This window comes from Centropristis striata, chromosome 14 (assembly GCF_030273125.1).
Source record: "Centropristis striata isolate RG_2023a ecotype Rhode Island chromosome 14, C.striata_1.0, whole genome shotgun sequence".
Taxonomy (NCBI): domain Eukaryota; kingdom Metazoa; phylum Chordata; class Actinopteri; order Perciformes; family Serranidae; genus Centropristis; species Centropristis striata.
This window is the reverse complement of record NC_081530.1, coordinates 14,666,950-14,739,038: the sequence shown is the minus strand read 5'-3', so window position 1 is coordinate 14,739,038 and position 72,089 is coordinate 14,666,950. Positions and strand designations below refer to the sequence as shown.

Genomic DNA, 72,089 nt, shown 5'->3' with positions numbered 1-72,089 from the left:
AATCAAAGCAGACTCGAGGCCTTATCCACCTTTCAATGCCTTTTACCCAACAAGTCCCTTCAGATTAAATGATAATATATTGCCCATACACTCTAGGAGGACACGTTACTTATCTCGCACCCTGATGACAGGATGACATCTTGCCTTCAAAACAGCTTCAAATCAGTGTTGGAAAAATAACAGCACTATGGTTAAAACAACAAAAAGCCAATATTAATACAAAAAGAAGATTCCTTGTAGTTATTTCAAAGTTTTGCTAGCAAAAGGCAACTTCAGTGGGGTTTAAATTACTACTTCCTTTAGGTAAGGGGACCTTTGTTATGATGGTGGCAAGAACAACCACACAGGTAAGAGAATGGCTGCAAGATGCGCATGAAAAAAAGCTTGACGGAAACACCAAAATTCAATAAAACTTTTGAAAATGCACATTTTTATACTCACTTGAGGTAGTTTTTGTCTTTTTAGAAAAATGGTAAATGCACTAAACGGGAGATGAAAACGATTTTTCCAAATAGGCTCTGACTAGCGAACATTTAACTCACATGACTGATCAGCTGCTTCCAACCTGACATGAAAGAACAATCATAAATTGCCCTATTTAATCTAATTCCTGAAGACTTCTCTCCATTTTCTCTCATGGGTGGCCAATTTTTTCCGATTATCCTTTTTTGTTGTTGTTGTTTTCTCTCTACTGCGTAATCTCTACTTCTTCACCTGTTTACTGACAAATTAGCCTACAGCAATACATTACACTGCCATCTTCAGTCGAAAGTACATTCATGCAGATTTGTTTATTCTTTCTGAACCAGTTGATGGAAAGTTGATGTTAATAGATTGTCCATTGATTAATTAATATTTTCTCCCTGGTTAGTGTCCTAAGTTAAAACACTTGGTAAATAATTTGATATGGTCAGTTTGTTTAGGTTTAGGTAACAGAACTACTTGATTGGGCTTAGCAAAAGATTATAGTATATAACATATGTGACATAAAGGAAGTACTAAAGTAAGTTGACCACCAATGTTGACTTTTATCATCTTTGATTAGAAACAAATTAGTTCTATGCAACATCCGTTGTATGGGAACATCATTTTTAGGAGACCTAGCTGTTTGTGGACACTGCTTCCTTCATTTCTCCCAATATAGAAGAGTCATTATTAGATCTGCTAGGGGGCATTGACACTTGAATGTAAACATATGTCATTTTTTCTTGGGAAGACTTTCTCCTTTTACCACACAAGAGCTCCGGAGGCACTTTCACCATTAACAACAGAGAAAAGTTATAATCTCAAACTTCCTTAAATAAATTTCCTTCTCTAACTTTGGCATGCTGGACAGCTTCTGGGAGTTTGATCTTTGTGTTGATCCATATTAACTGTGAATTTGTTTGTGCCCATGTGGCTGATTAGTGCGTGTTTGATGAAGTCTTAGGTTTCTAGTCTGACCCGTGCCCACCCAGCAGCCATCATGGGTAGCTGCTAACGGAAGAGAGGGATTGTGGGAAAACACAGAGGCCTGGGGTTGGCGTGTCACCATCGCTCAGCATCCTTTGGCCTCGTTGCCAGTCTGCACACACACACACACATATGAAAATGTCCCAGCCATCAGCTTGTATGTGACATCAGAGTTCTGACAAAGACAAGCTGGTCCAGCAGTCTCGATTTTAACAAGCTCCAGCTGAGGGTGGACATAGGCCACTGTGAGTGTGTGTGTGTGTGTGTGTGTGTGTGTGTGTCGGCTGGTACCCATGGTGACACAAGGCAGCCTGTGTATGTGTCTACTCCTTCATTTCCTGTTCCTGTGAGGCAGACTTTCCTCTCACAGAACATGGCAGCTCACCGTCGGGGGGCAAATGGGCCTGTTGTGAGTCTGTGTGTGTGTCAGTGTGTGTGTTCTCTTACCAACGGGAATGAAAAGTCATGCACTCAAAAAGGAATCGATCGCACTTGTTGCTGATTGAGCCACGACTCCACCCCTATACCTCTGCCTCTTCTCCCTCCTTCTCCTCCTCTAGCTCTCCTCAGCTGTGAGTGATTAAGTTGAGCCAGAGGGGCGGGTGGTGGGGGGGTAGAGGGAAGGTTGGAAGGGTGAGAGGAGGGGACAGGGTACTCACTCACTGGCTGAGTAATGGCTTCCAGAGACCCCGACTCCCTGGCTCTGTGCAGCACGAGGGCTAATCAGGAGTGACGGCTCGGCCCGTTTGGACAGTGTAAAGGCAGCCCCGCTCCTGTCAGGCACAGACATGGACAGCCAACCCCCCTTCCTCCCTCTTTCCCTTCACCGCAGGACCCCCACCGCTAGGCCGCTAGTCCCTGCCACAACCATCTGACAGGGAAATATTGGGTAAGAAGGAGGAGGGAAGGGACAGAGAGAAGAGGAAAGGCAAAAAATGGGAGAATAATTCAAGCAGATTTGAGGTTGAGAAAGAGAAAAGGCAGCCAAAGCGCAACAGCGCACAGGGAGATACATGGAAGGCCGATGTACAGTGGAGTGGTTGCTGCGGTGTGTTGGTGTCGTGTTTGCGCGTGCTTGTGTATCAGATTGACTGTGTGTGTTTAATGGAACCTCTGAGCAGCTGGGGAAACCCATCATGTTCATTTAACAGTACAGCTCTCAGGCAAAAGCAATACTGAGGTTACCATGCTTGTGTGTGCATCGAGGCATCTACTGTATGTGTGTTTTTTTTCGAGGGTTACGATGTGGTCTGCTGATTCGTGCTGTTTCCACGGTGATTGGTTTCCATCACGCGTCCGAGGGCTAAACCATCGACAGCGCTCCCTCCTTCCCAGCGACCTGACTTCTTTTCATTTTTCAATTTCACTTTCATCAACCGCTGCCGCCTGTTTTTTCATTTTTCTATTTCCAGCCGATGACAGAAAGCGTGTGAAGTGTGAAATTAGAAAGAGCGTGTGTAAATAATGGCGTGTAACACAGAGAACACACACGTGAACAAACGCGTATGAACACACACACACACACACACACACTATTACACTATTGCATAAGCCATGAGACAAAACTCATTACCTTTAAACTGAGTGATGGAAAAAAGTGAACAGAATGCATAGACTTGCCTCGAAATTACATAATTACATACAGAAAATGATAAAGGGAATTCTTCTTCTTTAAGTGGGAGTTGTGCAAAACATGCAGAAAAAGGCATGCGTTACTTTCTGGGGTCTCTCTGTGAAGAAGCCCCTGTTCTTTGTCACTCTTTGGCACATATACACACTCTCACACACATCTTGTCCCCCCATCTGGGTTTAACTGTCTGACAGAGTGAGATGTTGGCGCAGTGGAGGGCTGGAGAAGGAGGTCAGGGGCGCAAGGGCAGTCAGGTCCCTCAGACGTCCATCAAAATGACAGGTACCCCAGCCTTAAAACTCCCGACCCACCCCAAAACCTAGTTTCCCTCCTTTTTGCAAACACACACACATGTGCAAACACACACACACACACACACACATACTGAAATACCAGGCCTAAAAAGTAGCCCCGCAGCGAAGGAGACCAGCTCTCTGCAATTAGAACATTCTGCGGCCATGAAATCATTCTGAAAATTAGCTCCAGGAAGCGAGAGGAAGGAGACAGAGTCCTAAAGAGAGACAAAAAGAAAGGGAAAAAAATGAGAGTGAAAGAAAAAGGGTGAAGTTAGGGGAGAAATAAAGTGTTCTGGATCTCCTCAGCAGTCAAACGGACAGGCCACATGTGCTGGCAAGGCGAGAATGAAGGAATTCTGAATTATCCCAGATAATGACGGCTGTTAAGATTAACAATTAATCCTCTGGCCTCATGACATGTTACATTTGGATCTGGGGAAACGGCTCTAAGAGGTGCGAAAGGGCCCCGACAAGGACTCAGTCAGCTAAAATACACCCTGTGTGTATGTGGGTGCCTCCGGTGGCTGACAGTGTCCAGGCTCAAGGCCCTGACAGGAGAAGGAACCAGGGTTCGGATCTCAGCTCACGTCTGGAGAGACCTGCTCTATGTTCTCCTTTCGTCCTGGACATGGCTACAACAACGTCTGTTCTATTTTCTGCAGATCTGCAGCACTCCTGTCGCCCCTGGTTTACCCTGCTGTGACCTTCTGCCATTACACAAACAGCATCTGCCAGCGATCAGCCTCCGACAAGCCCTAAGTAACGCTGGGACAACATTACCCAGTGCCACCCCAGCCCTCAGGCCATGCTGTCTCTTAAGCTAACCATTTGAGAGATAGACTTAAAGATCACTTGCTGCTGGCCATTTCTACTAACTTTAGAATAAATGGATGTGTGTGTGAGCCCAGCTGTGGGTTGTTAGTAGCGAACTCGGCTCAGCGGGGAAGGGGCACCAGATGGTTGGATGAAGCGATTCAGGGTTGAAAGGAAGAGGTGTAAATCGCAATTAGAGACGACGAAGAAAAGCCCTCGGAATGGGGAAATGTGGAGAAATTGCAGAGCGCAGCACAGACATGATCCAAAGCTAAACTTTTCCATTGCCTTAATCCAGTAGTATCCCACAAATGGGCACATCAAAATAGACACGCAGTTGCTAGGAAATCAATAAACGGCAGCTTCATAAACTGACGTAGTGTCTATGCCCACATGTGGACATGAGTATGTGTGAGTGGTTCATGCATCGCTGTGATTGTGTAAATACAAACATCATTTCTACCTTGACACGTTCTTCAAACATCCATCCCCAAAAAACGACCCCATAGGTATTTTGAACAGCAGCTTAACAGAACCGATATTCACGTTTGTAGTTTGTGCCACCGTCTATGAAGGGCGCTAAGAGTGGAAGAGACATTACAGCATGGAAAAGCAAAGGCAGAAGGGAGAATCCTTGCTATAAAGAATGTCAAGGTCCACTTAGGGTGGGTGGGTCAAATAACCAAAGGACTGTGACTCATGAGATTAGTGTTCTTGTCCCATATTGAACCAAAAATCTCTGTCACGCTTTACATAATTTTTATGGTAGTGACGCCCATTTCTTTTACTATTCAACTATCTTTTGTTACACTTAACCATATACTTTTTTTCCCTGAAACCTAAACAAATTGCCTCCGTTTGATATGGCTACATGTTGATCTCCTGCAAGCTAATTTTGAAGACGCTCCTGTGGGTCATATCTGAGGATAGGAACCAACAACTATGTGGTTGTGTGGGCCTTAGGACATTTTTCCCATGTACCTCTGCTCTTCTTGGAGGGAAAATGGGTGGAAATGTGGGTTCCAAGGATCTGTAATTCAGATCTTGTATCGTTACAACAACATGTGTTATTCTCGACTTGTGGAGAGTCTGACAGTCAAGCGAGGATCACGCGATTGGGTAAGCTGCTAATCAAGCGATGGGAGAGGTTGGGAATTCCTTGGGAGGCAGACAATGGAGGCAGCGGGTGTTTTTGTGGTATCCGGAGCAGCAGGCATTGGGAAATCAAGTTCAGCTGAGCAGTCCCCCCCACACACCAGTATTTGACAAACATTTGGCAAGAGAAGTACCCATCTTGATTAAAGGCTGTATGCTTGTGTGATGTATGTTTCTGCTGATGACAAGTTTCTTTCCCAGTGCTGTCAGCGTGTGCGGACATGTTAACTTTTCCTCTGTGTGAACTCGCTTGCGTGTGTTGTGCCTGCATGTCTCCTGTCTGATTAGCTGCTGTTCCTTTCAGGTATCCCTTGTCCTCCTGTTCTTTAATCAGAGCTGAGGCCCTTGTCGTAGCCGGAAGGAAACCCTGTTCCAGGAAGTGGCTGGCTGATTCTGTGCAGCTGGCCTGGCTGTGCCCTCAGTGCCAATCAGCCATCTATTTATCTGAGGAAAAGGAAAACTGCCATTCCCATCCTAAGACATTCCCAACTCCAGTTACTATAGAATCCTGTCCTGAATAGGAGGTGTGGTCTTCTGTGTGTTTGTTTTGAGCTCAGTGATTGACATCTTGCTGATGGGTGCTACAGAAATACACACTAGTTACAGTCCATGACTCAACACCCCTGCATAATTTTTTTTTGGTCAGGAATGCTTTTTTTTTTTTTCAAACTCCAGTTGCATCTGAAGTGCACCATGGGTCATCGAGCCCTCAATCAGGCGCTGACTGATGATGTCATTCTTGGGAAACTACCATTGGGACAGAAGGAAGGAAAATAAGAGCTGTAGCATGAAAAGAGGGGAAAAGACAGAGATTGGAGGTGATGGTTGTGATGTGAAAGAGTGTTTCTGGGCGCCTTGGCTGAGAGTGTGCAGTGCGGTTGCTGGCAGGCTGAGGGATTTTAATAAACAGCCTGTTGAAACATGACAGGAATATTGGGTGAAATCATGGTTGTTTTACTCTGATGACTGCAGTGACTCCCTGGACCTGGGAGACAAAGCAGATGAGGACAAGGTAACAGCACAAATGTCGGTTTTTATGATTCTCATTGGTGACACATTTGGTTCCGCTACATTTCAACAAACTAGTTAGTTTAGTTTTGAGTAACAAAGACCTGATCAATTCTTGTACCACCAAATGTAACAAAGCATCTGCAGCCCTCTTCCCCCATACTTTTATGAAGTCGGAATTATGGAGTTTGCACACACCTTCCAAAACGGACAATCCGACTAATGCACCCACTTCACTCAACAATTGACTTATCGTAAGTCCTGCCACATTTAACTCCAATTACAGTTGAGCAAGCTTGATATCGGCAGAACCCTGGTCAACGTTCCCATTTCCTATTATACTTAGATATGCTTTGTGCAAGGCTCATGATGTTGAAAAGAAAACAACATTTTGAAGATGGTTAAAAGATGTGGCTGGGAGGACCTGATACTCGATACTGTCAACGGACACATTACATTGTATCTAGTCAGAACTTAACTTAAGGAATTAACCAGATGTCAGATCACAATATCAGCCAGGTTTGCTTCCTCCATATTTCTAGAGCTTTGGAAAAGGATAGATTGGAGGGATGGGTGATGACATGAAAAAGTTAAGGCGAGGTACTTTGTTTATATTGGCTATGTGCCACTCCAAAGCAACTTTTGGTGTTCTTTACTTGGATATGCACAGTGTCTATTAGCCCAATGGGAAAACTGTCCGTCAGCTTGTTGAAGCTGTATTGTCAGACGCCCAGAAACAAATACACACTGCCGCAACCGACTAATTGGAACCAGTGTTTCCATGTTTCTTTTTGTGAAGACATGATATTGTTTGCAATCACACCACCTCTAAAAGTGACTTTCTGACCACACCTTTAGGCTCCCAGTACAAAAACAGATTTGACAATTCTCTGCCATGTCTCTGCCATGCTGCAACCGTGGAAAACAGAACAAAACGTGGTATACCACCCACCCACCCCCATGGCACTAAGTGCCTTCAAAGGCAATTTGGAGGACAGAGAGGTTGCTGATGTGAGCAGAAAGCAACCTTGCCTACCCTGATCCTTCAACAGACGTATTATGCTGCTGTTAGGGTGAGGGGTGAGAGGTTAGAGGTGAGAGGCGAGGGGGAGTGTGCGGTGCTGCTCTGGATGATGGCTCTCTCCCTCATCCATAGACCAGCTGCCCCTGACACATGCACACACACACATATGCTGACATTCATGCGTAAGCACACTCTACACATTAACCCACTCAACCTCTTTTCCCCCAAGCTCCAATCACTTCTATTTTCACTTTTTTTTCACCGTTTCATGCCAGCATTATTCCCTTTTTTCATGCAGGTGCTTGATGTCTTTTCTCAGCCTGCCATCACAGTCTGACATTTACCCAATCTGCCGCTCTCTCTATGATGGCTGACAGGTTGTAGTATGCAGGCACTAGTCTCTGTTTGATGGTGATGCCATGCTGAACAACAACGGCACTTGAATTGCAGCTAATAAGGGCTGCTTTCAGTGTGACAACAGAGCACCATGGCGCTGCGACATCGAGCAAGCAGCAACTGGTGCTGAAAGGCTGTGAGAGGTACGGGCCTATGGGGCAGATGTTAAACACACTGTGACTGAGGGGAGACAGGGCGAGAGACAGGGCTACTGTCAGAGCCTGACCGCAGCACAAAACTGAAAAAAAAAACATACAGCACCTGCCATTGAGAATGAAAAGATGGTGGGAGACATGATTTTGTTGTTTTAAAGAAAATGAGTTCGTCTGTCAAGATCAGGCCTCAAAGTGTGAAACATCTGCATGCTGAATCAAGACTAATCAAGCTGTGATCAAAGATCTCACAGCTCTGGGAAAGGGATTGCATGTCTTTGGCGAAGAGGCCGCGTTCTCGATTTCTTTCCCGGCGGTGCGATGTAGGTCTGAGACGTCAAGGTGATGGAAATGAGCACAGGCGCTGATCCGTGGGCCCGATCGACACGTGTGCTGGCCCGTGAGCAATCCGAAGATCTCCCCTTCTTCTCCACCTCCTCCTTCTCTGTCATCTCTCCGTCTCTCCCATGGTTTCCTCCCATGGTTTATTATTACGGTATAATCGCTTCCATCTGCCTGTCAAGCCACCGGGTAGACTGAGATCAGGAACAAAAGACAGTGAGAGCGAGAAAGAAAAAGAAGGCAGGAGGGATTTTTCTCTCCAATACAAACACATCTCCTCCCTCCCTTCTCCTCCTCTCTAAGTCCCTCGTCAGACCAAATCAAAATGCTGCAGAGTCACTTTTCTCTTTCTGTCCGGGATATTATAATTCAGCATGACTTCTGGACAGCTTCATGCACAATTAGGAATTCAGCGGCTCTGGGCAAGAAAATGTGATTCAAATTAGTGCTGTATTACATTACTGTTTACTTATGATCTCTCCTGCCATCTCACACCCTCTCAGTTTCTCTTTGAGGCTGTTTCGCGTGTGTATGTGTGTGTGTGTGTTCGAACGCATGAATGCACTTACACGTATGATGCGTACACATACCCAGCAGGAATTTATTTATATAAGGAAGTAGTTTGCAATTTGAGTCCCTATAAACTCACAGCATTGTCAGGGAAGTTGTAGCGAGCAACATAAACACACTAGTTCTTCTCCCAAATCACACGGCAATGACCGGTAGCAATCAGCTGTGTTACAAACAAACGTTTGATGTGTACATCTCGGGTCAGCAGAGGGGCGAGGGAATACTCACTCTCAAACCACACAGGACCCCCAGTCCTCTGATCTTGAATCAGATTAGCCCATCGCTACAATTACAGCCAATCAAAGCCAATTAAATCCAATTATGACCAATTATGGATAATTAGAATGCCCCGGAGATTGATAGCTCAGAGAGATGGGGCAGCGGTCTGTCACTTTCAAGAAACCGTGACACTCATCGTTCTTCTTTTCCCCCCCTAACTTACTCCATCTCTGTCTGAGGCAAAGTGCTGGATCTTTTCAAAGGATGCCTGGCGTCTTCAAAAAGACTTCACGATAAGTCAAACTAAAAATATACATAACGCTGGACTTCATCTCCCCTTTGCTTGCTTGCCCATCGGCGTTCTCTCCTCCATTACTTTCAAATTATGGAGGTTCCCACTGAAAACTGGAACGCTAAAATGACTGACCACCAATCTGCAGTGTGTTGTTACCACTGCCAGTTCAAGTTGGTTTTCCTCGCTGCTTTTCTAAGATGTATGACCACTTTGATTGTCAGCCATTTACCACAAAATAATCTGCTCTTTCGACAGTTGGGTATTTTGGTAATGTGGTTTTCAAGCTTCGAGTAAAAGAAGGCAAAGACTTGCTTTCATTCCCACTTCCAGATCATTTCAAGAGTAACGTTCTTAAAAATATCAATCCATGTATTTTCTGGGGCTTCCCTATATGTTGAATGTTTTTGCAGTAGTTCAAGCCCTCTCACTGGGTGCTATGGAATGTCAATGGGTCGTGTTATTGTATGGCTTTGAGTTTCGGACTGCCAGGGTGTTGATGTTTGACTTGGACTGATGCGAGATATACTGATACAAATTTCCATCTTTCAGACATTGCACAGACATGGAGAAACGTGGAAAATGAAACAGGTCTTCAGTTTAAAGTCAAGCTGACATTCTTGAGCTCAACAGGTCCATTGCGCTTGTCCGTCAAACCGCTGGGTTGCTGTCAGTCAAAAGGTCAACCTCTGACCACGTCCTGTCCCGCCTCTTGTTATCATTCAGTCCACTTAAGGTAGTTACAGCATAGGCTTTCATTTCAACAATCCTGTTTTCCATTCCGCAGAGCAATTGATGTTATCATTTTGATTAAAATCACTCCTCAGATATTTGGCTCTAATGGCTGACAGAGAATAATGAGGCCTGTTCCAGAAAAAGTCCAGCCAAGATAAAGTGCACAAAGTGCGGAGCGCAGTCTTTTGCAGTTTTGAGCATTTTGAAGATTGAAATAATTACTACAAAATACTCACGTAAAAGCTTCCTTCTGTTTCACGTCGTCAGATTTCCCAGATAGTGCCTGCAGGGTTTTCTCTTTGTGTGGGACCTGAGCAGGACTGAAATAACCTCACAAAAGCTACATGGTGACCCAACTTTGAATGAACCCCATCTCTGGTCATCAGATGAAAGTGCTGGGGATCTGGCCGTCATTTTTTCCTCTACATTAATCAGTCTTTTTCCATGGTTCCCTTTCTCCGTCACACTTACACTAAAATGCACAATATGTTATTTTCTAAGGCACGGGGTCTCTCAAACAAAGCAACATCAAAGTATGTTTTTTTCCAATATGGTCCAGCTGCAGCCTGTAGCACCTGCAGTCAGCTTCTTGGTAAGGATTTCTTTAGTGTTCATCATTAAGGAGGTTTTTACCTGAAGCCGAATTACCCACAGATGTCTCACCTCTCCAAAACAAACAGTCCAGGAGATTAAAACTTGAAAAAACCCCTGAATTAAGCAGTTTCACAATAAAAATCAGTGTTTCTCTAAAGCTGTTTGGTGGACAGCTGCTGCTAACGTTTGCTTAGCTTGTTTCTTTGATGGCGTTTAGGAGGTTTTTATTGGGAGCTGAATTATCCACAGAAGTCTTCTCCTCTCCAAAACGAATAGACCTGGTGATTAAAACCACAAAAAAAGCAGTTTCAGCATAGACAGTGTTTCTCTGATGCTGTTTGTCAGCGGGCAGCTACTTAGCCTGTTTCTCTGATAAGATCAAGTGTCCGATGAATAAAATCCTTCATTCAGTCAAAATATAGAGTTAAAATCAAATATTAAAAAGTTACATGTTATATCTTAAACTCTCTTCTGCGTTTGCTTCTTTCTCTTGGGTTATATAAGTTCATTTATATCAGAGTGTGTTTGGGGTGGGGGGGGGGTTCAAAGGAAACATGGAGGATAAACAAACAGACATGCAGAACCGTAGAAGGCTCTGCACTGACTGCCCAGCTTAGATTGACTCTGCCCTGGTTTATTTGTCTATGTCAGTGAGATAAACATCGCAGTAACCCGTCGACAAGAAAAATGAACCCGCGAGAGGACGAACACTCACACTGGTGAGCAGAAAGCACTCACACATGTATTTGTGTACATGCTCAGATGTAAAAATGCACCCACAAACTCTCTTTCTCTCTCTCTCTCTCTTTCTCTCTCTCTCTCTCTCTCTCTCTCTCTCTCTCTCTCTCTCTCTCTCTCTCTCTCTCTCTTTCTATGTTACACACACACATTCCTTCATGCCTTCCCCGGCCCCTGCCATGAAGAGACCTCTGTAAGAGCTGTCAATCAATGCCCGTCACCATGGAAGTGACTCGAGCTCATAACAAAGACCCTTAAGAGTTTCTCACAAGGCAAAGGGAAGGCACACAGAGAAAAACAACAAAGAAGAAGACAGAAACAGACAGTGAGAGACTCACCGGGAGACACATAAATGTTCACGAGGCACAGGGATTGACTGACCGAGCGAGTTAGATGCCACGTAGATGAAGATGGATTGAAAGGACGTGATGGACAAATGAGACAGAAACATGTTGAGATAAAGAGGTTGGGAGGCAGAGTTGAAGAGGAGAGAGAAGCTGGAGGGAGAAACAGAGAGGGGAAGCAGATTCTCTTCCAGTGCTGGACATCCTACCAAGCCCCATTAAACACTGCTGGAAACCCCTTCTGTACTAACACACACACGCGCGCACACACACACACACACCAAAAACTACTAAATGCACACAGAAATATGGGCTACACATGTACAAAACTAACTTTTCCAAGATTTAAGGGGTTGAAGGCCAATGTGGGTGGTGTTTGGCTGAGGTGGCAAAAAAAGCCAAAGGGAGCGTGGGACAGTGGGTCAGGAGGTGAGGGGTCAACGGGTGCAAAGGGGGCCAGGGCAATGGGCCTGTGGCTATGGGGTCAGATGGGTGTGTGGGCCGCGGGCAGAATGCCAGGCTGAAAGGCACTTGGGTGGGCTTATTGTGGGTCCAATGGGTTAGAGGGGCATGGAGTGGAGGGCGGAGGCCCAGAGAGTAAGGGTGGAGACGCACACTGGAAGTGTTCCTAAAGCCAGCTGAGCATCAAAGTAACCCATCTGTGTAATGTTTCAAAATTATGATACTCAAATAACTTCTCGCCCAACAGCATTTGCCAAAACCCTCCAAATGTTGGGCGGGACTGCTTTATAGCAAGAGAAGTGTGTCAATGACAAAATGTCCAGTAGCATCCCACTGTGGAGCTCAAGACTCAGGCCCACCTTCAGAGCTGGGAACCATGATGAGAAATCTTGGTGTTATGGTGGAAAATCATGTTTTTGTTGCACTTCCTTTTAAGTATATAATGTTTACATGCACAGTGTATTGTTTTATTGAGCCTATCGTTGATAATTTAACAACTAGCCTTAACCTGATGAGCGTATGTTTATTGTTATTGTATCACTTCTATTGTATCATGTCTATGCTATTAGTCTATTAGTAGGTCTATTATAAGCTGACTGATTATACTTGGTTTTCCTTTTAGACTATATGTATTGTTTGTCATGCTTTTGCCATGCTTATTCTTCATATAGAAGGGTATTATATGTTGAGATGCCTCTTTAGCTGTAGAGACAATAATTAGGATAAGATAGCTTTCATTAGTTTGCATAATACACAAACATCCACCAATAACAAAGGTAAATAATAAATCCATAATATTTTTATGTAGCTGTCACCTAGAGCTAAAGTTTTGCAGAAAATAACTTGCAGGCTTCTAACCGTATACATTTGCTAATGTGAGCTAGCTATGCTAATGTTGTTGGCAAAGGGTCTGAAGGGGGCCTGGGCCTGTAGCTTTGCAGCTCGACCCTTCTCAGGTAATGAGGACACAGAAGGATTTATGTCTGTAAAAACAGCACCAAAATCTCTCTCTTTCTTCCTCTTCAACACACACACACACACACACACACACACACACACACACACACACACACACACACTCAAACTGAAGTCATTCTCACACAACCCTGTGCCTATTTTGACTCACTTTAAACCACTTTTCATCCCAGTTCTGACCAAGAGACAGAACTGAGAGGCAGTCAAGCTGCTCCTAAGACTCGGTGACACAGTGATAGAAAACAGCACAGAGCAGTGACAGACAGAGTGAAAGGGAGAAAGAGAGGGGAGGAGGAGAGACAGTGAAAAAAGGCAGAGGCCTTCAGTGGAAGAGAAAAATACCCACAGAGAAAGAAAGAAAAGAGACTTAAAAAAGAAAAAGAGGCTGAGAAGATGAGAGAGAGCCAAAGCGAGGAAGAGGAAGGAGAGGCCAAGAAGAAGGAGAAAGAGCGAAGAGGCATTGGGGAAAGAGAGAAAGAGAGAGAGTTAAAGAGATTACTTTCAGGTTCAGAGAAGCTCTTTCTGGCTGCTTACTGGCTGTCACTCAGTGCTTGGCTCCTAGGGGGAGGGACGGCTGGCTCTCATTGGTGTCATTCACCTGTCAATCGGCCTGACAGGCGGACCATAGGGCCCCATGTTGTGGTGCGGAAACTGTCTGTCAGCCACGCAGCAGCTGCATATGACATCATCCAAGATCAGGTTTTGAACACGCATACACAAACTGTGTGTGTGTGTGTGACAAAGAACATACATGTTAAATTTGAAAAATTCAAACTATGGGATGAACATAACCTTTTGTCACCACGCATGTACATTAAGACACACAACTTGACTCCCTGTGGATCGCACCTCACGCCCTTGCCAGTCCCCCGGCTGTCCTCCCCTCTACTTTGCTCCCCAAAAAGCCCTTGTTACTGGCAGGACAACAACCCTACGACATCTGCACACCAGAACACTCGCACACACACACATACATCTGCACATGTGACAGCTGGACAGTTAGACAGCCAAAGAAGAAAAACAGATTTGTGCATACATCTTAGCTGTAATTAGCCACACACACACACAACGGAGAGGGAGATCAGTAGATGAATAAACGCTGTCGCGCTCACCTACACACACACACACACACACACACACACACACACACACACACACACACAGCTCTCATATAGAAGGCTTGGCAACGAGACAGCACCCATCTGTTTTGAGCTAATTTAACATGGTCACTAAAACAAAGCAGACAAAGGCCCGTCTTGTGAATAATGATGAAGTGACTGTCAACTGAAAAACACTTCTGGTGCTCGTGTGTACGATTTACTCTTCACGCAGCACAATGCAGCAATTTGGTTGGACCATTGGCACATTTTAACCAGTAAGATGTGAGCTGCTGTTGCGTACTTGAACTGCGTGGGAGGAAGGAGGGGCAGACTGGGAAGTATCACCATATTGTAATGACTTTTACTATGTATAATATACTGTAAAATAAAAGTATTAATGGATTTATGTGAAAAGTTGTTTTAGTTATGATTAGGAACATCATCGTCACGGATCGTAAGATTTGATTTATAAAATACCACATGTAGAGGAACATATTATGTATTGTACCTAATTGCAATTGAAGTAAATTTTTTTGTTACATTATCCCTCTTCTTCATGACATTCCAGAGGGTTTATTGGGCTTTTTACTTTATTGTTACACTGCTACAGTAACACATTTATATGCTGATTACATATAAAATATATGATCAGTTAATAAAATATGATGCATCATTATAGGTTAAACTAGCCAAAACCTGATCAAATTAGTACCTCAGCCAATTATGACATCAAAGAACTGCTTGCATGGCAATGCATGAATAATGATAGTCAAGTAAATTAAAACTTATATAACACTTAAACTGACTGATGCCAGTCTGCATTATTTATTCTATATCTTTTGATACTTTAAGTTGTAGATTTTTTAAAAATATAGAATACCACAATTCCTACAAGTCATAGCACCACACAGGTGATTTGTTCTTTATCTCTAATACGACCCACCAGAATGTTCCTTAACACCATTTAAAACATTTGGTTTACTTGTGGTTACCTCATACTGACTTTTGGTTTTAAATTTGACTTTGTCCCTCCTTATACATGTAATAAAAGTATTCTCAGACAACCTATGTTGATGTTTTTTGGAGGGAGGACAGTCTCATATTTATTTGAATTAGTGCTGGAATGTATCTCAGTACATTTTTTAAAATGATGTACCCTTGGCACTTTTGGTATTAATATTTACCAGCATGTTTTCTTCTTTACACTTACACTCTACATTTCAAAGAGGTAAATATAATACTTTTTACCCTACTAAATGTACTTGACAGCTTTAGTTACTTTGATACTTTTTACATACAAAATAGATAATCAGTTTATAAATGTAATGCAATATTTAAAGTACCCAACAGTATAAAATAGGCTTCACATTAACTAGCCACAAGTTAGTTTCTACTTATAGATTAATAATTAAGGCATCAGTATTTTATACTGTGCATATACCATGAGATCAGGCTTGTGAACATACAGACAGACTATCATGCATGTCCCTGCAGACACACACAAACATACACAGCAGACGGGGGAAATAGGAACTGTTGAACCATATCATTGTGACAGCTATTATGACGGATGACTGTATCATCTTAGAGAGGAAATCCCTCTCTCTCCTCACTTGTGTCTTCTGAGGTCTGATTACTCCATCTCTCACCGGCTTGTCTCTCAGATTTTCAGTATTGGGGTCAAAAGGCGACATTTCAAATGTTGCAGAAGAAAATAAAACCATTAGGCACATAGGCACACTTACATTAAGCCACAAAGATCAAAAGATGTCTTGCCAACAGGAAGTGCAATCAGATTTGTTTCTCCTTTTAATTTTATTAGGCAGACATTAATCTTTGACATAAAGTTTCCCAAAGATGTTTTTTATCAAAACATTTTTAATTTGAATAGCAGAGTTTTTTGGATTTCTGTCTTGTATTCATTACTGATTACAGGTCATAGTTTAGCCAACTATTTATTTACGCTGGTAATTATAGAGAAAACATGTTTATTGTCTTTGTATAACTCCATTGATCTTGGGTTTACACCAATCAAACACAGGCATGCAGACATCCTTTGTAGAAAGCAGGCAGCTCTGCTGAATGTCCTCGCCTCGCTGTCTGTGATGTGTTGCCTGCTGACAGTTTTGTGCATTGGCGAAAGCAGCCAGGAGGCTGTTCACACACCATGACAGTCCACAGATTCTTTGAATGCCTCGCATGGATGCTCAGAGGGTTCAGAATGGTTGCCGGGACACTGTTGCTCACAGTAACATCTCACTCGGATCACATGAGGTTGCCTTTCACAAAAGAACATCCTGCTATTCATATTCCAGATATTATCTCTGAACTGTATATCTGGATGTATCAGCTGAATGAGATCAAGCTGATGACTGTAAATCTGTTCTCTTATGGCACTGACCTTTGGAGTAATAAAAAAGATATACAGCGGGGACAAAACCAGCGATTTCTCCTAAGAACTGCTGAGTGGGAATGTTCCAGATACAAGCAGAGAGTTTTTGTTCAGCTTTCTCTGTTCCTTTCTTGTTCTCGTTCCTTCTCTTTCCCTCATCTGTTTTTCCTCCCTGGTTTTGCAGCTTAAAGTGAGGTTGTTATTTCAGATGGCTTGGGTGCTATATGGAGAACAGACAAGAGGAATACTTCATTGAAAATATGAAAATATGTCAGCATGCGGACATCATTATGGCAGCCTAGATCATTTAAGCGCCCTGAAAATTACCTCCAGGCCTCACAGAGAAAAATAATAAATGTGTGTGTGTGCATGCATGAAGGCTCATATGTATGTCTCTGCATCTGCAGCGAACTCAGATGTGCAGATTTCAAACACATGTCTGCCTGCTTCTCAGAAACCATGATAGCAAATCATATGTAGCCCTAACCCAATTAGCTTTACATCTGGCTTGGAAGCTGAAAGAAAATCTGCAACATCATAGAGATAAAAAAAATAATAATCAGACGACAAAATGAGACACAGTCTGCAAGGCCGAAACGAACTCCAGGAGTGAGATATATGGTTTACATTCCTCCTCTGCTCACTGTTTTATATCACTCAGATTGGTGAAGGGGACCCAGTCTCCATGGGGGGCTCTGGCTCTCCCTAAATCTGCCTCCGGTGGGTCCTGAAAGTGCCCCTGTGCCAAATGAGCAGCGTAAAGCATGCCCCAAGGCATGGCCCAAAACGACATCCAAACAGCAAAGCTGTCAGTCCATGAGCCAACGCACTAAAACATGAGTGCAGCCGAACCGTTGGGTTTTATAGCCTACAACTCCCAGTCACAAGCCCTCTAATGCCCCGTTTAACAAGCTGAAAATCCTCCATTTATTCCCTCTCCATCTCCCTTTAGGAGCTCCTCCATTACCATTCACAAACAAAGGCGGGCTGAAATACACTCCATGTAGTGCTTATGTGCTTGTGTAAATGGTGTTAATGCACGGCTGAGGTGAGGGAATAGATGGAGCTCCGTGTTTGAATGTGTGCATGTTTGCAATCAGGCATGCAATGTTTGCATGCAACATGTGTTTTCACAAGTTTAATCCAGGGTTGGAGAGTAACAGAATACAAGGAACAGGACTAGGAATCACTGCATGGAAGGGTGTAGTAAGGGCCATACTACTGGACCAATCAGCCTAATATTTTTTAAACATTTATGACTGTCTCACGGACAGTCAACATGATGATGGCGGTGAGTCACAACTTTTAAAACCTGTTTTAGTGACTTTCTTTATATCCTCACTGACTGCTGACCCATCACTCCTCTGGCCAGGGGCTGGGACAACAACTGCTTGAGTGACATAGCAAAGACATTTCTAGCAATCAGCTAAGGTAAGATCAAGCCCTACCTCATGCAGGCCATATATTTGCCTTTACAGTGTGTGTGCATTACGGAACCTTATGCTTTTCATTGTGGCGTCCTGCAAGTTACAGTACAGTACATCCATGCAGTTGAACCACAGGATCATATTGTGTTTATTCATTCATTATTCAATAACCACTGTTATTGTTTTCTACCTGTTGTTGAAGAGATATGTCATAATACCAAACACTGTCATGTCTGGATTAATATTATCATCCTGGGGTGCACAGTGAAATTCATCACCTACTCCAGGAACACTACTACTACTACTACTACTACTACTACTAATGTATTATACTACTACAGTGGTATGGACCCAAACTGAAATGTTTTTTGCTGTGATTTACAATAAACAGATCAAAAATATACAAAATTAACTAAAAAAAATCTAAATGCATGCTTAGTCAGGTCTGTCTGCAAGGTGACAAGCAAACAACTTTTAAATGCTTGTTTTCTGATTGAAGTTTGGATCAATCTGAACTAAAAGCAACTCAAAGCATTTAGAATCCATTACTTAATTTGAGTGATCTAATGAAATACATTACAAATTATATGTAAGGGAATCAGAGTATAATATGTTTTAAGTAACCGTGCAAGCCTGATTCTTATTCAACAGTAAGATCACCAATGGGAAAGAAAACTCTGCTGAAACAGACACTGATGAACCTGAGAAGTTGTGTTAGGCTGAGTACTTTTGTATGCAGGCAATGTGCCCCTTGAGGCGAATTTGTGATTTGTGATATTGGGCCACAAATTAAAGTGGCTTGACAAAAAGATACACAAGCTATGTAAGTGGAGTGCAGCATAGGGAGAGTAAACTGAGAGAGAAGAGGAGAGAAAAGAGATAGTGGGGTCGTGAGGTTCAGGGGAGGACAGGGGTCACTCTCTCTGCTCTCCCATCATGAACACAGCAGATTGGATGAAGTCTTCATCAGCGTTACACGCCACCAGTCACAGTCCTGTGAAACCAGCACCGTGTCCCCAGTACACACACACACCTCCTCCCCCTTCAACAATGGTGTCACTCATGGAGGCCGAAGAGACACAGGGAGCACTCCATCATGGGTATTAGCTATGGGGATCAGTTGCTTTAAACAAGAGAGGAGGGGTGTGCTTTTGCAGTCTATCATGTAACAACTGCAGATGAATACCTTTGAAGTTTTGTCTCTATTTATTAGATGCATTTCCCGGTCAAATTGGTATGTAAAGACAGTAATATAGCAGCATGGACAGGACAAAATACTCTGGATCGCCCGCTTGTAAAAAATCCTCTATTTTTATGCATTTAAATCATTTCCAGGTGTATATTATAATTTTGCTTCATTTTCATCACCACTTTCTATTGAAGTGGTGTGTTCTTTCCACTTCATTTCATTTTACAACGCATACTGTGGGGTCCTACTTTACCATCTCAGGAGAAGAAATTAAATCTATTTCGAATGCACGACACAAAATAGCAATGAAAGCCCTGTATTAAGCAGATCTGGCTGGCTGAGTGGTTATATTTTCCAATGAGGTTTTGTTTGCTTGTTTGTTTTGCTGTTTTTCCACCCTGAAATACGGGGATTGGAAACATGCAAACTTTACCGTCTCAGTGGCCTAACAAACCAGTGGTCTTGGAGCGGGGAACATGCACTGCGAGCCAAATTGTTTTTCCCTCATAACACCATCTGTTTTCTCCTAGTCAAGCATGGCAAATCAGGGGTCATCATTATTAATATGCGTGCTTGCTAAATCCCGCTCCACAATCTCCACGTAAGTCGTGGTCGATTTAAGGTTATGTGGATTAACCAACACTAAAATTTAACTCACTGTTTTCCAACGTCTGAATTTCCAGTTTGTCAAAGGAAAGGGTGTCATTAAAAGTGAAGAAGTGTGGAATAAAAGTTAAAAGATGGCCCAATGGGGGTTGTAAAATCTCAAATATTATATGCATGTGGGAACTATGGATTCCTTCACATTTTTTTAGCAGCAATCCAAAGCAGAGACTAGCTTAGCTACACTGATCTTCACCTCCAAACAATTTTTTTGACCATGTGTTTATAGCTTTGGGAGGACATGTTTATGTTCGACGCCGTGACAGGACTAGAATCCTCAGGAGTGCTATGATGTGGACAGGAAACTCTGAATCTCTCTCCCTCACAAACATCGTACACATTTTTCCCTCTCCTCGCCCAGCGCTCTAAAATAACAGCTTTGACACGATCTGCGCCGGGTTGCCGGTAACTCGAGAGCAGCCTGCTTGAACACGGAGTGCTGAGGAATCCTGCGGCTGTGAAAGAGACGCAGTCAAGGAACCAGTCCACACTGAGGCGGGTAGAAATCGATGGCATGGATGGTATAGGGGGCCTACACAGGACCCACTGGGCCTGGGCCCCTGGTGAGATAGACCCAGGCCATCTGGATAGGGTAGCAGCCAAAGAGGCTGACAGGGGGGCCCAGTGTTTTTGCCACAGCAAAGAGGAGCATTCACCACATGTCCCTTACAGTGGAGATGGAGTGGACTGAGACTTTTGGTGGTAGCCATGTGGGTTAGGTATATCAGAAGCATACACACACACACACACACACACACACACACACACACACACACACAAAATCCATCTCCCTTCTTATGATCACAGAAGTGCAGTCAGGCCTCTGTAAACATCTGTCAGCCATTGCCTCCTTGGTCAACCCCTCCTCCCCAGACCCCAGCAATTCAGCGTGACCTTTGACCTTCGACTGAAGAAAGAGCAACTGTGACTTTCTGCCAAAAACTTGCAAAGAGATTAATTCTTTGACAAATACCTCAAAAGGAGAGGCAGATTTGACTGCATGTCTGTATATGGATAAATCAGTGTTATCATAACTGCAAATACTTGTTTGGCTCGGGGTTCACAGTCCAGGAAAGAGGACTTTAGAGAGTACAGCTGTACGTTAGTGATTACCAAAGAATGTGGCAGTGTGGAAACCCCTCGGGTTATTTAGTCTTTTCAAAGTTTTTTTTTATACTTAATACTTTTTTCTTTAAAAAGTCCAAAAGTATCCAACATTAGAGATACACGATCGCCCATAAAGTTGGAATAAAAGTTTTTTTTTTACCCCTTTCCATGAAATGATTGTGACAATGTGATTTCTTATAGACAGATAAAGTGGATATCTTCTCAAAACTTTATTAATCAATCTCTTTGAAAATGAGACCACAATTAACAGAATATTGTGTCTGAAAACAAAATGATTCCAACTTTATGTGCGACTGTGTATATGTTTTTTCCACCCCTCTATTAAAATATTTTTGTACTTTTTCTACTAGTTTTTGATATGTAATTCTTGGTGATGATATTTATGTACTTTGTTCTCTGTTAATGTCTATTTTATTTTCCCACCCTGGCTCTGTAATGTAACATTGTGTGTTGTGTATAGTAGCCTACATTCTACTCTATTATATCTTGTGAAAATATATATTCATCCTGTATTGCCTTAATATATTTTATTGTACTCTTACATGAATGGTATATTTTTGTTTTTGTGGAAATTAAAATGTAGTATTTGTATGTAACTTTCTGTGGTATACTTTTATTTGCTATTGACTAATTTTTGTTGGCTTTTTTAAATTTGAGGTGTCATTGTGTTATGAAGTGTGAGTCTGTTGCTGAATGTGAATCTCCTCTAAACCCTACCTGATTATTTAAGAACACACCTGATGGCAATCAAGCACCAAGCAAATCTAATGAAGCAGCATGAGAAATGCATAATTCACTCCTCTTTGTTTTTAATGTAATTTATTAATAAAAATAGTGTGTGTCCTCATGTGTGCAGGAACTTTGGACTTTTTTCATATTTACTGTCAGTTATTAGTTAAAAGACTTTTAGTTGCGTAGGCTGTGTCAGCAAGGAAAATCATACTGTTTAATATTTTTAAGCGTACAAGATTTAGATTTTCATTTCTGTTTAGTTAATCAGTCAGTTCAACTAATAAGATTTGTCTTTCATGGCTCTGATCTACCGTCATCTCCACCTCCCATGGGATCCACACCAGCACCACAGACCCATGGACACAGACCAGAGCCCTCATCAGCTCTCCCACTCCTGCCTCTCTCCGGGGCCTCAGGTTTCCCCTCCATCCTCCATTCCTCCCACCCGCCCGCTTCGCTCCCAGCAGCCCCCGCAGGCCTCCCTCCCTCCCCACATCAATTACAGCCTATCCCCCGTAGCGCCGGCCCCTCCCTCTGTGACCCCGGGGGTTACCGAGTCAGGGAGGTCAGAGGTCGTTCTCCCCACTGCTACCCCAGGCATCTCTCAGAAGTCTCTGCGTCTGAAGCCCTGCTGCCCTGCAGGGCAACACACACACCACCATCACCCAGCCAGGGGAGACGGGAACCCCCGTTCTAGTCAACAATGGTCTGCACCAGTCGGTCTCCTCCAGCAGACTGTAATTGTTTCCCCTAAATATCATTTTCATATGCAATTTTGCATTTGGTAATCATGTAACCACTCATAACATACTCAATAATGTCATTGATTTCTAAAGTTACACTGAAACTTTACTTGCTCAGTAACAGCTTCTTGCACTTTACCTGGAGTAAATCACTACTGTCACTGTAGGGCCAAACTGATGATTAAGTTTAGTGTCTAGTAATATAATTTTTGAACTTTTTTATTATTTAAGATTGTACTGTGTAGTTTTAAATTGGTACCATGTTGAAATATGTATTCTGACATTTCACATGTAGTTTGTTTTGTAGCTCCATAAATAAATAAAATAAAATGTAAAATAAAAAAGAGTATTTTTATACCAACAGAATTTGTTTTTTTCCCAACTCTGTAACATTTAGTTTTGTGTCATGATTAAAAATTGTGTTCCGAGTCCGACTTGTGTTTTGTAGATCCATAAATAAATTAAATGATATTATTTTTTATAAAAAACTTGAGATTACCTTTGTAGTTATATCTTAGCAAAACTCAGAACTAAACCGACTGAAGCCAACTGGTATGTTTCAACCAAACAACAATGATACAAAAAGAAGTCAGCTTATGACTATGAAAATCAATGGCTAATGGGATAAAAGGGTTTTCACACATCAGTTTCCTGGAAGATACTGGAATACCGTGGGTACCCTGCTGAGAAAAGGGGCTAGTATAATCAATTGTAATGCCTTTATATTCATTTTTGAGAGTCAACCTCAATATATGTATCCATGCTGCATTTTCTATTTACCTTACATCTTTTAAATATATCATTCATTTTTTACCAAGGATACTGAAGAAGGATAATTACTGGAGTGTATAGTGAATGGCCAACAATGAAAGGATGTAAGACACAATCAACCTGGTTAAACAGCAAGTCAGTGAGTCAGGTCGTTTCATGACCACAGAGTTTTGACGTGCAACTCGGCCTCACAGAGCACAACTGTATTTCTGTCATAGTTCCCAGACCTTGCATTGTCAATACCAGACACATTATCTCTAATGGGAGAGTCTGAGGGTGGAGGGAAGAGGAGACAGGGGAAGAGAGAGAGAGAGACAGAGAGACACGGAGTGCGTAGAAGCACGGTATCCCTATTGATTAACTGGAAGAGGACCTCCACTCCACCCTCTCCTGTCCAGACATATGGGGTAATAAGGACCACTCTTCTCCACTGCCATCCCCCCCATATCCTCCTCTTCTCTCTCCTCTCTTCTCCCCTCACCCCAGCTAGAAAGCCTTTTAATCAGCCCCCGAGGGAATACATGGATATGATATGGGAGAAAAAGGAGGGGAAGAAAAAGGGAGGAAAAGGAGACAGGGTGAGAGGAGTCCATTAGTGAAGCAGACACAATAGCTCCAGGAACAGAGCGGGTACAGGAAGGTTTCCTTCAAGCACAGATAAAGGCACAGAGGCCCAAATACACACGTGTACAAACATTAATATTGAAAGTTTTAGTCTCTCCACTTTCTTCCTCAAAGTTACACATAAAGATCATTTTAACATCTTTGTAGCGCTGTTTATGATGGCGTGTGTGCGCCATACACGTCTGAGCTGATATCCTTCCAAAGTTACCCGGTCACATCATACAGGATCTGTTTTTCTGCTCGGCAAGGGCCATTTTCCTCTGTTTATGCAGGGCCTTTCTGTTTTCTTTTCCAAGGAGAAGGCTGCCAATCTCAGCGAGCCAGACCGACTTTATCAAGGCGGCCATCTCAGTCTCTGACATCAGATTCATGACTGCTTCTCATGCTGAAAAAAAATTTTTTTTTTAAAGAAAATCTGTCAACGCCTCGCCCCACTGCTGGCCCCTCAGCCTCTGGACTCTTGAGAGATGATGAGAGAAAGGGAAGGAGGGAGGAGAAAGTATGGAAGTATCTAAAATCTTGTGCAATTAAATCAGCTTTGATATTTTTTTGTTATAAGCGAGATGATCATATTTGTGTCTCTATTCCGTTAAACAGGACAGGGTATTACAGAGCTGCAACAAATCAATTAGAGTTCCTATGGTTCCAGTTGTGAGGAGTGAATGGCCTACAGGTCAGGCGTCATGATCCACAAAACTTGGACGGCAGCGCCCTCTCGTGGCCGATGCTGCATTAGCACTTTTGGGGTAAAACAATTACTTTGCAAAATATTTTCACATGTAAGAGATTAAAAATGGGAATAAAAATTGGAGATCATTGTTTCTAATATGGCTAAGTGTGGTAATAAAGCAGTAGTCCTATATTACTGTCCATATGAGCTGTATTATTGCTGCTGGAATAAAGTAGAAACACTGCTAACCCGACTAAAATAAAGCAGCCAGTTTCCTAAAAAACAGTGGGACACATAATGTAGAAAAGGTTTACACAGTTCATCAGCATTAAAACAAAACCAGTACTGAAAAGGAAAAGAGATAAAGCCCTGGAAATAGAGAAACATTTTTCATTATTACAACTCAATTTGCAGAGAGAGGTCAATGTAAAATTGCTTCCATATGCCTCCGCTGCGGGGCGCCACAGAGTCTGCCACAACGGCTGTCTTTTCTTTATGATGATTTACGTCCTGTGATTGGTTCATACAGGGTGCTAGTAGCTGAAGTGGCGGGCCAATAGGAAAGCCGTAATTTTATTCGTTCGTTTGATTGGCTGAAAGAAGATGTCAATCAAGCAGCGAAGGGGTCTGGAGGCTGAGAGCGGCCAGTCGGTTGTTTTGCTCTCTGGAGGACAGAGCTCCGCTGCCTGAGACACTCCAGGCGCACACACACACACACTCTCTCTCTCACACACACACACACATACAGCTGCAACATACAGAGCCTACACAAGGCTGTTCAAATACATTAACGCTAGATGGCTTAAAATGTTTACATTTACCAAAATATTGATATAGATTTCTGTATTTTTGGATGTTGGTGAAATACGTTTTAAGCCAATAATGGCATCATTAATACATTATAGCTCCTATTCATAAAATTCATTATTATTGACCAAACAGCTAGACAACAAGTACATATCTAGTATTTTCAATTTTTGATAAATATAACAATTATTGTTAGAATTATTGGGGTAGAGAATTATAATTATGTCCATTAAAAAGTTTTATTTAAAAAAGTTTTATTTGCTTTGTACCTTCATTCAGGAAAAGGGTATATCCTAAAATTAATTAAAACAATGGAATTTGTTTAACTATTGACACATAAGTCGATGAATAGAGTTTAACTGGTTTATTATTTTTAAAACATGAAACAAATACTTTGTTTTTGTTAAATCAGAAAAATATAATTGTATTCATATTCATATCAGAAAACATAATTTCAAATGTAATATGAGTCCTGCAAAATAAACGATTAAATAGTAGAAAGTAAAGAAATATATTTACAGTAATTATTTGTTTTTAAAAAAATATGTAATTTGCTTTGCTAATTTAATAATCCCTTTAACCTGCAACCATTGTCACACAGTAAATCCGCTGTGTTTTATTGAGAAGAGTGGGCAACCCATCATTAGATTCAAGGCTAAAATTGATATTTCTTATCCACTTTTCATGAGTGGAACTAGGTGCTGCTCTGATTTTAATTCTATAAATAAATACAATTGGGCTAAGCAAATATATGATATCAAACACTGAATTTTGCACTCAGTATAGCCCTAAATCTGACTCGAAATCAGCGTACAAAAGAGGAATTTTAGTTTAACTTGTAATTCCTGAGGTAAAAATAAAAAAGGGACGAAAAAATAGTCCCATGGAAGTCACTTCGATTTCCCTCAGGTTTCCCATGAGTCTTTGCGGTATTTTACGCATGCGCAGTCGCCTCCCACACATCACGAGCAATTCCACCAATCCGCTTCGTTCTCACAGGAGTCCGTGGGGGTGATTTAAGAGCTCTCCCCTAATAAATCTGTCAGAACTTCACAAAGTTGATTTAAATGTGTTTCACATCGTTATGAAAATACTTGTGGATTAATCAAGTGACTGCACGCTGGCGTCGGATCAATTGGAGTAGATTACTCTTCACAGCTTTTTTAAAGCGACGCGATTTGGAGCGTTTAGGGTCCGGATTTGTCGTACTCCCAAGTCAAATCTGTAAAGCTCGCATTAGGCGGACCGCAAATGTCACTCGTTATTTTCAATGGGGTTTTGTTATAGCTTTGCAAGACTGATGCAGCGCATAAACAGCTTAGGACTCCATTGCACAAAATTTCTGCCGGTGATGGATAATAATTTCATCTAACCTATCTCAGTCGACAGTTGCTCTTTGTGTGCATGTTACATTATTGCAGTTGGTCTGTAACAATGTTGCAGCTGCATCCTAAATGAATGTGTCCAGCGTCTGATAAGCTGCAGCACGTTGGACTTGTCTGCACTCGACTCTGCAGGAGGGCTCCACTGTCTGCTACTGAGACTGCTGAGCTGACATAGGCAATGTGTGTTGAACTTGTTGTGTTGAGCTAGACTTGGTATCCCTGCTCATTATTGTTCATATAATTGAAAGGGATTTTCTAGACTTATTTGTGATGCAATGGAATATTAAAGTCTGTCTAGACTGTTTCCAAAAGGATTGTTGTGGATTTTTATTGCACAGAAAAACTTCAACATTGCAGCCACACTCTAAAATATAAAAGGACAGTATAGAGACCCAGACGAATCGTTTTGTTTTTTTATTTACTTGGACTTCAGCATCTTATTCTCACGTTGCTCTTATTTGGGTGAAGTAATGTCAAATATATTTTTGTCTTCTTTTATAGCCTACATAACGTGTTTACACTATAGGAATACGTCAAATAAAATAAAGAAATTAGAAGACGATATAAATGTAATTTTGAAAAAAAAAAATCCGGCAAAGTGCATCCCAGGGAATAACACACGTTGTGTGTATTATTATGTTATCAATCGACATAGATAAGTCGTCAGGCTGTTAAATGTAACAAAATAACTAACTAGCCGTAAATTAGATGTTTATTCTTCCCAAGAAAGGTTTACAAGTCGGCAAACCTAAAGTCTACACAATATGAATCATGTTTTGTGATCTTATTGTTGTCTTGATTTCATTTGAATATTGGCTACCTCGAAATAGTATTTTACTTGTTACCACTTTTCGACAGCAGGGGTCTCAAATGCTCCAGCTCACTGCAAAGTCCAGCCCTGTGATTTCTCAAAGCCCATACAGCCAGTCTGGTTTCCTCAGAAAATGTATTCGAACATTAAAATCAAAATCAAGACAAACAAATGTAAATGTTCTTTTGTTAATGATAGATTACAGCCTATCTATAAACAGTGGTGGAAAAAATGACCTGATCATTAACTTAGTCCAGCATTCAAAAACAAAAGGTACTATATAACTGAATTACATATATTATATTGCTGGATTATAATTATTGATGCATTCATGTTGAATATGAAATATTATCAATTGTTTTATTTTTAATTGGTATTCATAAATAAAATCTGCAAAATAGATAGATAGATAGATAGATAGACAGATAGATAGATAGATAGATAGATAGATAGATAGATAGATAGATAGATAGATAGATAGATAGATAGATACATTTACCTATTTGCAAGTACTTCCTTATAGTATTACTGTTAGATGAGATCGGATAGGATTACATTCGATTCAATTAGAGTAAATTAGATTAGAGTAAACTTTATTGTCACTGCACATACGTAGTAGCCTACAAGTACAAGACAATGAAATGTGGCAATGACATGGTGAAGCATAAGCTATCACATGCGTAACAATTTAATTTCATTCTGCATAATGAATACTTTTCTTGTGACTCACTTGAGTAACATTTTTAATGCAAGACTTTTTAGGTTTGATATTCGATATAAATACTTCTTCCACCACATGTGTTTATGCCTTCTACAATTTTCTTCCACAATACATTTTTTTTTAAAGGTGCAACCAGTGTCTGTTTTTAATTCTGTCTGTCTTCTGGGTTTGTTCTTCTGAAGGTTATGTCTAATCATGCCAGTTGCATAGGCCTTGGACAACAATCAACAAAGTGTAATTCTGCACTGACAGAGACACTGGATGTCTAAGTGTATAGAGGCACAAGTAGAATCATTCCTTTTGACAAAGGAAAACTAGTTTCAGCCTGAGATCTTGATAAAGGTTACATAACAGAAATGCAGAGGAGCTCAGTTTGTCCTACACTGAGCTCCTCTCCACTGATGTTATGTAACCTTTATCATTAGTTTTGTGCATGTGCTTCTCTTATGAATTCTGATGATAATGTTTAAAAAACAAATTGGGCACAAAAAATACATCATATATAGACTTCCATTCCTTATTTTTTTTATTATCTTTGGATCAGTTTAGTCTCTGTTGCATAAGATGTTAACTGAGCAGGGGGCCTATACACAGTACCTATAGTTTAATCTAACACAGCTGGAGGGGATAACCTCAAAAGTTATTAGAGGCCATTTCAGCTTGTTTTTTCAGGATGAGGGAAAATATGCATGTACAGTACTGTATGTACAATGTGAACATTTGAGGACTTTTCACAAATGTACAAGGGAAGGTGTGTTCAAAACTGTAGATCTGTTTAAGCAGTATGATTCAGATTAAATGGGCAACATCCCGGACTATAAAACAACTGAAAAAACAGACCTTGAAACATCCAAGTGTTTTTTTAAGGCCAAGGATAAGCTGGCCTCATTAAATCTTCAACAGCATCATCAGTCTGAATAGCAAATATTGATCTGAGAGGGACTAATGTTTTAAGTCGGATCAAATAACGTGCGTATTTGTGACAATATCATGTTCAACCTAATAGTGTGTTCCATCAGATCCATGCTAAAGATTGTTCAAATTCAACTCAAGATTTAACTTTTTAGGGTTAAGATTCCCTTTTTCTTTTTTCTAGTCCAGTAAGGAACGGCTTAAGTTATTCAATGTATTTGATATTTTACTTAACCAAAAATAATACCACAGTGTAAAACACACAATGTCCTGCATTCAGTATTTTATTTAAAATATGCTTCTTGTCAGACAAATTTACTAAAAACATTAATTTGATCATTATTACTACTAATGAAATGTAAGCTGTATCTTAAATGTGGAAAAGTGGGAGGTATTTTATGACGTGTTGGGTAGTTTAGTCTTCATCAGTTTGCATTATACTCCATAACCTGGATTGTTGTTGTTTTTTGTGAAAATGTAATCTGGAAAATAGCCTACTGGAGTATATGTATGCTGTGTACACACCAATGATCATACATAAAGTATGAGCTGGTTTGTTTTAGATGTCCAGTGGGTAAGATGTTTTTCAGACGCCAGTATTCAGCCGTTGGCTTACCCTTTGTTAGGGGAGTTAAATATAGTTGAACAAGTTCAAATTGTAATTCAGCTTCTTACCAGTAGGCAACACATGACACAAATGCAGGTCAGTAGCACAAACATCCCGGAACTACAGCTTGTCCATGTTACTCAGAAACCCTTTGGATCAAATAACTGCGAGGAATAGTGGCTACAAAGAACTATAATTTATATGTATTTCTATGTGATATCAGTTTGCTTTCTGTTATTATTTCTGTATATATTGTGTGTTGTTCTAAAAGGGAGGGGACTGGCGGTAGTAAAGAACTGTCCCGTACGCTCATTGGTCAAAATAACAACGGACATTCTTATCGTCCAATAACAAGCTGTTGCGGCGAGCACTGCGGTCCAATCAGCATGAGCTATGCAAATCGTGAAACGAAGTTTCCCCAGTAGCAGCACACTCCGGTGACAGCATTTAGCTTTTCACATGTTTCATTTTCAGTTTGATTAGCAAAGTCAGGGAGGTTTTATAGCGCGGTGTATCCGACGAATAACTGAAACGCAACGTTTCCGCTATGTTTGCGCCAAGAGGTTCCCATTAAGCAGTTATCAAAGCTGATAGCTAAGTTACCGGCTAACAGCTAGCATAGCTATCTAAGGATTTCGCCGGTACAGACGGTCCTCTTTGTCTGACAGGGGAAGGCGTGCTCTTTTGTTAGGCTTTTCCCTTTGTCCACTCGGGAAAGAGGAACTGTGGGGTCAGTATTTCGCAATTATCTGCTGCTCTAAAAGTATTTAGAAAATGCAAATCGCGAAAAAATACTTGTCAGAAGGCCTGATTCAGTTAACGATCTTACTGAGTTTGATTGGAGTTCGTCTGGACATCGACAGCTACTTAAGCGGCTATTATTCGCCTCTGATAGAGATTAACTTGGGTCCTAGTTCAGCCTACACCCAGACACCCTTTCATAATTTGAGAGACACTCTAGACGGATACAGTGTGCACCCAAAATGTCCCGAGTTGGACTATTTCTTTGCAAGTCGCCGGCTACTAGACGAGGTGAGGACCCTTGGCTCACCGCGGTTCCCCACACAGTTGAACGCATGGCTGGTGCACCAAGTGTCTGCCACTGACAAGGCTGACTGTGGGCCTTCAACCAGCAACAACACTGATACCAGCTCTGGGTTAGAAAGCCCCGGGGACGAAGTCAGGGATGACAGTGAACACCTGCCTGACAGTGGCCGAGAGGTGTGCCAAACAACCCCTGAACTCGGACAAAGGCCTTGTAGCACGGGATCCTGCGGGTTTCTTAAAGAGGCAAGTGTGTGCGTGTGTGTGTGATAAATGCAACCCACGGTTGAATATACTTTAATGCTAACTAAGCTATATGGCCATAAAGCGTGTTTGTTAAGCTAAAGTATTTGGGTGGACAAGAGTTTAAACTTCCTCAATGCTTAACCGAAAAGCCAATGCTATCACTAGCTAACAGGCAGCACTCACCCATGTTATACAATAATGGTTGTCAACCCAACAACTTATTATGTTATGATGTAACCGATGCACCAGGAAACAAGGAAGCACATTGTGGTAACCTCTTTGAAAAGCAGGAAATCTGGATTCTCTTCCGTAGTGCTTGCAATAAACTGCAATTTATTGATTTAAGTTGTTGCCTAGGTAGATTAGGGGTCTTGCATTATGACAATTTGGTAACTCAGTTTTATCAATACTTAACTGGTCTGGTTTAGACCAAGTAACTTATCAGTGCAAGCTTTTAACAAGACAGTCATATGGTTGTACAGCATCACAAGTATTCAGTTAAGCGTCTGTTGCACCTGTCACCCCTCACTATGCGACATTAATCCATGTCTGAACACTCAGACAAGTAGAATGAACTTCACAAATCAGCCCAGTGTATTGGGCCACCATTCAGCTGCAAAACTACTATCTGCCAAGAGGTTTATTAACTTGTAATTGTTAAAAACCATTAAAATATGGACCAATAATAACCAGTTGAACATATGGTGTTTCATATTCCATGTTGTTAACTGCCATGTGTAATCTATGACTGCCATTATGTTTTTAAGACTGTAATCACACCCAGGCCTTTATATTCACTGCCAGTGATCCAGTCTTTCTAGCTCAGGGTAGAAACAGCTGCTTAGTGGATGTTATGTCCTGGGGGCAGTTGATGTCGCCAATTGTGTAACTATATCCCCTTTCTTCAGTCTCAACCGCCAGCTGTGGGCCTTGAGAGGTGGAGAAGTGAGGCTTAGACCCACACCCTGTTTGCTTACACAAAAGCGGTGGTCCATACTTGAACACTGCCCCCCTCCAAGGGTTCTTGTTCACATGGATAACGTGATGTGTACACATCTTTTATTCTTTACCCACTCTTGTTAAACAAGTATTGGTTTAACTGTTCATAGGGTAAGATTTTGTGGTTTTTAGAAATACAGTGTTTCAAAGGAGAGGACTACTGCTGCGATATATTTTAAAGTAACGATCACTAACTATCTACATTAACTGGGCCTTTTGAAGCTGGAAAAGCAACTCCTGTAGAAATCAACAAGCTCAGGCAGATCTGGGCTGATGTAACGAACACTCATATTTTTGCCTCTAGCATTAACGTTAAAACTTACTCAGCAGTCTTTCTCCTTTTGAAATGGGTGAAAATCCACCCCCTGTTATCACTTGGGTATGGAAAATATTTTTTTGTATGTGTGTAGATATATCAAGAACATTGTGTCTGTGGTAGGCAGCTGGTGGCCCACATTAAATGCTGCTCTCAGTGTATTGGGAGTGCCTTCCAACATCTAACAGGGCTGGGTCATCTCTGAGAGTAATTAGTCTGACTGTTGGTATATTAAGAAATCCTAAGCCCCACTTTCATACACTAGTACAGCTGCTAACGCATTTCTGACATGCATCGCAAAAGGCCCTGACCACTGTTGATGGGATGATGAAAATAGTTAAGACTCAATAAGTCTGTTGCTGCTCTCTGTTCCCTCCAGGGGAACAACAACCACATATAAAAAAATCTCTGTCAGAACAGTTTGTTTCCATATTATATATCCAATTAATCTCTATGGTAGCTGGATCGGGGATCACAAACCATAAATGTAACTGTTCTTATTAAGGTCACTGAATGCCAACTAACAAATTGACTGTTTTTCTCTTTTCCCTCTCTCCGATCATCTAACTCCTGATCGCCCATCATTTCTTCTCTCCATCTGACTTTCTTTGCCCTACCAGGAAGATGATGCTAAAGTTAAAGAGGAGGAAGAACCTGTCCCACTCACTCAGCTGGCTCACAGTTCCACACTGGAACAAGAGGTATGACCAGGATTGTCACTGTTGCCTTCATTTGTTGTTGTGAATGTGAAAATGTTGCACATTGCATCAGTGTTTGGAATAGTTCCAGATTATTGAAACGTAGCCATACTGGTTTGATGAGCACACACTACAGGGTTAGTCACAATACGCGTGTCACGCTTGTGTAACATTAACAGTCATGTAGTAGCGTTGAAAATTACATTGTACTTATTTTAAACCAGAAATTCACGTTCCCATGTGACTTCATCATTCTAACTGCACCAATTTGATGACAGTGCTGTTTTGGTTACACCATGTACAATTAGGGATGTTGAAACACAATAATTACTGCATGTCTCATAGGGAAACACTTTGTATTTCAGTTCCTTTTCCTAAAAATCTATTCAGCTAGCATATTTAGGTGTATAATTCTGCATTATCAACAGTTTTTCTTCTTTTTGTGTTACATTTCAGCATCTTCAAATAACTTAATCTGTGTTATGCTGTTGATCTGAATGTTTTTTCATGTTATTGTTTTAATTTTGAGTTGTTTTTAAATGTGGCTTGTTTATTTGTTTATCTAGCTTACATTCTACTTTTTTTTTTTTTTTTATGTTTACTAGTGGTCGACCGATATGGGTTTTTTAAGGCCGATAACAATCCCGATTATTTTGCCATCAGTCTTAACCGATCCCCGATATGTGCTGCCAATTTTTTTTGGGCCGATTCTTGAAGCCGATATTGCCTTTTCTCCCTCCATTTACATGATAAAAATTACACAATGATAAAAAAATGTTACACAAGTCTCAATTTAAACAAAAAAAGAAACATTTTTAACAATACATATCAACAGTTTGATAGCAAACAATGTGTATGTTGTTATAGGCCTCGAGGTGGTGGCGCCTAAGATGAGTCCACATATTTCATGTGTTTTTCTTTTTTCCGGTATCAGCAGCAGCTCACCAGCAATGTTGCACTGAGCCTTGCCTGGTGTTTGCTCAGTATAATGGGCTAATTGATCGGCGAACGCACGCACGTTTCGGCCGATGCCGATACAAGTAAAAAATACAAATATCGGCCCGATATATAGGCCGGCAGATATATCGGTCGACCTCTAATGTTTACACCTTTTTTATTTTTTTTCGGTTGCTTCTCTTGTTAGATTGAGATTAAGATTTGAAAGATCTGAAACAGCGAACAGTGAATTTGTCCTCTGCATTTAAGCCATCCTTTACACACCAGCGAACACACCATGCTATTAGCAGTGGGCAGCACATTTTTGCGCCTGGGTAGCAGTGGGGGGTTAGGTGCCTTGCTCAAGGTCACATCAGCACTTTGCCTGTCTGTCCTGGGATTCTAACCAGCAACCATCCGGTTACAAGCTCGAATCTCTAACCTCTAGGCCATGGGATAATGTAATCTTGGCATCACTGTATTCCTGAGAAGTAAATAAATACAGGTTGAATGAAAGAATGAATGAAACAGATTTTTTTTTTTTGCCTATTTCAGAGTCTTCTTGAAGGCATCACTGCACTGTCTGATCCAGCACGCAACCATCCTCCCACCCTTGATATTGACCAGCACTGGAGCAATTTACTCTCTCTGTCTGACCTTGATGTAAGTTGTCCTCTCATGCTCATTAGACACTTGGAAATTAATTTTACATGAAGCTTAATATCCATGTCACAAACAAAATTCAGATGCATAATCTAGGAAGCATCATTATATACGAAGAGAGATGCCACCTCCTGTGATGATCTACATGTTGTGGAAGTTCTTCAGACTAATATTAAGCTCAAATGTATGCCCCATGTGTAGGACTTGGACTCCCTTGTTACTGACACAGACATCACCAGCGCTATCAGCCAGGATGTTAGTTTGCATGATGCTATGGTTAACAGCGCTGGAGCATTTGGTGTGGCGACTGAAAGAGTTGAGACCAGGCCAGTCGCCCAACAACAAAGAACCCTCTTCCGACTGGAGTCCACAGGGTCTTCACACTCAGACGCATCACCGGGGATGGCAGTGGGCCTGGCTGCTCTCCCCTTTGCTTCAGTATGTAACTTAACTGGATCCAACAGTGCTCTGGGTGGCTGTCTGGATGAGGCAGTGTTTGACCAGATCAATCAGCTGGGTTTGGAGGGACTGGACACCCAGCTGATGGGCTCTCTTGAGAGCATTGACCCACAGGTCCTTGAAGACTTGGACTTGGACTCGGACTCCGGTCTCTCTTTGGAGAGCAGCTCTGGAGGTCCAGTTTCCCCAGGTTGGTCCACATCCCTACAAATACTCAAATGTCTTGTGTGTCACACAATGGCCTGTGAAGCTATGAAACGTTATACATTAGGGGTGTGTATTAGCAAGAATCTGGTGATACAATATGTATCGTGATTTGAGGTTACAATTCAATATATTGCGAGATATTGTGATTTTAAGAAAATCGAATTTTAGGAAAATGAAAAGAACCATCACCACATGCATAAAATTTGAGAAAAAAGTTGTTTTTATGCAACCGTGATCTGCATTTGAGTCCGTTTTTTATATCTACAATTACAATTTTAGACATTTTGGTTAATGTGCCAGTTTAGCAATCCTGGCTAGTTTTCAACATCATGGAACTATTTTGTGTGCAATCTGTCTAATTAGAATCTTAACTATAATTTAAACATCGAAACAGTGTTTTTGAGAATTGTCACAAGTCACAAATGCAATGCTCAAGTGTATCAATATTTTCTTACACCTCTTTTATATATACTAATACAATGATTAATTCCCCACTCATCCAGGCTCATCTGAGATGTCCTCATCATCCAGTTCATACTGTGAAGATGAGTGTGGAGCAACAGGCTACAGCAGTGAGGTGGATTCAGTCAATTCAAAAGGCATCCTGGACTACAACACAACGTGGTCACCGATTGATCTGAGTGAGAATGTGTGGCACGACCACAGCTACTCATCTCCTGCTTTCTTCAACCAGCCATCAGTAACACTTCCCCACAAAGGCATCAAAGAGGAGCCTCTCAGCGACGATGACGGGCCGAAGCTTGAGGAGAGGGATCTGAGTCGTGATGAGATGCGCGCCCGCGCTATGTGCATCCCGTTCTCTGTCCTGCAGATTGTCAACATGCCAGTGGAGGAGTTCCTGGAGGTCCTCGACGGCCATGGCTTCTCCCCTGAACAGGTGACCCTCCTGAGAGACATCCGCAGGCGGGGGAAGAACAAGCTGGCGGCGCAAAACTGCCGGAAGCGCAAGCTAGACGCCATCACAGGGCTGCAGCAGGAGGTGGAAAGGTTGCACGCTCAGAGAAACAGGCTACTGAGGGAGAAGCAGCTTACAGCCAAGACAATGGGTGCTGTGGGCCAGCAGATAAAGCAGCTGACCAGAGACGTCCTGTCCCGGCTGAGGGATGATTCAGGGAGGCCCCTGAACCCGGAGAGATTCACCCTGCAGTGCGGGGCTAACGGGAGGGTTGTAGTTCAGCCCGTAAGACGGCCTGCTGTCTCATCATCAACAGGCAACAAAACAGACAAAAGGAAGAAAGAGAAAAAGCAATGATGCAGTACTGGCAGCTGAGACTTGAGCTTTAGGTTTTTGGATATTTCTGAACTTACTTGCCTGACTCTGGTTTTGGGATCTCCTCTTTTTGCAAAAGTGTGTGTGGATTCACCGCTGTTGGGAGCCTAAATCGGCAAAAAACAAACTCAGAACACGGATATATAAATAAAAATTCTCTGTAAATAAAATTTCTCCTGGGGAAAAAATGTAGCTTACACACTGGACATGTTTTGCTTACTGAAGATGGACAAGGCACTCAGGGCAGTTTAAGGGATCAGCTAAGCTGCTGGCGATGCTAGCAGTCTCTCTTTGTGCCTGTTAACGTTAAAGTCACCGTTTTTACGAACAAACGTAGACAACCAGACACGTCTAAAGTCAACATGGGCAAGCAGCAGTGTGACACTTACTGGATAGAGGTCTCAGAGGAGGATTCTGTTTGTTTGTTTGTTTCCATGTAATCGTACCTCTCAATGTATGCCTATTCAGTATAAGGAGGAGGTTGAAGATTGTATTTATTAAAGTTTCTGAGGTTCCTGAAATGCTTATATGCATCATGAGACTGTCATGGGCAGTGTCTTTTTTTTTTTTCCTAATGGTAAGTTTGGTAAGTTTATCTCAAAGTGGTGGGAATATTGGGAGAATGCCTATCTAAAGTTTACAGATTTGTTTTAGATACCTGAGGGCATGTACTGTTCAGTAGAAATTTGTACTGAAATGTTTTCCTTATGTCTTGATGACATACAATATACCAATGATTAAACTTACAAGGCCTTATTTGCATTGGATAAGTGTTTTGGTTGTTGTGTGTGCACATGATCTGCGGATGCACATTATCATAACAAAAATGTTTTTAAGAGGTTACCATTTTCTGTTTTACATTAATACTGAATATCTTATTTTGAGCACAGCTTTGCTTACCCCTTTCATTTCAAGTACTTACGCATTTTGGCAGGATTATATTCTACCTCACACCTTAGTTTATTTATGTTATAGGTTTTGGCAAAAAAAAAACATTTAGGGGAACTTAAATGCACTCGCTAACTACAAATTCTTCATCATTTTTTAAATGGGCCTAAATGGGCCTGAACCATCCCATTTGTGAAAAAAAAGAAAAGAAAAAATACAATCACCAACTCTATTTAATAGGATTGAATGATGTTTGGATGTTGCTTTTTATATATTTGAGATTATCTGAGAGTTGAAATAAGTATTTAGTAAAAGTTGCCATCTTATTCATGGGAACACATCTTTATACAGTCAGCTGTGTGAGTGAGTTAAATGGAGAAATGCATAAAGTAATAGTGTAACTCATGAAGTATTTTTTTTTCCTAGCCCCTCACAAATTTGTATTTAATTTTCTGGTTTGACCAAGAGTTTACTTTTCTGTTTGTATAAATTTCAGGCTGTTTTTCCTTTGTTGCTGGGGCCAGATGTTTTGGATTGCATGGTGATTGTTGACTGTTGATAGTATGATTTTTGCTTAGGGAGTTTGAAATGCTCTTGCAGACATTGTTCTTTCTGATTAAAAAAAAAAAAAAAGATAAAACATTCTGTCTCATTCCTCTGTCACTGTTTTAGGAGTATAGCTCCCCCTCTTTTAATAACCAGTATTGATAGAAGAATGCCCTTAAATCACTCTTACAGGGAGATAAGCTGAAAAAAAATATGTAATCTGAACACTTCAGTGGGTTCAGACCTTGCAGCCTCGATTAACTCCCTTGTATCACAGCCTTTTGAAGGCCGGAGGGCTAAAACTTAATATCATATTCCAGAGAGGCTTTCTACAGGTGCTGGAAATCCTTGAAAACATTTTATTTTAATTAAATTGCTTGAAACTGCCTGAAATTTAGGTTTTATGTGATGCCATGTCTGCTTAAAAACAGCCCCATTTTATAATCAGACACATTTTGAAATATTAAACTTAACTTAAACATAATATGATGTTCTGTTTATATTTTGGAATAAAGCAGTGCAAGACTTAAATATTTATTTTTCAATTTACATAAAGTAAATCCAACATTTAGGGCGGGGATGGACAACTTAAATGCTGGAGGGGGCCACAATTTTTCATTGACACTACCACAGGGCCACATATAGGTCCGTGCACTTTACCAGATATGATGAAACTGCAATTTTCAATATGTTTACAGTGCAGTAACTTAACATATTTCTTGCTCAAATGCATGTATAACTGTATAAATAGGAATACAAAAGGTTTGAAGCAAATTAAAAATAACCACTGTGATTTCTTATTTTTTTCAGTGCAAGAACAGCAGAGCAACATTAATTGCAAGAAGTCATTTTGTGCATTTTTAGGCTGCACTTTTAAGATTTCATGCACAAATGCATGTAGTTGTATGAGGGCCCCGGGCCACCAGTTGCCCATCCCTGATTTAGGGCATGGATAGGTCAAAATAAATAATAGAGAACCAGTTGCTTTACGTGACCATTGTCAGGTTAAGGAGTCTGTTGTGCAGTTGTTCATTATTAGGCAAGAACATGAAAGGTAAGATTATGCAAGAAGATCTCAGGAAAGTGGGATTCCTAGTCTTAAAATAACATTATTTAACCTGTCAAGAAACAGCGCAGTTCCGCATTCCGAGGCAATAGATGGCGACAATGCACCCATTGTGCCTGGATGCCAACTTCCTTTCAAGCCAAGAAAGAAAAGGCAAAAGCACGAGGCACAAAGGTAAAGAGCGAAGCGCGGTTTCCTTCTGGGCTTCCGTAGGAAACCTGCCACTAGCTTTTGGCGCCGGCTGCCCTGCAGTTCTTGCAGCGCTGCAGACAACAGATAAAGCGAAGGCTGACCGCGTGGTAAGGAGGCATCACTAGAGCAGTTCCTGTTGTTTTACGGGTGCGTATGCAGAAGAAATTCATTTTAAACGCTGCATGATGCAACACCTAGCGTATTTTTAATCGATCGATCCAAACTAGCTTACAATAACGTTAGCTTCCTTTTGCAAGTTGGACGTCGTAGCTGGATACGTAGCTTGTGCAGAAAGTGAGCCGTAACATCAGCCCAACAATGTTAGCTAATGTTAGCAAGCTAGCTCTACTATTTTAACCTGCGTACGTGATTTGCATTGTTAGTGTATGCTCACGTATCCCACAATATAACGTTACAGTAATTTTTGGATCAAGTAGCGTTAGTGTCGTCTAACAACTCGAATAACTAAGACTAGAAGTGACTATTTCAGGAATTTGTTTCATCCTCGGGCCTGGAACGTTTTTATGTTGTTGAGCCTGGCATTCAACCTTCATTTGCTCATTCAAAATGGTAATGTAACACCACTAACTCATGTTGTTTCCTCACACCACTTATCTTTATCAACGTTGCCGTGTAGATGGCACATTAAAGTTAAGGGGGGATTGTCTTTACCACCAGTGTCTAAGTTTTTTCAGCTACAGTTAGCATATAGGCTAATCTGCATAACGTTATTTGTGATTTGTCTAACTTTGAATATTTTTTGCACGACACCTATTGGCTAAGTCGATGCAATTTGGCATTATGATGGCCTTTATGTGAAAGCATTGTCGTGTTCATGTACACTTTTGAGCACTAGTTATAATAAAACAAGTTTTGTGGCGACTTAGATTGCCGCCCCTTTCTCTGTGGCTAATATGGGGCATGTTGATCTCACTCAAATGAATAGGAATTAGAGCAATAACATACTGCACATTCATGAGAATTGTTGAAATGATATTTCAACAACATTAAGCAATTTAAGTTCTCACAAGCTTCCTCGTTTTTTTTTTTTGTTTTTTTTTTGTTTTGTTTTTTTACAGCAAAACATGGGCAAGAAACAGAACCCCAAGAGTACAAAGAAGGATGCAATGGACACGCAGGAAGAGCCTGAGGAATTTGTTGTGGAAAAAGTACTCGACCAGCGTATTGTCAATGGAAAAGTAGAATTCTTCCTCAAGTGGAAAGGATTTACAGAGTGAGTTTCCTGGGACACCTGCCCCCCGCTGAGCTGGAAGTGCTTCCCTGGTATGGGGTTGTGCTATGCTTTTGTCTGTAGTTTTTTTTAGTTGCATGAAAAAGCTGCTAATCTGCATAGAAGCTAGTTGGCTATGTTCTTTCCGTCTGTATGGAAATCAGTGTGACGGTGCAAATGGTGACACTCTTTCTGCTCATTAAGGGCCGACAATACCTGGGAGCCAGAGGAGAACCTGGATTGTCCAGAACTGATTTCAGCATTTTTGGAAGCACAGAAGAACGTTACAGAGAAGCCTGCTCCTGTTAAAAGAAAGGCATCAACAGATGAGCCAGAGACAGAAGCCAAGAAGAAAGAAGTAAGTTCACAAAAGGTTTTACATGCTTCTCCAGCCTACTTTTTACTTGAGATGACAGAATTTAATTGTGGGAATCCTTTACACAAGGATAATTTCAAGATGTCATATGCAAACCTTTACTGTTAGATTTTTTTTAAAGCAATTTTTATTATCACTTATAGCCTGAGAAACCACGTGGCTTTGCGAGGAACCTCGACCCAGAACGGATAATTGGTGCAACAGACAGTAGCGGGGAGTTGATGTTCTTGATGAAATGGTGAGTACAGAAAGAAATTGTCTTTTGTGTGCACACAGCTCAAACTTGAATCCTTTTGGTACTTGAAACATTTAATATTCCCATCTGTAAATCCATCTTTACTTGATACTCTGGCTGTGTTTATATATCTATATATCTAGTGATACATAGGATGTATATTCAGCCAGGTACTACTGTTGTAGCAGTGTTTCCCCCCCAGGTTAAGTAGCTTTTAACCTGACATGAAAAATAATGGATTTGTCGGCAGCAAAGCTCCACAGTTCCTGTAATCCTTTCTCCCCCTTTTCCTTTTGTCTTTAGGAAAGATTCGGATGAAGCAGATTTGGTTCCAGCCCGTGAGGCCAACACTCGCTGCCCTCAGGTGGTTATTTCCTTCTACGAGGAGAGACTGACATGGCATTCCTGTCCAGAGGATGAGGCTCAATAATAGTTGTCTGGTCCCTGCAATCGCTTGCACCACGTAACACCCTTTTCCTCAGGACTGAATTTTCTCCTCTGGCTTGCCTTTTGCTTTTAGCCATCATTATTTTCAAAGATGTTTTTGCTTTGATGTTTTTGCTTTGATAGGCTGTCAAGGAGAGTTATGTTATTGTACATATCAGCTGAACCGTTTGTAAGGGAGTAGGTGGTGGTGTTGTGCTGTACAATGAAGTCTTCCGGTATCATATTAATTGATGTGATGGCAGTTTAGAACGCATATTCTTACATAGGACCCATCACAGCCCATATTCTTATCTGATAAATTTTTGTAATTTCTAAATGGCTACTTTGGTCTGTTATGGTAACCTCTTGTATCTCAATCTCATGTGAAATGCTGATTCGTTTGGTTCGTTTTTCCACAGTTAGTGCTAATGTTTTGTTCTAAAAGTGCATTTTGTATACTCTTGTCTGTAAATATTATTTGAAGTTCTAATAAAGGTTTTATGTGACCAAATCTCACTGTTTACATTTTTTGGTCCAAGGAAATGTGTATTAAGAATTTTACTTCATTTTAGTTTTGGTCCAATTGGAGCTTACATTTTGGTAGTAGTGTTTGGAACTGGATTTATGTACTGTTAACTTTATTTTGGGCCATTCTTGCACTACACTGGTCAATGTACAGGGTTACATGTGTACATCCAAATTAAAATCCTTGCTTTGGTGCCAGCAAAAAAAGGCAAAATTTCAAAATGTTTGTCATACTGTCGTAGACAAGGGCAATGTTCAGCTGACCCCTACAAAGTTTTACATTTTTGACCTCCTACATGTAAGTTTTAGTTTTTTGCCAATCATTCCCTGCACATAACCAGTCAGAGTCTAAGGTCTAACATAATGCTGCTTCAGTCTTGCAGGCTGAGTCATATTCATCACTGTGGTGTGAACTCAATGACTGACAGTATAAATACAAAGGAAAGGATCATACTTTGTTAGTGTATTATTAATACTGCAAAGGCATTATGTACATGTAAGACAGTTGTCTTGAATATGTCCTATTACTCCTTATCTCCCTGAATCTTAGGCCAATCTGCACATGTGAATAGTAAGAACTTTTCCTCACATGGAGTACTGCTGCACAGACTTAAGTAGTTATTTGTACAAGTCTTTTACTTTTAACTTGCGCAATTTTAAAAGTACAACCTTTATTCTTGTGACTATTTTTTTCCATTGTGGCATTGCTATGTTTTACTCAGTAAATCCTTTAACCCCTGCCAATCCGGGAGAAACCATCTTATACTAAAGCTCAGTACTGTCTCTATCAAACAGCTGAGTTCAGCGTTGATGGGTCTCTTTCGCCACGTCGCCAGGTGGCATGGCTGCCACAGCAGCGTTGTGGAGAACAGTCTCATGACTCGCATTAGGGCATGGGAGATGGACTTTGGAACTTTGTGCATTAGTGTAGATGAGGTTTCTAAGGTAACTCACAAGAGGTTTGGGTTTCTGTAGGGAAAATCCCTCATGATGACATCCCCCAAAAAATAATTGATAGAGAAAAATCTGTTACATTCTTCCTGCGGTAAAGAACCTGCTAATAGTTGCTATCAAGAAACAATTTTAAATTCCCACATGAAGGCAGACCTACAAGTACAGTGGCAAAAAAGTATTTTTTATGTCTCAACAGCAGTGACAGGTGTGGCCTGAGGCATTCTGTTTTTTATGTTGTCCATCAGTCCCTATGTAGTGAACAAGATATCTCGGGAACGCCTTAAGGGAATTTTTTCATATTTGGTACACAAAGTCCACTTTGACGCAAGGAATCGGATTTAGGAGGCCTGAGTTCAAGGTCAACATGTAAATGGTAAATGGGGTGCACTTATATAACGCTTTTATCCAAAGCACTTTACACATTACGCTCATTCACCCATTCACACACACATTTATACTGGTGGCCGAGGCTACACCTGCAACCATTGGGAATTCATTCACACACCAATGAACACAGCATCGGGAGCAATTCGGGGTTCAATATCTTGCTTAAGGATACTTCGACATGTAGCTGCCATGGTCGGGGATCGAACCACCAACCTTCCGCTTACTGGACGAAAGCTCTACCAACAGAGCCACAGCCATACATTTTTCGCCTTGACTCAAGACTTAATCTGGTAATTATGAAAAAAACATAAATGTCTAAATGGATGAAGAATTAAGTTTTTGGAAATTTTATATCTAAGGTCAAATGTCAGCTTCTCTGTGACATCACAATGTTCTGCCGTGTAAACAAAGAAATACTGAGATAGAGGAATGCAAACAGCAGGCTTCTGTACATCTGTCATACTAAAGGAAAAGAGTGAAGGGTTTAAACAAATAAAACATGAGAAATATCTTGATTAAATCAAGCCTCCAATCAGTACTGAACAGTCATCCTTTGTATGCTAATTTCAGGCAATCAATTACCAGTTTACAACACACTACACTACAATAAAAACAAGAGTCTGCCAATAAACAAGCACTTCTAATGGTGCATTTTTGGAAAATATAATTGGGTTTTTATCATGTTGCTGCATAGCCACATGATTGTGTTAAATATGGTATATTAATGTAAGATAAAACTAATATGATACATCTTTTATTTAAAAAAAAAAAAGAAAGAAGAAAAAAGGTTGTTATCTGTCGTTCTGTGCATACAGGACATGACGGTTGTCTATAGTTCAAATAATGGAGCACTTCCCTGTGTCAGCATGTGTTATTCAGCACCTAATACGCCATAACCAGACAATTAGATTATCTAGACACTTCAAACCAATAAACCAACTCAATCAATAGCTAATCGTGACAGTTTGAAAGTGAGTTGTGCTGACTTCACCAAAGATAAAGGGACCTTTTTATGCAAATGAGCAGAATGGCCTCCTTTCAACACTTTTTCCTGAGGTATATTTAAGGCCACACCCCACTAGCTGTGGTATCTGCCAGTCCTGGGCTGCACAGGGTTTTGGAATATACTTCTGTGAACTTTGGTAAGAACTCTTTTAATACTTTATTATGTACCATTTTATTTTTAAAACTGTAATTGCAGGAAAATGTGGCCTATGTGGCCATGGTTGGGGAAAGTTCAATCCAATATTTGAACATGAGCCACTCTCTCTCAAAATGAGCTGCAACTTAGTTTCTTTTTTTTTTATTATGTCATTAGGTATCAAGTGTTGCACTGTTCCCTAGACAAGTACTGAGATACTTTAGCAGTTATCCTTGATGACATCACTATGAGTTTTAGCACTCATTTTAAAAATTGAGACATTTTTTTCGTGCATACTAATACTTTTTGGACAATCTGAGACCATAGGTATAATGTGTATGAATTTTGATGGGTGTATGTTGGGTGTAGTTTCCCTTTAGATGAACCACAGTAATAATAGAATATCCCTAAATAAGCTGTTGCTGCTATATTATGCTATGGTGTGTTGCAGTGGTGGGCGTGCTTACTTTGCCTATCTGCTGTCAACAAAATCAGCAAGGATAATTTAGATACTGTTGTGGATGACCTGAGCCACATTATTTTAATACACTCTACAGTTATTGGTCATGGGCAGCAAAGAGATGTCATTGACTGTATCATCACTTCCTCTTGTCTTCATTGTTGGATGGGAATATCATTCTTGTGGATGTCATTAAATGGAAAATTGAACAGTATGGGTACGATAGGGTTAAAAAGCACAAGATCTTGTGTTAGTAAGAAAAATTATGAATTTAACATAAAATACATAATACACAATGAGGACAGTAGCCACGAGTCTCAGACAACAAAACTTAAGTCTGCAAGTAGCTACCTGAATTGTTCATATTTATTTGTTCAGTTAGTTTTTAAATTGTCTTAAGTGCATACCCCTATTTTGAAAGTCTTGTTCACACTGTCTACTACCTGACAGTCTTATAATTTAAAAATATTGAGACTTAAAGAAATCAGACTATAATGTATATTTTGGATGTAAACTACCTTTGGGTTGCTAAAACTCCCAACTTCTGATTTTAATTAATATACAATGTAAAGTATTTCTCATATTTTTTTTACTGCACACATATGTAATTTGGATTGACATTTTGAGGTAAATATTGTACTAATATATATATATATATATATATATATATATATATATATATACACGCACACACACGCACACACATCTGAGTGGGCCCATTCTGCATAACAAGTGCTTTTATTTTTGATACTTTTGTACGTTTAGTTTTTTATGAAGGACTTATATAAAGTAGCCTAAGCAATATAACATCCACCTCCAAGAAGTTAAACACTTATTAGGTTTGATCATGTTGCCTAAATTGGCAATGTGAAAAAGAAACAAAAATACAATATTTCTGATTAGTATAACAATAGAATCGGTGCTAAATGTATTATCTGAGCTCCACTCTAGATTTGATCGGTATTATCTGTCGTCCAGCCGTCCTGTTACTTTCCACTGGGCCTGCATCACCGCCAGCTCGTCTCCTCCCACCAGCTGATACCATTTAAACTGATCCCACCCGCTGAATCAGGGACAGGTGCGCGTTCAGGTCACAGCTAACTCTCAAATTGATATCTTTGTTTCTCGATGTGGATTAGTTAAAAAAACATATCTGAATTTATTGTTTTTACGACATTTTATTTTGTATAGTATCTATAAGATATGGCTTTAAGGTCCTGACAACACGTGAATAAGCATCAAGTCAAAGGTCGCACAGTTTGAAATAGCAGCTCGTGTTCGCAGTAGTTCAGTACGGCAGTGCTGAGCCTCGAGCAACGCCACTGAGCTGCTGCTGTTTGTTCACAACCACCGGATTACTGCTTGGGAAGTGAAGACGGGGAAAGGTAGGCTCAGACAACAACTGAAATAACGCCACAAAGTTTTGCTTTTTTTTGCAGAAATGTATTATAGTTTGTACAAAAGCGTTTTTTTTCTCTCCCAAAGGCAGTGAAACCGCTAGATCTTCATTACCTTAATCTAGTGACAATTAAACTACTAATCGTTTGTGTACATATATTTTATTTCGAATATTATCAGTTTACGTGGCTCGGTATCTACTCATTTGCTGTTTAGTTTATTTTTAAATCTAAGAAATGCAATTACCACAACATATGTTAGACTATGTCTTGCATGGAGATGGTAATGCCTTGTTTCAGTCCAGCCATAACATCCTGGATCATGACTTTATTGGCATAAATGACACTGCTTTTGGTCAAAGGTCAGTGCTTTAGTGCACCAACTTAATGCATTTTACAGGCCAAACTAATGTAATCCTATTATGTAACCTATAGTGGCAGGAAAAAATGGAAGTTGGTAATCGAGATTTCTCACACACACACACACACACACACACACACACACACACACACACACACAGCCCATTGACCGCAGGTGACCTGATAAGATGGTGTGGAATTTATTGATTTCCTTAAGAAGTAGTCATGCTGTGGTTATTTACATTTCAATTTTCATTTATCATTAGTTTAAGCCAAAATGCTCAATAATTAACCAGTCAGTGTTTTGTTTTTTTACTTTACTAGTTGACCAGTGATGTCTAAAAAGACCCCAACTAGTTAACTAGTAAGCTAGAAAGTGATAAACTAGTAAGGCCCAAACATCACCAACTAGTGGGCATCTTGGCCTGTATTAGTTATTGGTTAGTTACTTTAAGCCTCACTAATTCACTAGTAAGGCCAGAATAGACCCTAACTAGTCAGCATTTGCCTTGACTAGTTGACATGTAAGCTACAACATGCAGCCACTAGTTAATTAGTTGTAGTTCCTCCAGCCAGGAGAGCAACATGCCTTACACACATTTTCTTCAGCTAGTTAACTAGTTAAGTCAAAAGACGCTGTGACCAGGTAACTAGTGAGTATTTTGGCTTACACTCGTTCACTAGTGGAGGAAACTGGTGTCTGATATCAAGGATATGAAATATAGGCAAGCTTTTGATTCCAAATCTCCTGAGATATTTCTTCGATGTCAGCCTCACATTTGCACTTAGGTCCTCACTTTGCATTCTGACAAAATCATATTAACAAATGCTTTGTATGATCTATTAGTACTGTTTATAGGCAGGCTGATTTATCTTGACTGTAAAGTTTTGTGGCTCCATTCTGACATTTATTCTTTTGCTTTTACCAAGTTAAGTTTGCCGACCCCTTTATTAAGTGTATAGTAGATCTGTCTATAGCAACATATGATTTCATGTGATTTGCAGAATGACAGTGGAGTAAGGATGCCTTATGACTCCTTTAGATTTGCCTGTCACAAGGCAACGCTGTGAGCTCTTTAACATGCCACGTTTGAACACCCAAGCAGCCACTTTTCTAAAAATATAATCGTGCTTCAGCAATTTTACTTTGCTTTAAATCATGCATCTTAATTGCAAACTTTCATAATATTATTAATAGCGATAGTTACTCAGTGAATGGGAATGGCTTGGACTGTATTTTTGCCTGTTTTGTGGCGGAAATGTTTTCTTGTTGTTTTCAAACTGTTTTTGTGCATTTCCATATTAAGGTTCTTACGATTTAGATCCACCCCTCTCAAGCTAAATCCTCCTTCCTTGCCCTTTGTTCCCCTTCATGCTACATCAGCTTCAGATGTTTGCATGATTGAGTCCTTTAAGAATTGAATCGCCTGCCTGGCTTCTTTCCGAAACAGATTTGGCCTTAAAAACAAAGCACTTTAGCTGCTGGACTTTTTATTACTGTTAAACTTTTAACTGTGTTCTACTTCATTTCTTGTGAAAATGTAACAACTTTTTCTTTTTCTCTGCTCTCACAGGCAATTTGCACTTAAATAACTTGGAGAAGATCACTTTCAATGCAACTGACTTATTATTTTCTGTCTCTGACAGGTTGTTATATACAGTATGGATAAAATGCTGGAGAATCTGTCAAAAACTGTAAGTGGTCAAATGTGCTCCTTCACACTGCTTGTAATATTTTCATTTAAAAACACTTCAATATTTACAACTGCTTGTCATGTAATGGAACCCTAATTTAAAATTTTGTAGGAGTTTGTCAGCATCTGTGTTCAGGATCCAAGGTTTCATAGAGATGACCTCTGGCACACACACGTCGACTATGAAATCTGTTTACAAGTAGGTGCCACTTGGGAGAATTTTTATTTTTTTAGGTAATTTTGACTTTGTGATAAGAGTATGGGCAGATTATAATACAATAGGCCCCTTGGCTCCGACACCTCGTATAGAGGACAAGATAAAGACTTTGTCTTTGCCTCTTTTCAACTGTTTTATCTTTTTGTGGTTTGTCCCTTTGAAGTCATGAACATTTTTTTTCTGTGTGCTCATTTTGTCTCTCCTTTTCAGACCAACAGTATGTGCTTTCGAAAGAAGACTTCCTGTGTAAGGCGGCGTTACAGTGAATTTGTCTGGCTGCGTCAGTGTCTGGAACAGAATGCTCTCATGATGTAAGTTTGTACCTCAAATTCACCTAATTTGTTGACATATTTTGGCTTACTCTTTAAAAATCAACGGAATTCCATTGTTACCATTTTTATTAAGCACCCAGTGAGCTTTCTCTAAATGAATTGTCTTTCATGTTGTTCTCTGTCCAGGGAGCTTCCCAAGTTGCCGTCTTGGAACCCCTTCTTCAGTCTGAGGAACACACATCAGGTCTCACAGAGGATGAAGGGCTTTCAGGAGTTTTTAGAAAGGTGAGTTGCTGTATAGCTCAAGCAATGGCAGCAGTCAAATGGTAGCATTGTTTTCACCTGTCAACTGGTTGACCCTGTGCCATTTATATTCCTTCTCTAGAGTTCTTCATAACCCGTTGTTGTTATCGGACAGTCGACTCCATCTGTTCCTCCAGTCAGACCTCAGCATCAAAAGGATGGAGAGGTGTGCTCTTGGCAAGACCAAGTACACAGTGGCTGAAGCCATACAGCGTTCCAGCAGCGGATACATCAGCGGTTTGGAGGACAAGGCCTCCTGTGACTCTGACTGTGAAAGGTACGAGCGTGGATAGAACATTTTAAAAAATGGCATCTAATGCTCGATTGACCCCTCCATTCACTTTCCTCCCACTGCAGCTCTTCCTCATCAGGATTGGGACATAGTGTGGACACTTCACTCCAAGGAGGAAGCTCCATCACCTTCTTCGAGTCCCCCAGAGAGCCAGAGCTGTTCAGCTGCAGAATTCCCCAGCCCACTCATTGCAGTTGTACTTGATCAGCTTGTTTGTTATACCCCATGGAGCTCTTGCTTTTCTCAGTTAACTTACAAAGAGCAACACGTTTTGTTTTACCTTTTCCTTAACTTTATTATCTCCCTTTGACATTTGTTGTTTTAATAATTTGCTTTAGTTTTCTCAAAGCAATGCTATGGTCGTTTAATTTAGCGTATCCTTGTCAAAAAATGTTTTAAAAAATGTATACTAAACCTGCATTTAAATGGTGAATTCTTAAATATTTTCTATGTATATTTTTATCTGCACTGAAGCTGTACTGAGGTTAGCAAGTGATGAGTTTGGAATTGTGGATAGGATTTTTAGAAAAATATATGAATACTTTTATGATGTGTTAAAGGATGAATAAATTGTCTTTTTTGAAGAAAAAAACTTCTGGCTCTAACTGGCTTCTTAAATATTTATTGAATAATATGTATAATGACTTTGGACAGCACTTATTTTCTTTACCTGGATTGTGACAGTGCAACAGTCATGCATTGTTGTAACAGCCCAGTAGAGGGAGTGTAGACATCACAGGACCTCAAGCTACTTGGTGGATACAGCAGGCTTATGTAGGTCTATAATACTCACAATGTTGGTTAGAACTTCATTGTGTGAATGCTGAGTCAGTATGTTGAAAAATCTTTATCACCTATTGCAGTCCATTGAAAACATATGGACATACTATGATGTTTTTAATTTATTTTTTGACAAACTATATTGCATTGTTTTGGCATTTTGACATACCATAGTGCATATATTTTTGAACATACTATTACCATGACAAAGCGTTTTAAGGATTTTTTTGGACAAACTACAACATTTTTTGACATGCTATGGTGTTTTTATTTTTTTATTTTTGGACATACTTTAATATGGTGCTTTCTTTATTTTTGAACATACTATGCTATTACCATGATCAATGTGCTATTAAAGCACTTTTTTCAGTTTTTGGGCATACTTCATGTTTTTTTTCCTCATAATTCTGCACAGACTATTGCCATGATCAACATACTATTCTAAAGCATTGTAGGGCATTTCTATATTCAATTGAATTCCATTCAATTAAATTCCCTCTTATTTATATTGCCCATATCACAGACCACACATTTGTCTTGAAGGGCTTTGTCTGTATGGCATTGACACCTTTCTTTTGACCGCCACAGCAGACAAAACACTAAAAAAATCTTTAATGGGGAAAAACATTAAGAAACCTCAGAGAGAGCAACAGAGGAGAAATCCCCCTCCCAGGACACACAGATGTGCAATAGATGTTAGACATTTGTACAGAACTGATCAACATAATACATTACAATAGATATAATCTGAGAGGGAAGAAGGAGGGAAGATAGAGGGGCAGAGAAAGACAGAGACAAGCAATGACAGCAATAATAGCCCCATAATGATGTCTGTGACTCATGATAGTAGTTGTAGTTGGTGCTGGTAAATAGAATCAAATAACAGCAGTTATAGTAGCAATAATAGAAGGAATAGGTAGCTAATGGTAACAGTCATTGGAGCAGTGAATATAAAATGACAGCAGAAGTGTCTGTAGCAGTAACAATGATAATAAGAAATTTGACTAATACTGATGAGATAACAGTAGTGGGTGTCTAGCAGGAGCGCAGCAAAAGTCCTGCCCCAACAGTGATCCCCGTTGAGGATCATAGTTGTATTGATAAGATAGAGTCTAGCATAATAACCATAGCAGCAGGCATGGCAACAGTCTGTGCCTACCCCATGGTCTACGGCAATGGTGATAGTAGTAGTGGGTGTGTAGCATGGCAGCAGGCGAAGTCATAGCCCATGGCCACCACGGGCCAGTGGCAATGCAACTGGTGTTAGGCACGACCACAGCAGGAGGAGGTGTCCCCATCTTGAGCCAACTAAGATCCATGGCGGTGACGACAGCAGGAGTGTGTGCCAAGCAGGACCACAGTCGTCACCCCATGATTTATGCAAACTTGTGAAATGAGAAAGCGCAGGAAACCAGGACTCAGAGAAGAGGCAAAGCAAGATTTAAAAAAAAAAAAAAAATAGGACATGAATGTAATGAGCACGGTTGTACAAGATTGTACATGTCTCCATAGGGACAGGGAAGTAGGTAATAATAGTTACTATTAAAGGTTATTAAGATTATAATGTCACCTTTTCTTGAAACTATTTTAGAAAACTTTCTATAAGCTGAAATCTTGCTGCTTTGAGGAAGTGTCTTGAGATACTGGGTTTTTTCCTTCTATAACATGTCTTTCAGACTTGTAGAAAGAAAATATCCAAAACACATTTAAATATTTTTTATGTCAATTTGTGGTTGTAGATCTCTACTATTTGTCCCATAACTAAGAGATATCAATAATGCTTCATTTGCACATTTGAACATAGATTTTCAGAAAGCTTATATAAAACATAATTGTCTTAATGTGAGCAATCCACTGGGGAAGCTTCAAGGTACCCTATTTATTTTTACCCTATTTATACCCTATTCACCTGTAGTGTTTTGAAGAATGTATGGAATTTTACAAAACATATCTTAAAAAGGCAAAAGGTATTCTCCCCCACATTTTTTTCCCAGACTCTGAGCCACAAATCTTCACTTTCTACAACAAAGTTACAGATTGGAAATACAGTTTCATTAATATATCCTACTGTATATTCTGAAGGTTTTTACAGTTGGGTTTGTTCATATATCCATCATCGTCTGATTTATACAACATTTCATTCCTAAAAATATAGCGAAAATGGATTTTATTTATGGCTGTTGACAGTATTTTCAGCTTTATGGAGTGATAAAGTCCCTCTGTAAAAACCTTTGACTCTTATATGTCCACAGAATGAAACAAGAATTTTGCAGGAATATATATATAACAAAAAAAGGTCTTAATGTAAGTAATCAACCTATTCAAGTGTTTCTCCTTTTAATGTACCATACCTGTCTTCCAAGTATATGTGCATGTTACATTTTCACCATCAAGAGGTCCAGTGTTGGTCACATTTCATCCCTGTGTCACTTCTGTCCCAGGTGAGATGGTCTAATTAAAGGAAGACAGAAAATTAATTTAACTATAACAGGCTACTCTTGGGAATCACCTGCAAGAAACAAGACATGCTTCAAACTGTGTGTGTTACAGGGCTGTGGGCGTGGATGGAGGGGCAGTGCAGGAGTGCAGGACAGCCCCGTAAATTGAAAGCTGATGAGAGAAGCGAAGGCTCATTAAAGGAGACAGCAGCTGTCCTCACCACCCCTCCTTCCACCAACTGGTGGACTGACACAGGCTAGCCCACCAGTAAACCTGTGCCTGTCCCCTGTCTCTGTCCTCTCCTCTCCTTCCCCTGGATGGTGCTGTCTCCCTGTGCGCACAAGCCATAATGAAGCTGTCAGTGGCTTCACACAGCAGCCACTGAGCTGTATTCATATGGCAAACACAGACCCAGACACATACATACACACAGCTGGGTGTCTGCAACACACTGACAGCTATGAGCACACACACACATACAGTGTATACACTGGTGGGAAAGCTGTGGATGAATGAACACTTTCTCTTTTCCTCATCGACTGTCATTTTCTGAGTCCCACTGGTTTGTGGTTGGAGCTCTCCATCTCTGTTTGCTGTTCGGGTTGACCTTATCAACGTACCCCATGACAGCCATACAGGGCGACACACACACATAAACACACATGCTCTGTTTGGTTCAGAGCCAGTCAATTTTCTGACAAAATGAAATGCAACCGCAAGTGGTGGCATCTTGTGTTTGTGTGTGTGTACATGCACACATCTTGCCTTTTCATAGCCGAGAACATCTAGCATTTGGATATTGAGTATTCACGGTACATGTCTATTTCAGCTCGGTAATTTATAACTCAATTTCCAGTGTGCATTGATGCGCTTCATACCTCCAAAACACCAAACAAAGCCCAAACCCAATTGTATTTCAAAGCAATTAGGGTGTCCACTGAGTTGTGAACGGTCCACGTTGCGGCGTCTCTGGGCCCGTGTGATATTTTTAATTGTTAATTTTCTGTCACATTAGTCAACTTCAGTGCCTTTGGACAGGTGACCGAGCTCCTGTAGGCAACACATAAACTGACACAGAACATATTCTCAGTTTTTTGATGCAGCACAGTGGATGGTATTTTTATGAGCAGCTAGGGGGAAAAGGTTCAGCTGTATGCGACGAGTTAAATGACGAGATGGTATATCATATTTACAGCTGTTTTATGGTAAGAATCTTTCTAATGCTTTTCAATATGTGCGGTGGCCGTCAATATTAGCATTAGTTTATGGGTCTAAATTATTAGCTCATTTAGACTTTCACCTGAAGCCACCGCAGGAAATGGCTTCACCTCTTTGACCCTACAAAAGCCAACAATGGCAAAATCCATATGAGCAATTATCCTGTATAACTCTCATCCTGGCCTTGTGCTTCTTTCTGCACCCATAGTGTCTCTCTTTATTTTCCTAATTTCCCTCTCTCTCTCTCAACCCACATCATCTCTCTGAAGACTGCTAAGTTAATTAACTGTTCTATTTTGTTGCTTTTTCGCTGATGATGCAAGCATGGCTTAGCGTACCTCAGCTGTCTATAACTGTTGAGAAAGGAGGCCTGGGTCTCCACCTTGCAGCCGGCTCCCCCCTCCTCTCTACTCTCCCTTTTGCGCCGGGCGAGAGGTGCGGGGTTAAAGGTGATGACTCGCACTGTATTTGTGATTATTACCTCTAAAGTGCTATTGCATAGAGCATCATTAAAAGTCAATGCATCTCCCTCTCCCTGCCCAACCCTGCCATCGCACGCCTAAAACACACACACTCATTTTGCACGCACTCCGCACATCCGCCAGCCATTTAACAGCTAAAATACGACCCGTGCAGAGATAAATGTCACAGGGCCATCTATCTGCGAGTGTTAAAAGTCGGCTAATGGAGATGACATATTAGCAGCCCAAATGACTGCCATAAAAACTCCCACCATACCTTGCAGCGCCGCCAGGCCACTGCGACTGCAATAGGATACGGCACTGGCACTGCAAATATCTGTCTGCAGAAAGACAGAGAGGAATGGAGGGTGATGTCATATCTAGATGGAGTTCTTTTGATTCAATATATTCTGAGGGGGTTCAGGTCCCTGACTCTAGTGGCACTCTAAGATAGATGCATGGATGAATTGCTGAACAAGCTTACCAGTCACAAGCCACTGGTCCCCCCTGGCTTTCACCTGCAAAATTTTCACTTGAAGAGACACTCACCGACCAGGAAGATATACAAATGTGTAAAACAACCAAAAAAAGACACACCATGACTATAATGAGACACAAAATGACCACAAAAGACAAGACAAAAATAACTAGAGAGAGACTAAACATGACAAAAAAATGACAACAAATTGCAAAATATGAAAACAAAAGGTGACATAAGGACAGACTAAAAGTCACCAAAACATACACAAAAGGACTACAAACTGACACAAACTGACCAAAAACACATACAAAACCAAAAATAGATTGTTTTTAAAATGACCTAAAAAGCATGAAAAAAATTGAGATACAAAACAACCAAATAAAGACACAAAAATAACATAGATTGACAGAAAATTAACAAACCAAAAAAAGACACAGAACGCCCTAAACAAAACAAAATGCCTACAAAGATATACATAACAACAACAAAAAAGTCTGTGTGTCTTGCTCCTGTGTAGAGGTAGTGGGGCCTTTTCATGTCTGTGCCCAGGCTCCCATTGTCTCATAATCTATGGACAGATGTAACATATTTACAGAGGGCCACAATGTAATGCTCTATTACACACACTCTACATAACACTTCTGATGTCATGCTAATGACCTCTGACCTTCGATCTTTCATAGAGTAGTTTGTTCGAAATTATGAGCAAGGTCAGCTTCCGCGTCAATGTCTGAGTGTGTGTCAATAGGAGAGCTGCCACTTCAATCAATAACACTCTCCAATCCTACTTGAAGATCCTCCACAGGTACGTGTTCACCTCCTCTCCTTCTCCTTCATCCCTCCTATCTCTTTATTAATTACCCTTCTCTATCCATGCGTGTCTTTCTCTCTCTGAGTGAATGGAGCAGTTGTAATTGCTTCTCTCTGGAGCAGTTAGAAGCGGCACAAAGGAACCGTATAGAAACCACATTTGCATTCAAGATGAGCTGAGATGGAGAGGAGGGAGGGAGCACTGCCCTCCTGCCCTATACTGAGCAGCACCACTTACACACTCTCTCTCTCTCTCTCTCTCTCTCTCTCTCTCTCTCTCTCTCTCCTTCCCTCCCTCCTTCTCTCATCTATTGTCTCCCTCTCTTCATCCCTCCCTCCACCTTATCTACTCCCACCACCCCCACCTCCTCCCTTTAGCAGCATGGCTCCCCTTGCATTGTCTTTCCAGAGAGTTCCAAGGTCGACGGGAGCTTGCTCATCAGAGCAGCGTATTGTACACTTAGTGCTGCTATGGACGAGCAAATTTGTGCGTGCGAGTGTGTGCATGATCTTCGATGTGTGTTTGTGCATGTCCCGAGGCCTGCATATGTGAGCATATATGTGTAGTGTGTGTGTGTGTGTGTGTGTGGCGGTATTTCTAATGGCTGGTAAAAGGGGTGAAGGAGGGGAGGCTGTAATTAATAACTCATAAGCTCAGAATTGCAATTTTTTATAACCACCAATATCTCACCACCTCTTAGACCTGTGCCATCACTCTCACTCACTCCTGTGGCGCACACACGTGCATGCGCGCGCACACACCAACTCCTGAGGGCTCTTCTTTTCCCGCTTGATAAGCATTTCTCGTTTGTTTCAGCGTTTTGATCAATACAGTTAAAACGCCAAACCAAGCATAATTAGGTCTGAGACGGCTCCCACTGTGACTGAATAGGCTTCACCTAGGGAGGTGCTCACCATTATCATCATCACTCCATATGTGTGTGTGCGTGCCTATGTTCATGCCACACACAGCATGATCTAATAGAATTGACAAAGTGCACATCGGGACGTAGATTAAAGCAGAACTCTGAGCTGTAGGTTGATTTTAGCAGGTGATGGAGTTGCCCATTCGCCGTGCTTTTTTACTCACCTCCATCTTCATTCCAGTAATCATTTAGACAACCTTTACAATGCATCTCTGCCAGCAGGTTCATTTCAATATGTTATAGGCCACCTCAATCATTTTTTATTGGTTTATTTACTCGGAACGATACATAGATGGAGACGAGAGTGATCATAAATTGTCCACAATTACCATTATACACAGTGAAGTGACTCTCCTTTGTGCTATAATCCGGGGTGAAAACCTTTGTAAAATCCATCTTAGACATTAAAGAAGGACGACTTCAGGTACTTTGTGCACATCCACTGTATTTACCTCTCATTAATACTCGACCAAAGCTTAGAGGGGCTCCCTGTTTGTCATATTTGTGAGCAAAATTCATCATTTGATGCCCCCTTAATGTGAAAGTCCCTATCTGCAGAAGCATTATCCTTTACATCACCTGTGACGTCTAGTTTCTGCATCATTTTACAAGTGCTGCTGTGTTTTTTTTCTCTTTAAATGATCAATGTTTCATTTTTGTATAAAACTTAGAACCCTTTTCCTTTACATCAGTCACAACAAGAACTGAAATACTTCAAGGGCTGCCAGTAACGTGACTGCTCTTTCAGCCTGCCTTTGCACATTTGAATCGATCGCACCAATTTGTAGATGACATTCCTCCCATCCTTTATCTCTGTCTGCTCTTTCAAAAAAGTAGAGCAGTTTGTCTCCAGGGTCACTGCAAACACTAACGGTGGGCTCCCACCAGAGACTTTGCATTGCACATTGGATCACAAGTGTTTATTCATTATTTTACTCCCACAAAATACCAATATTACTTTCTCTCATCAACCGTGACCAAAATAACCTCTGTTGCTGGTTAAGACCTATTGTCAAAGCCCCAGAAATCCAAACAGCATCATGTATGTTCATAATATCATCTAGAGGTTTCACATAGCTTAGTGAATTTCCCCTCCTTCTCCAGGAACTGCATCTGTATGACTGCCAGCACAGTGCTACTACATTGAAATGTACCCAAAATAAACAGATTTGCTGTGATTTAGTTGCAATAAATTGATCAAAAGTGTGCCGAAATAACTACAACATGATTCTGATGTGCAAAAAGCTGAATTCCTACTTTATCAGGCTGCTCCGCAACACAGACAAGAAAACAACTTTTTTTTTTTTCGAACAATGTTTGTTTTCTGAATGGAGTTTGGTTCAATCAGGGCTTTGCAGACTGCCACTGCTGCAGAGTTGTGAATGAAAAATAAAAACAGGTTTTAAATAAACAAAACAAAATATGCCAAAATACAAACAACAAACAACTTTTAAAAGGCTTGTATTTAACTCACCTGCATATGTGAACAAAATTTAAATTGTGGGATTCACATAATTCAGTCACCTGACACTAACGGCGGCTAGTCTCCATCTTTGCACTGACTTTGGATTTAATTGTGCCAGGCGAAAAATTCACTTTGCGTCTCCTGTGAACACACCATGAGAGAAATGTGACTGAGGGCAGTTGGCAGTGACAGGCTTATGTCAACACAGACTGTAGTTTCAGTTGAACTGTCCCTTTATGGACAGAGCATGGGGAGAGGACATCTGAATTCTGATCACAGCCAACAAAGAGCCTAACATGATGTGTGGCACAGTGTGTGTGGAGAGTTGCACAGGTGTCTATGAGAGAGAGAGCGAGAGACCCAAACTGCTGCTGTTTGGAGGGATAATTTCAGAGAAGAGGCATATGTTGTGCATGTGTATGCGTCTACAAGCAATCTGTATGTGTGTGTGTGTGTGTGTGTCGGGGAGGACGTGGGGCGGGAGGAGGATTTAGACCCATCATAAAGGAATTCTCCCCCCCAGCCCGTAGCTCATCCCGACACTTTTATGCCTTTTTATTTTCAGGCCCATTGCAGCCAAGCCCAGAGATGTGATTTATACTGCCTGGCAGCATGGGCACTGCAGCAAGAAAGACAGATGGAAGGAGAGGAGGAGAGGAGGAGGGGAGGAGGAGAGGTTTGAGCAGGGAGTTGCCGAGGGAAAGAGGGGAAGGGGTGTGTGTGGGGGGTAATAAAAAAAAAGAGAAGAGATGAAGAGGAGAGGGTCAGAAGAAAAAGAGGAGAGACTGAAGGAAGGGGTTGAGGAAACAAAAAATCTCCTTGCTTTTGTGGCGTGGAGCTCTCCCCTCATCTCCCTCTCCTCCTCGCTTCTTCTCTGCCACATCTTCACCTCTACATCTCTCTCTCTCTAATGAGTTATTGGCCCTGTCTGACTCAGGAAGAGAAGCCCCATCTCTCCACCAAACTGGCGCCCTGACAGCCTAAATCACCCCCTCCTTCCTCAACCCTCCATCCCCACCATTCCTCTATTCCTCCTCCTTCCCCCCAAGGCGACCGGGACACTCCTCCTCCTCCTCCTGCTTGCCTCACGCCTGCCTGAGGTGTGTGAAATCTTCATGGCGCTCCCATTGATTGGGATGGAAGGCATTGGGAGGGGGTTGAGCGTTTGACGGGCTGGGGTCTTAGGATGTGAAGAAGACGAGGAGGCCGCCGCCCACAACGTGACAGCTCACTTACAGGGAACATGGAGAGGGGTGGAGGCGGCTGCAGGAGATGAGTAGACAGAGGTGGTGGACAGAGGTGGCAGGGTTGTGAAATGGGAGGCTGGTGAAAGCTGGGAAGGAAAGAAGGGGATCTTCATGTTGCATTCAGGTGCATGCTTTGGATATGTGTGTGTTTGGCTGTGTGTGTGTGTCTGACACCTGCCCGCCAGTGTGGCGGTTGTGCTGTCTCTGCGCTGTAACATCTCTCTCTGTCACCCAGCCGCCTGAGAGGAGATGAGCTGCCATGCCGACTGTCATTCATCCATCACGAAAGACAGCACACACACACACACACACACACACACACACTGATTCAGAGCTAAAAACACTCTTTTTCAGTTTTCATTTAAATTTCCACTTTGATAAAACACTTTTTTTGTCTCTGTCGATACATTTTTCTCTCATACTCTCTTTCTGTCCCCACTTCCAACCATAACTGTCACAAAAGTATTTTAGAGAAGGAATAGCCTCCCAAATTCAGCTCTAAATGAGAGCAGGGACTGCTGAAACGCATTCGGTTTATTACCCCATTAATCTGTGGTTATTTCGCCCAGAGACATCAAATTTGATACTGCACACTCATATCGGTCTGATTCAAAGCATCCTGTGTAATCTCAAAAGACAAATGCACTGCTATCAAAGCAAAGGGGCACATTGGTGTAATCTACTCTGCAACTGGGGTCAGTTGTAACATCAGTTGGGGTTAATTGTCATGATCATAAAAAAGTGCTCATTTTCTAATTAAATTGTAATTACTTTTGTCATTAATTTTAATGGGGTCATTTATAACATCTCAACAACAGAACCATGCATGCTGCATGCCTCTGTGTGTTTTTAGAAAGCAAATATGGATATATGTATGCATGTGTCTCTGGTGCTAAAATAGAAACAGCATGACTTCAATTTAGAATCTCAGTCTTGAGGAAACTGGTGTTTATCCCAAAATGCAGCAGCAGGGCACATGCTACTTTGCTTAATGTCGATGGAAATTAGATCAAAAAGAGGCAGCAGGGTTTGTTTGTCGAATAACATTGTTTGTTTATTTTAGTACATGAAATTATGGTCTTTTGTGTCTGCATCTCACAAACTACTAAAACAAACTGAACATGAATGAAACTGACAAGATGCATTCTTGCATTACAATAAACCAAGTGTGGGTATGAGTTCATTTGAATGGCTTAACTTGGAAAAAAACTCAAGCTGCTGATAGCATTGTTTGTTGTTTTGTAGAAATGATTGATACATTTTTGTGGCAAATTATGAAAATTATTATTGAAAATAGAGCTTTGTTTTTTATATTGTCAACAAAGCAACTAACAATCAATCAACTAAAAAACATGTTGGGATGTTACTGTGTGTATTTATGAGTATTACTAAACTATACTGAAATAGCCCTGAAACACTCCATAATTCTGGATCATTCTCATGGATGGATTAATGAACGGGCCTACTGACACATACATACAAATACAAACATAAAATAATTAAAAAGAGACTCAAAAGAATACAAAGAATTAAAAACTGCTGCAAAGAGACCACAATGACACTCACAACGACTATGAAAAGGGGCAAAACAACCACAAACTGACTAAAAATGACTACAAAGAGATGCAGATGACTACAAAAAGTCAAAATTGACAACTACAAATAGACACAAAATGACCACAGAGAGACTACAAAGAAGGAACTACAACAACATAAAAGAGGCCAAACTCTTATAAAGTCTGTTGTTCCTATATAGGAGAGGTGTTGGGGCCTTCTGTGCAAAAGGGCATAAAGGTTAACCCTGTATGTTATGTGTATAAATCCCCATGTTGCCACTCTTACAGCAGAGACAAAAAAACACCATCTCTGTTAGTAGCTCCACCCACTCTCTGGCCTCTGTGGGAGGAGCACTTGTGATGTCAGAAAGTTCAAACAGGTCCCCTAACATTAGCTCGTTGTTACATGAAGGCTGCTTGGCTGATGACAAGGCAATATTTTGCTGCTGGTGAAGACGATAAAGTGCCTTATTGAGATGAAGGTGCTGATTCTTTTCATGGTGGCAACAGCAGTAGAGCACCACGTCGTCACCTGCTGAGTAAAAGCATTGCAATCACTGCTTGTTGTTTCCTAAGAAAGTTTGATCAACTCCTTTGTAGTTTTAATTACAAGGGACCAGCCCATGCATTGGGTTTTATTTAACCATAACAGTCAGTTGGCTCTGGAGTTGTTTTAGCTTAGCACAATTTATGACCGCTCTAATTGCTTGCCCGTCCCGTCTCATGGTGCGTATCTTTGAACGAACAAACACGTGCTGCGCTGTTTCTCCAACCGCTCGTCGTCGTGGGCCTAACAGCTCTTACTGGCACGATGAATTTGATAAATCCCCTTATCGCCCCGGGAGACAATTAAAGCGCATGTGACAGGGGTCCCTATCTCCGCTCTCCTCCTGTAGCGCTTCATTTAGAAGCCATTTGTCTCCGCTATGGATTTCCTATTTTTAATGGCGTGCGTATGCAGGGGTCGGGGCCGTGCTGAATAATAGATGCCTTTCGCTCCCTCTCTTCCCTTTCATTCCCTCTCTCGCTCATTTCCTCATCGCACGGCCCCATGGGAGGGTGTCGGTGTCACTCTGGAAAGCAAGGTGCAGCGCTCCTGGTGCTCTCCAGATTCTGGCAGGAGGCTATTCAATCTAACGGACGAGGCTTTTGGTGAAAGCCAGCGGCAGACAGTGAGCTGATATCAACGGGCACACGTTAACCCTCAGCCTCCCCCCTTTTGCTTCCCCACATCCCCAGTAAAGGACGTTTATCACAGAAAGCGGGGCCGCTGCGCAGTGAGGTGATATATCGCCCTGGCCGAGCGCGAATGAATAGACTAGTAATTATCCCGTTAAAAGGGTGGCCAGACAAAGAGAGAGCCTCGCTATAATTTAAATTGTTTTGTTTCCCCCACAGTCGAAGCCTGGCCCGCTGACTGACATCACGGAATGGGAAAAGTGAGCCTATTTATAGCCTGAGACGTTCAGCTAATTGTAGAATTTAATAAGGTTTCTGGAAGAGTGGGTTCTGTAAAAGCCATAGGCCTGCACCTCCTCTCAAGTCTGCTCTTATATCTCCCTCACATCTTTCTTTGCCTTTGCACTTCTGCTCGCTCCCATATTTCTCTCTGTATCTTTCACTTCCAACTATCCTCCCATCTTGCCATCTTCTATCCTACCATCTTCACTTTTTTTGTGCATCCTGACCTCTCCCCCACACCTCACCGGCTTGCAACCTCTCATTTTTACTCCCTTCCCTCATCCTGTTATCTCCTATCACATGAAATCTACCTTACACTAACACAGCTCACTGTTTGCTTGCTTGACTCTGATTGTGTGATTCTCGGCATGTCACAGTGGCTTAAGGTGTGCATGGGTGTGTATGTGTCTCTGATTACAAGTGAAGATGCGTCCGAGCGTGTGTGTGTGTGTGTGTGTGTGTGTGTGTGTGTGTGTGTTTGCCCATGTGGTCTCGTCTGTTGTGTGTGAGACGGGGGTAATTGAGCTCAGAGGGTTTTCTGTCTTTGGTGGCAGAGGGGAAATTGGAATCTTCAGAATCCATTAGAGAGACCCTCTCACAGTGTGTGTGTATATGTTTTGTGTTTGTTGTGTGTGTGTGTGTGTGTGTGTGTGTGTGTGTGTGTGTGTGTGTCATGTATGCATGTTTGTATAGTGACACAGACAGAAGGGGGGAAGAGCCATGAGGGGTAACTGTAACGAGCATGCAGTAAATGGACAAAAAAATACAAAACCACAAATGAACTAAATGCTTGCTTTGTAATTTACTGTGTGTGTGTGTGTGTGTGTGTGTGTGTGTGTGTGTGTGCGTGTGGAGTCCCCGGTGTGTATATGCCGGCTCTCTGACACTAACTGACTGAGTACCTTCATAGACTGCAGGGGAAATGGGGAGAAAGAAGAGAAGGAAGGTGAGCGGAGAGAGAGGGGGAACAGCAGGTAGCCAGCAGCAGATGGTCTCATGCTTCCTCCCTGCAGAGCTATCACTCTCCTCTCTCTCTCTACTCCTGCCTCATGCTCTTCCTGCTCTTCGTGCATCACACATCGGATAATGTATCACCTCACCTCAGCGTCCTTGGTCATGTATAGTGTTTACCTTATATCCCGTCTTACACTTAACTCATACCTTTTGTTGGCAGTGTTTAGGGTTAACTTGGATGCTGTCATAGTTATTCCTAAAGGATAATACTGGTGACATTGCATATTTTTGACATATCACATTAAAATACAAAAAACAACTGAATGAATTCATCCTACAGGCAAGTATTTACTGTGTATGCAAAGCGTGAGATAGATATATACATCTTTAAGCACTTGCCCTCCAGAACTCAATATGTTTTCACTTATTTGTTGTGAAGTGATACCAGTTTTGGATGATATGTAGCTCCTGTTCCGACATGATTTGAATGCACTTGTTCAACTTCACTTTGGACAAAAGCATTAACAAAATGAGTGTAGTAACAATGATAGTTATGATAATAATGGTTCAAATTTGTAAATACTCACAAATGTATGTCAATTCATGACTGAAAATAGTGCCTGAAAATTTACATTTTACTCCTGATAGTAGAAATGAATGGTGCAGGGCTGAGAGCCTGAGAAAATTGAGAGATATTAGTCGTGTTTCCATCAACTAATTGCTATGCACATTTTGAAGATTCGCATGAGAAAAGCTTGGTGGTAACACCAGAATTCAATAAAACTTTTGAAAATGTGCATAAAAGGTTTTACGCCTGCTTGAGGTGTTTTTTGTCTTTTTCGAAAAATAGTTAATGTGCTAAATGGAAGATGGAAACACCCTTTTTCTGAACAACGTCTGACATAGCGAACATTTAACTCACATGACTGATCAGATGTTTCCACTTTGACATGAAAGAACTACTATAAATTACCCAATTGAATCCAATTCCTAAAGACTTCTCTCCATTTTCTCTCGTGGATAGACAAAGTTGTCTGATTAGCAACTACTTTTTTGTTCTTTTTTCTCTCTTGCTTGCAATCTTTTCTTCTTCTACTGTTTACTGACGGATTAGCCTACAGCAATACATTACACTGCCATGTTCTGACCAAAGTATGTTTATGTAGCTTTGTTTATTAGCTTTAGACCACTTGATGGAAACGTCCCTAATTCGCATTTTCTTTAATGCAACATTTCAAAATTTTGTTTCAAAATTCACCTTGACTTTAATGGAAACAAGGCTACTCTTCTCTGCACGGTTTGTCTGTCTATCTGTCAGCTGATCTGGGATAAAACTTGAGGAATTTTGTAGCATGGGCCAAAGAAAAGCCAAGGCAATTTTGGAGTAGATCCAAAGCACAATGCGGATGCACAAATTATCTTTCACTTTCATAAACATGGCAAAATATGACATTCATCCTGCATTCATTGAGTGTCAGAATAATCAGAAAAGTTGGTTCCCAAATGCAAAAATAAATTATGTGAACACCTCCTCAAGTTGGAACATTAACAGTGGGAGATAATGCTTATCTTGGCTGGGGTATCTAGAGAAATGGACATCCTCTCTCACAGGATTCACATAGGTAATAAAAAACTTGTAAAATGTTGTGTTCTTGTCAATTAAAGTGATAAGTAGGGTTTTGTTTAAGACCAAAGTGTGTGTTGTTGAGGGAAACAAACTCAGATCAATACAGTCACACAGTTAGCACTTTAGTCACAGCTTCTTTAACATCCAGTGTGTGTGCTTTTGTGTATGTGTTTTAAGATGTGCCACCATGTGTATAAAGTCCCGTTAATGTCACTAACAGCTCTTCAATGGATATGAAACTGCATCCATGCAGTGCAGTATAGTGACTTATGCATATGTATGTGCTTCAGTGTGTGTGTGTGTGTGCGTGTACCTGTGTGTGCATGTGTGTGTGTAATGATTAGCCTTCTCTTAATGGGAAAATAACGTCAGAGCCACTGGGACGTTTAATCCATCTGAGCTGATTCTGTTTCCATCACAGCTATTGATCAACTCCAGTGACAAATCAACAGAGGGGTTACTAGTGTGTGTATGTGTGTGTGTGCGCGCGCGTGCGTGTGTGGTGAGGGGAGCACCTTACACAGCATTTTACTATATCACAAACTGAACACCTAATGCAACAGTAGACTTCAATAAGATCCCTTCCTTCCTCTTTCCTCTCTTCCAGTCTTTCTCATCTCCATTCCTTCCTTTATTTCTCCATCTTTATTTCTTCTCTTGTTTTGTCTTTATTTCCCTGTTCACACTCATCTCCCCTCTGTCCCTCCACCCCACCCTCTTCCCACTCTCTAGTCGTTAAGTGGTATTGGCTTTAAAGGGGCAGCAAATCAGTTGCTGATTAATACTGAATTTTTGGGGCCATTTGTCTGCACCGTTGCCCCTGTCTGTGACACCCGCCCCCCCTTTTTTCTCCCTCCCTCTCCTCCCTCTCTCTCTCTCCAGCTCCTCTCGTTCTCCTTCCCTCGGCGGTGATGAATGACCGGCCGATTGCCGAGGGATTAGAGTCGTCACGGTTACCTGTGCCTTGACAAAGTGGTCCTGATTGGTGACCAAGGCACTTCAGGGGGGGTCACATCTCAGAATGGACTAATGTGTGTTTATGTGTGTGTGTGTGGTCAGTTTCTGCTGAAGTTGTGTGTGGTATACATGTGTACAGGCAGGGTTAGTGTATACAGTTTATCATGTTTGTTGCTGTGATTAGGGGCAGAGCACTGCTGTGTATGTGTGTGTGTGTGTATGAGTGTGTGTGTGTGTGTGTGTTTGAAAGGGGCAGGGAGTGAGCTCCAACCTTCCCGGACGCTGATTCTGTGCGACAGAGATTGGCGAGGTCCCGGCAGCGATGTGACCACACTGACACCCGAGAAGCGGGTAAACGGGTGCTAGTGGACACTGATGAATCGGCACTCGGAGGAATCGAACACAAGCCTAATCAGCGCATGGATCCCCCTGCAGCAACATTTTTCAGTTTTGTCCTGCCTTATCAGGTGCAAGCCGTCAGCTATGTCAAATCCCATTGGTCTGACCCCTCTGTCACTTACACCGGCTGGTGATTAGGTGCATTACAGATTATCAAGCAGGGGCTGTGATTTCTGCAGTAGGCCTGTGTGTTCGTAGTGTTTGTGTGTGCAAGTTCAGGTGCACATGACATGTCTATGATCACCTTCAAAACAACTGTTTTTGACATTTAGGTTTAGAAGCTCAGGTTATTTAAAGTTTATCAGCTGGCAGAGGGGAGGGTTTGTCACAAAAGTCTTGACCTGGATTCTGATTTAATACATCATGAGCATATTATGCAAACAACAGCTGAGAGAGACACACCTAAAAGCTGTTTAAATATCAGGCTGTTCTCATACCAGGTTATTAAATACTGACGTGGTGTCACTGCCCTCTGCGTCTGATACTGATGCACAGCCTACCCTTTAGCTTCTGAATGAGAAACACTGGGTTTTTCAAGTGATTCAACAATATTAAGCCATCTGCATGTTCAGAATAAGTGCCCCAGAAGTTGTTATATACCAAACTTATCACTTTCAATGAAAAGCCTTGACATTATTCATTAGGGGGCATTCACACCTGAGCTGTTTGATCCGATTGAAACAACCTCTGGTGCGTTTTGTCGGATAATCTGTTTGGTTTTTGCTGGTGTGAATGCTCAAATGAACTCAGGTGCCCACCAAGGAACCAAACTCTGGTCTGATAAAAAATGGGGGTCTCGGTTCGCCTTCAAGTGCACCAGAGTTTAGTTCAGTTTAAAGCAGTTGAGAACGCAGTCTGAACCAAAGGAAGGAGGCCAACTAAACCACAGCACATTCTGGTTTGAATTTGGGCGGAAATTTGAGAAACAACGCCAGGCACCATAGTAGCAGGCTTGGAAAATGTCTTGTGGAAAGATGTGGTCTAATGATAATGATAATCTAATGAGTAAAGGCCCTTATCTAAATATGGTCAGACAATCACAGAACACAGTTTTGCTTGTGGCTACACACAAAAACAACAAAGTCTTTAAACTATTTAGAGACAGAATGGTGGCTAATGGATCCAATCGCACAGTGGATCAATGCCACATCAAAGTGAAAAAACTCAGCCAACAATACATTAAAGTTGCTTCAAAAGTGGCAGCTCTTTCCCTTACATGTTCAGTCCAAAAGACAAAGGACATTTGTTTGCAATGCTTGGAGCAATTGATAAAGCACAGTGTGGAAGCAAACCAAACCAAATGAAAAATGCAACAATGTTGGAACTTCACCACTGAATTTCACCGAGTCCACCAGACTTTTTATGTGAAAGTTAGTTTTGTTACAATCGACGTAAACATGTTTAAAACTGTGACAGTTATAGAGTGTCATAGTTTGATGTGTAGAGCAAGGAGTACTCGCCAAGCATGTGTTGGAAATATACATACAGGGGATTTTCAAAAAAAGTATAAACAGATAATAAACATTTTTCCTGGCATACAGGTCACAAGGGGACACTGGATTATTTGATGAGTATGGCAAGACATTAATATGATCAGCACTACAGCAAATTAAAAGGTGACTGACCCTGCTTACTCGAAGTTGCCTTGAAAATTACGTTTTCTTCTCAGGAACAGGATTTCCTGATGAGGCATCCAAAAGAAAGCAGAGAAGACTTCAGATAGACAAAAGAAGAGGGGCTTTCTCTGGTGGGTTTCTCTAAGAAGCTGTCAAGAGAGGGGGATTCGAGGAGGAGGAGGAGGAGGAGGAGGAGGAGGAGGAGAAGATCCCTCCTGTCCCTCCAGGCTACAGAGAGATGAAGGATGGAGAGACGAAGGGATGCGTAGTTTGGTTAGAAGAAGATTATGTCAGGGCAGTAGAGGCTGAGGAAGAGCATTGACTAATTATAGTCATCTATTACAGACACAATTAAAACCTGGCTAATTTACTGCAGCCCGACGCCCGCACACCGAGCTGATTTATACCAGAGCTCAATGACACCCGGAGGACATAGTCTCACACACACACACACACACACACACACACACACTTGGACTTGGATGAACAAGGATGGTAATACACACACGGTAATATTTCATTGATTTCTTTCTTTTTGGTGTGTGTATTTTAAAATACTCAGAAAATCTACATTGAAGTTGTGTGTCTTACACTACCACCTGTGAGTGTTCTCAATAAAGAGACATTTTGACTTGTCATAAGGCCTGGTCAAACCTGCGTTTCTAATGACAAAATGTCATGTAGGAATCAGTTCATTTCAATGGAACCGCTGCAGTTTGCTTGTGGTGGTGAAGCAAATCTTTACACACAAATCTGCAGCATTCACTCAACAATGGCAAGCCGTCTTGACAGCATTGACCTTTGTGGGAACAGGGAGCCCAAAACAGAGGAAGCTCTCGAAGATTATTAGCTATGTTGCACAATCCACTTTTATTCAACCCTCCTCTGTATCAACAGAGGAGGGTTGAATAAAAGTGGAGTATCAACTGTTCCACAAAAAAAGTGATGGTTCACAGCACAGCACACTTTGGATCTTGATGGTTCACAAGCAGTTTGCAAACTCATTATAGTGAGTTTCTTTACTGTATTAAATGATACAATCCTGAGGACAAAATGCCAGGGTGGAGTAAATGATTTAGGGTGGAGTAAATGACACAGTGCAGAGAAAATAAATTCAGTTTGAGCCAATAATTCTGGGGTTGCAGTGTGGTCACTGGATAACGGGGTCATGACTTCCTCTTCCTTTTGCCAGCCACTGTTTACAGTCCGATAAGTAACTTAATTAAACTAAATTAATTAAAGGGTTAGTTCAAGATGATATTTTGATTAATCTCCACAACAGATATGTGGATATGAATGCAGTGTTTTAAAGCTAAAAAAGGGCATGGGACTGCATTTTTATTTGCTTATTGTCTCCATACAGACTGTTTACCTGGATTCAACCAAAGCCTCATCAGATGTGATTGGTCATACTAATATGACTACAGACAGAAACCAGAACGTGTCTCATAACAAAATCTTGTCCTGTTGTCTACAGCTTCTGCATAGAGATCTGTTTTTAGAGATTACACATTTGCAACTGCTGGAAAGTCCATAAAAATAGTTTCTTTCATCCTGTCTCTGTCTTCATTTTTAAAATTTCTCTGATGCTTCCTGTTCCTCCCATAGTGATACCACTCGCATCTCGCCACTCGTCATCAAACACACACACACACACACTGGCAACAAAACATAATTTCCAGTAAGTATTTTGGACTCTGTTGGCCCCAACACTGGACCCTGTTTGTAATGGCTGTCATATTATATCATCCACATCTCTCACACACCTACAGCACAGATCAAAACCCAGTGTGTGTGTGAGAGAGAGAAAGCGAGAGAGAGAGAGAGAGAGAGAGAGAGAGAGAGAAGGGAAAAAGAGATACTGAGGAAGGGAAATTATAAGGGTGTAGGGGGAGAAAAGAGGAAGAGAGGGAGAGAGCAATATGTCAGCAATTTTTGGTCCTCCAATAGGTTATCAAGGTGTTGGGTTGCTGTGGCAACAAGGCTCCGCCTCCTGCCACGATAGGCCATGTCTGTCTGCATTTGCTCCTCCCTTGAATTTATCAATCAAGGACAAATTCTGACAAGAGACCCACCTATCCCGGTGGCTCTTCCAATAGAAATCTTTCTCTCTCTCTCTCTCTCTCTCTCTCTCTCTCTATCTCTCTCTCTCTCTCTCTCTCTCTCTCTCTCTCTCTCTCAGATAGCAGCCCTCAGGTGCTGCGGCGCTTCAAGGGTTAAGTCGGCAGCATGCTGGATCTCTGCAGAGGTGACAGATGCTTCCTATCCCACCCAGCACCACAGGGGAACCGGAGACACTCAGCATACCAATGAGCCACCGTCTGACACACACACACACACACACACACACACACACACACACACACACACACACACACACACACACACAGGCATAAATATGCATATGTGAACACATAGAGATCACAAACGTACCCAAACACCCACACCCCAACACATGCATATGCTCTGATGCATACACTCTGTACCTGCTGGGGTATATAAAAGATGTCATATTTATGATAATCATCTGCATGCACATCATTTGAACATCTTCCTGCTTTGTACGACCGGCGCTAAAACAAATAGATGAGCATGGCTCCCCTTCCAGCGGGAGTCAGGCAGATGTGATCCTTTGTCTCAACACATGACCTGCTATAGAGGGCCACTGCACACAGCTATACAGTAGCAGGCTCACACACAGACAAACACACACATAAATGCACACATGCATGCGCATAAATTCAAACATATGGTACAAACACAGTATATGCACACAGGCAGACGCATGCACACGCTATAAAAGTGACAGCTGTCGTTATGATGGAGCACTCGGAGTAGGGGAAGTGAAGGCTTATCCACCGCTCAACATGGTGTCGAGAAGACCTGCTATTCATTTTCAGCTTAATATGTTCCAGCCCATTGGAAAAACATTGCAGCATATAATGTAAGCAATTTCATATGCGCACACCACCTCTCACAGCTTTCTCTCTGAAGCGCCTGGCAAAATGAAGAGACCAGATTTAGCTGATGGTTGACTGATTTCAAAAATAACACACAGCCTGGGAGTGTGTGTGTGTGTGTAGATGTCTGCTTGGTTTGTGTGCACGTAAAAGCATTTATAGTTCATATGGCTCTGTGTGTGTGTGTGTGTGTGTGTGTGTGTGTGTCTGGATATGTGTGTGTTAATTAATCTGGTGCCATCCATGTCTCTGTTATGCATCTCTGCACATTCACTCTCCACCGCAGCATCACTTGATTGTGATGTTTATCCACCAAAGTAGCACAGATGATCAGCAGAGTGACACTGGATGAATGTCTCCACCATCACAGATGCAAATATGATCACACAACACACACCAGCACTTTTGCACGCACACACATGCACACATCCAGCATTGCCATTTGAGACCAAAGTAGTCATTCTCTCTTTGAAAACAAAACATTAGTTTGCACGTGCACGTACACACATTGCCATATGAGGAATAAAATGATTTCTCTCGCTGACAAACTCACTCACACAAACACACACACATACACAAACAAGCACAGTGAGCCCCAGCCGGTCCCCTAGCATCTTTATATGGGTAAATAAATGGTGTGCTTGGCAGTGGGTAAATGCATGTGCTCTCTGCCTGCGGGCCCAGATGGCAGCCCAGTCGTTTGCTTTACCTTGTTTTGTTTAATTACTACAATCAACTCTCTATTTCTTCAATTAATCACCAGCAACCTGTTCCATTAGTCTCTCTCTCTCTCTCTCTCTCTCTCTCTCTCTCTCTCTCTCTCTCTCTCTCTCCCTCATGTGCACTTACTTGCACAGCTATATGGACACATCAAATCTAGAAACATGGCAAATACACAAAGACATGTTAATATTAACAAAAACAGCAAGAAATGCATTAGTGCAACACACACACACATGCAGCACACAGTTATGTCCCCTGTCATGTTATTAGCATTTTAAATGATTAAACTTCATATGAACCTTATGAAGA

The 72,089-nt window shown here is 41.3% G+C and overlaps 3 protein-coding genes across 5 annotated transcripts; all 3 read left to right on the top strand.

Annotated features, from left to right (window-relative positions):
- Positions 1-30,285: 30,285 nt before the first annotated feature.
- nfe2l3 (nfe2 like bZIP transcription factor 3) lies at positions 30,286-38,053 on the top strand. Of its 2 annotated transcripts, none has more exons than XM_059350438.1 (5): positions 30,286-31,173; positions 33,109-33,185; positions 34,674-34,781; positions 34,983-35,430; positions 35,951-38,053. In XM_059350438.1, exons 1-5 carry the CDS (start codon positions 30,654-30,656, stop codon positions 36,718-36,720), a joined length of 1,923 nt encoding a protein of 640 aa, XP_059206421.1. In that variant the 5' UTR covers positions 30,286-30,653; the 3' UTR covers positions 36,721-38,053. The 2 variants fall into 2 exon arrangements, with proteins under 2 accessions (XP_059206421.1, XP_059206420.1); XM_059350437.1 differs by having other exon boundaries at positions 30,290-31,169; positions 33,105-33,185.
- Positions 38,054-39,439: 1,386 nt separating this feature from the next.
- Positions 39,440-42,209, top strand: cbx3a (chromobox homolog 3a (HP1 gamma homolog, Drosophila)). Of its 2 annotated transcripts, none has more exons than XM_059350737.1 (5): positions 39,440-39,577; positions 40,510-40,664; positions 40,866-41,019; positions 41,181-41,275; positions 41,576-42,209. In XM_059350737.1, exons 2-5 carry the CDS (start codon positions 40,516-40,518, stop codon positions 41,700-41,702), a joined length of 525 nt encoding a protein of 174 aa, XP_059206720.1. In that variant the 5' UTR covers positions 39,440-39,577; positions 40,510-40,515; the 3' UTR covers positions 41,703-42,209. The 2 variants fall into 2 exon arrangements, with proteins under 2 accessions (XP_059206720.1, XP_059206719.1); XM_059350736.1 differs by lacking the exon at positions 39,440-39,577 and adding an exon at positions 39,655-40,000.
- A 4,055-nt stretch (positions 42,210-46,264) lies between these two features.
- On the top strand, positions 46,265-50,292 carry snx10a (sorting nexin 10a). Its single transcript, XM_059350011.1, has 7 exons — positions 46,265-46,550; positions 48,570-48,617; positions 48,729-48,815; positions 49,044-49,144; positions 49,292-49,390; positions 49,491-49,685; positions 49,766-50,292. Exons 2-7 carry the CDS (start codon positions 48,585-48,587, stop codon positions 49,902-49,904), a joined length of 654 nt encoding a protein of 217 aa, XP_059205994.1. The 5' UTR covers positions 46,265-46,550; positions 48,570-48,584; the 3' UTR covers positions 49,905-50,292.
- Positions 50,293-72,089: the final 21,797 nt, after the last annotated feature.

Bases quoted from the DNA above. Each gene is read 5' to 3' on its own strand.
- nfe2l3 (XM_059350438.1), top strand. From the start codon at position 30,654: ATGCAAATCGCGAAAAAATACTTGTCAGAAGGCCTGATTCAGTTAACG. The intron at 31,174-33,108 runs GTGTGTGCGTGT...CCTACCAGGAAG, and splicing joins CGGGTTTCTTAAAGAGGCAA to ATGATGCTAAAGTTAAAGAG. The intron at 34,782-34,982 runs GTAAGTTGTCCT...CCCCATGTGTAG, and splicing joins TCTCTCTGTCTGACCTTGAT to GACTTGGACTCCCTTGTTAC.
- cbx3a (XM_059350736.1), top strand. The intron at 40,665-40,865 runs GTGAGTTTCCTG...CTGCTCATTAAG, and splicing joins AAGTGGAAAGGATTTACAGA to GGCCGACAATACCTGGGAGC. The intron at 41,020-41,180 runs GTAAGTTCACAA...TATCACTTATAG, and splicing joins CAGAAGCCAAGAAGAAAGAA to CCTGAGAAACCACGTGGCTT.
- snx10a (XM_059350011.1), top strand. From the start codon at position 48,585: ATGGATAAAATGCTGGAGAATCTGTCAAAAACT. The intron at 48,618-48,728 runs GTAAGTGGTCAA...AAAATTTTGTAG, and splicing joins TGGAGAATCTGTCAAAAACT to GAGTTTGTCAGCATCTGTGT. The intron at 48,816-49,043 runs GTAGGTGCCACT...TCTCCTTTTCAG, and splicing joins ACTATGAAATCTGTTTACAA to ACCAACAGTATGTGCTTTCG.